At 37.9% G+C, this 69529-nt stretch overlaps 2 protein-coding genes, 1 long non-coding RNA gene and 2 pseudogenes across 3 annotated transcripts; all 5 read left to right on the plus strand.

Annotated features, from left to right (window-relative positions):
• On the plus strand, window positions 10523-13921 carry LOC109226519. The gene is made up of 3 exons (XR_002068069.1): window positions 10523-11150; window positions 12906-13104; window positions 13444-13921. It is a non-coding gene; the product is annotated as an uncharacterized LOC109226519 (long non-coding RNA).
• On the plus strand, window positions 14109-17822 carry LOC109235949 (annotated as a pseudogene).
• LOC109235964 lies at window positions 33089-34311 on the plus strand. Its single transcript, XM_019402205.1, has 2 exons — window positions 33089-33988; window positions 34096-34311. The coding sequence occupies exons 1-2, from the start codon at window positions 33089-33091 to the stop codon at window positions 34309-34311; spliced, it is 1116 nt and encodes a 371-aa protein (XP_019257750.1).
• On the plus strand, window positions 44616-45534 carry LOC109226525 (serpin-ZX-like). The gene has a single exon (XM_019391304.1). It carries the CDS (start codon window positions 44903-44905, stop codon window positions 45434-45436), a length of 534 nt encoding a protein of 177 aa, XP_019246849.1. The 5' UTR covers window positions 44616-44902; the 3' UTR covers window positions 45437-45534.
• LOC109235979 lies at window positions 46229-48853 on the plus strand (annotated as a pseudogene).

The following is a 69529-nucleotide window of genomic DNA, read 5'->3' on the forward strand; positions in this document are numbered from 1 at the left end:
CTGCCGACCCGATAATCAAAAGTCCACTTCCGGTCAAACTTCTCAAAAACCTTCAAATTTCTATCCTAGCCAATGGCTCCAAACTGACCTACGGACCTCCGAATTCACTTCCGATCGCGCTCCAACTCCAGAATCACCATACGAGCTGCTCCCAGACTCGGATCCCAAACGGACATCGATATCACTGAAATGCACTTCAAACCCAAACTTATGAAATTTCTTTCAAAATGCTACTTTCCACAATAGCGCCAAAAACCTCCCGGTCATCCAAAACCCGATCCGGGCATACGCCCAAGTCCGAAATCGATCATACGAACCTGCTGGAACCTTCGAATCTGATCTGAGTCGTTTACTCAAATTCCAATCCTAGTTAATTTTTCAACTTAAGCTTCCGAAATGAGAATTCTCTTTCCAATTCAACTCTGAACTTCCGAAACTTAATTCGATCACGCGGTACAAGTCATAATCCTGAAAATGAGCTGTTTATGCCTCAGACTCTGAACGACGTGCTAGAGCTCAAAACGACCGGTCGGGTTGTTACATTCTCTCCCACTTAATATAGCGTTCGTCCTCGAACGTGCTGAGAACTACACTGAAGTAGTCTGAAATCACTGTTTAACCTTCTCAGCACCTTCCGCTGCTACCAACAACTCAGTTGAGCACCTCAGCTCGATCAATTCTGAAGATATTCCACTTTTATTCAAGCAAATAAGCCTTAGGAGCCCAATTCCAACATCCAAATCTATGCCCGACCTGTATCCAACATAAGATCACCATATCAATCACTAACGCGCTGACCAACATGCTGCATAACTTTGTGAATTCACACCTAGCATCACTTTACTCACCGGACCACAATAACATTTTCTGATAACTTAGGTCAAAATTCCACAATTGATGCTCCCATTGCACCCCATGACATACACAGTCTTACTCTAACTCTTACAATTGCCGCCACAACGGAAGAGATGTGCAGGAAATTCATAATCAACTGCCGAGTCAACAAATCTTGAGTTATACTTCTGAAGAAACATTACCTTCATTCCGAACAAAATAATATCGTTTCTCCTTAATAAGTCATTTCACGTTAATACAGATTCACTGATCCTAAATCCAACAATCTCGCTCACCAGTACGAAGCTGCTCAGGCAATAAGCCACCCCGACATGACAAAAGTCTCATATGATGCCACAATGTGCCAATAGGCTACCAACAGAATGCGATACAAAAGGAAAATGGAACTCTGAAAAGAATTTCAATTACCCCGCTCGCAAATCATGCATGCGAGGGGCGCCACAGCTAATATGAGGCATCCTTCAGAAAAGTAGGAAACAGAACACAATAGACAGATATGGGGAACGCTACTGAACATCACATGTTGCGGCACCAACCGATCCGAGCACTCATAACCATGGCGGCGGCCACCCGATCCACAGCAACATGAACCATAGCGGCGTGCCACCGATCCAAATAATATACCCATGGCGGCGTGCCACCCGACCACACATGGAAGTCACATAAGGAGATGTACATCGAGCTAAATTGCTCATTACACATACAAATACTGAATATCAGTCTTAAACACGCTAAGTGTATAATACCATTCCCTGGGGAGACATATAACGCTAATTCCCAAACTCGAGCACAATTGAAGTGCGATATATGATCTGAATCTCAAGAGCCATCCTGCTCAATAACCTCATCTCTATGTGGAAACCTCAACACATAAAAATTCACCAAGCCGGTCTCACAACTCGCACGAGGCAATACATCATTACATGAAATAGCTAACAACGAAATAACACCCTGACTCCCTTCCATAAGGAGCGTATTGCTGAGTTGAACACATCTGGCCTGATATAAAGCCCTGTTCACATTTTAAATCAATCCACTGATCTCAAGCCGATTTTTGATTGCACCAACTAGGCTAATAACCTTTCAAAGGTCCATAATAACTCCCCTTTTCTCATAACACATAAGAACAACCCTCATAACCGGGGCGAACCTCCACAGTCCATAACCCAATAAACAGAGTGCCCTCCAGGCATAAATTCTCAAATCAATGATATTACCACAATCGTCATACTTGGTTTAAATCTTTAATCAATCAAGTGACTACATGTCACACTTATACAATCTTCCTGTGGGACACGCTCCCACAACCTTCCGAAATGAATAACGGGTCCGCACATCCAAACCACCAGCCGCACTAACGCTGAAAAGCGATCAGGAATCCTTAACCAGGATGCAAAGCCTTTTTCACAAAACACCGATCTCAGGTGATACTGACGACAATACCAACTCACTTTAAACATCGAAACTCCTTTCCTGCTCATCCGAGCTCGTGACATCCTTGTCAGCACCGAACTGCAACCTTAATCCTCACTTCAAATTCCATACCACTCACTGCACCCAACGTGCCAATAAAATCTTTTCACTAGACTCACTTCAGGAGAACCATAGCAACACACAGGTAAATTCTCATAACCGTAGTATAGGCAAACATCTAAGTAGTGGTCTAAGCCACCATAGCCCTTCCGGGATCTGCCTACACATCACAATCTATAACAGAAGAATGCTTCTGAACAACATTAATTACGGCGACCGACAAGCCTCACACGTACAACCACAAATCACATGCATAACTTGATCACGCTGAAGGAACTGACCTCAACCACCAATACGCCAACTCAACTGTGGTTAAACAATATATTTTCCTTCGATTGACCCCGATTGCCTTAGTAATAACAATAACTCCTTTCAACACATAACACACTCCATCCGCACTCACCCCGAGTGACCTGGAACCGCGAGGCCATGCTGTCTCAAATCCCATGAACCATTTCATACCTTCCTTGTGCGCACATTCGCACCCTCAACTGATATGCCCATTCTTCTAATCCTTCTACGAATCCGAAGTCCTTTCTCTTCTTTCTCTCAAGTGCTACACTGCAAGTCAAAACATCATAGAACATTCTGGGCCTCCACTCATAAGCATGCTGCAAAAGCTTGATTCTTAACTGTACTTATAGGCTCGAAATCATTAGGCACCATACTTTACTTGTTTTTGAATCCATTAGGACTGTTGCTGAGAACCACCGCTCTGACTTGGTCCCGAATATAATCAACTCCATAAATCGTATAACACATGAATACCCTCTCGACGAGGCACCCGGCGGAATCACTCCCCTCGAAACCCGCATCCATACAAGGCATAAGTCTTGAATCCTTCCCCAAGTCTGAACATGAGCCAATAAGGACAACCATAGCACCCTTTAACAATTCATTTGCTCAAATTACCACTTATGTTCTTTTCCCGTAGCCGAAATAACCCAGAAATATGCTAACAACCTGAAAACCTCGTAAGTGGTTAACCATGCAACCCAATCATAGGCGGTGGGACTCTCCCACTTAGCTTAAAGCCACTATTACACAACTCTGGAACTCACCGGGATTCCTTATCTCTTATTGACATAACCTTGCGCAATCAACCGCCTACATTCTCGTATTCTTTCTGTAAAACCCCCTTTTTATACTCTGAATCATCAACCACATTCGGACGACCGATCTCTTTGCTGCATATTAGCCCATACTTCCAATTAAACCCGTAGACTTCAATCGCCAGCCACTAAAATCCCAAATCATTCCAAACTCTCCTTAAGGTGCGTAATCATCCTACCACCAAGCCCATATGCAACATCCGCCACTCTGCCACTTTGGGCAAACTCACTTCTTTAATCAACTACTTGACCTTTGCTTCATACACCTGGCCTTCTAAGAATTTTAGCCACCGTCTGACACTTTCCACATGTCCTTCCTCATACTTTGCTGCTCAATTGTTTCCTTAAATAAAATCTACCTTCGTAGCACTTGTACCCACTGTCGCTACTAATTTTAAACCTTTTTGAAGATCATCTTTCTCGAGCCGTCGACATTAGATACACCGATTCAATACTGAACTACCGCACCCTGTGATATCTGACAGCCGCATTTTTAATACTATTTAACAATAGCTTGCCCCAAAGGCGAATTGTAGAAGGTCATAACACCAGCGAGCTTGGTACGTTCAATAAGGACAATGACACCTCATCGTAGAAGAAAAACTCCACCACGCTCACAAATACCTCCCGTTACCCCATCAACCCAAACCTGAACACTCTCAGCCCGATTGCCTTTTCCCCGCCGGGAATAAAATACCGAATCTCTAAATCATGCATTGAGTAAACTTCCCATCAAGCCATTCACCGCCCCGACAAGTAGTCAAATGTCCTACCATCATATCAATGCTGCGGAACAATAGTTCATAAGCATCATGGAAACTTGTGCCTAGCCTCAGAGACCTCAGAAGTAGCGCTACTAGGCTGAAAAAATAAAATATTCTTCCATAAAGTGACGATAATAATCCGATAAGCTATACCAGGAAAAACATCCCGTTATCACATCTGTAGTACCATTACGGTTCTTTAATTTTCGATTTATAACAAGCGGTTCGCGTCGGGTAAGATTGAGTAGGAATGAATTAAAGGCATACGCCCCCAAGGATCAAGTCGCACGATAAGGAATCAAGAAGGGAAATACTCCTAACAGTCCTGCAGCATCCCGAGGATAAGTACAGACGTCTCCGTACCGATCCACGTGACCCTACTAGACTTGCTCATGACTCGTGAGACCCTAGGAACCTAGTGCTCTGATACCATGTTGTCACGACCCAAAATCCATTGAGGGTCGTGGTGGCGCCGGACACCGCTGTCAGGCAAGCCAACCAAAATACTTAATTAAATTCCAAGTTTTGTATTGTCTAGAATCATTTTTTTTCTTTATACATTAAATAACGAACAATAAAATTTACAGAAACAACCGCGAAGTCTTTAACAAAGCTTAACATTTAATAATCCAAAAATCCTCCCAGAACCCGGTGTCACAAGTGCATGAGCAATTTCTAAGAAATAATGTAATACAACAATCGTCCGGAATACAATATTGGACAGAAATAAATACAGAAAAGTGAAAGAGACTCTGCTGGCTGCGAATCGCCTCGAGAAGTGCAGCTCACCTAAGTCTCCGTATCATCCGTGCTGCTACGCCCAGTAGGCCACTAGAGATGCATATGCCTGTGCAACAAAAATGCACAGAAGTGTAGTAGGAGTACGAAAACAACGTGTACCCAATGAGTATCCCGTCTAAACTCGAAGAAGTAGAGACGAGATGGTCGACTTCGACACTTACTAATGGTCCAATGATGGTATATCCATAGTATATTAATTCGTGAATTTTTTTAAACATGATTATAATTCAATGGGTTGAAGCAAATAAATAATTCTTTCTTTTATAGGAAATCATTCCTTTTCATCGTTTATGCGTATATTCTTAAGCCAGAAAGAGGCAGCAACAACTTCAATAAGTTTCAAGGAAGGCAATACAAGCATGTGCAAATCATGCCGAGGTCGACGGCCCGCTCTAATAGAAATATAAACTGTGCACTATCGAGGGTCGAACGGCGCGAACCATAGATGCATCTATTCCCCCGCTCACGAACTATCCATGCGACGCGATCAACATAAATTAAACAATCACCCTGCTCGCGAATCATGCATGCGATGCAGGTTCACATAGAAATACATGCTCAGATAGCCAATTAAGAATTTATCGGGGAATATTTATTCAAATAAAAGCCACTTTCTCTTTTAACAATTTAAGAAAAGAAGTTTAATCCTTTTTGAAATTTATATATTAATTCGATGTGGTTTAAGCAATTCGAGCTGTCAATAAGTTACAGTTAATCCAAGTATAGCATGCTTTTGGGTCCTATACTACCCGGACAATAGCATAATAGTAGCTACGCACGGACTCTCGTCACCTCGTGCGTGCGTAGCCCCCACAAATAGGAGCACATAACCAATTAATTCGCCTATGAGGACAATTCCCTCTTACAAGGTTAGAAAGGAGACTCACCTCGCTCCGAAGGTCGATAACCGGCATTCCACACCCTTCCGAAGACTCGAATCGATGCACAACGCTCCAAAACTAGCCAATAATTATGTAAATCCATTAATATATGCTAAGGTACTCATTATAATCCAATTTATAACAATTCCTAACCCCGATCGAAAAGTTGACAAAAATGCCCTCGGGCCCACGTGCCCGGAATCCAAAATTTTTCGAAGATAGAGATTACCCATGGCCTCACGAACTAAAATATATGATTTTCTCTAAATTCCATGCCCAAAATCGTGGTCAAAATCCAAGAATACTAGTTTTCTAGGTTTTCCCTCAAACCTCATGTTTTCTACAATATTCCAAGTCTAAATCCATATATAAACCTTGTATATACTCAAAACTAGTAGAAATCACTTACCTCATGCTTGGTGATGGAAATGGCACTCCAAAGTTGCTCCAAAATCGGCTCCCATGGAAGAAATAAAGTGAAAATGAGCCAAACTTCGATTATTAAAGAAACCTCTCTGCCTCCAGCAATTTCTGCATCTGCGGAAATTTGACCGCGCAATTCCGCATCTGCGGTTATGACAGCAACCAACACTTTTCTCGATACGGAAATGAGCATAACTCCCTCATACGATGTCCAAATTCGACGATTCTTTTTGCTTTGGCTCCGAAATTACGATACGGATCTAATGGCTCAATAAAAACTTAATTTGGAGCTCATTTGCTTAATATGGCACCCCTTTATGTCCAAAGAAACGACGTTCAAACATCAAATAAGAGCGCGATACAACCCGAAACCCACCCGAGGCCCCCGGGAACCCGACCAATCACACCAACCAGTCCCAAAACACATTACGGACTTGCTCGAGGCCTCAAATCACATCAAACAACGCTAAAATCATGAATCAATCCCTAATCCAAGCTTTATGAACTTTAGAACTCCCAACTTCTACTTTCGATGCTTAAACCTATCAAATCACGTCCGATTGACCTCAAATTTTGCACGCAAGTCATATTCGACATTACGGACCTACTCCAACTTTCGGAATCGGATTCCGACCCCGATATCAAAAAGTCCACTTCCGGTCAAATTTCTCAAAAACCTTCAAATTTCTATCTTTAGCCAAATGGCTCCAAAATGACCTACGGACCTCCGAATTCACTTCCGATCGCGCTCCCAACTCCAGAATCACCATACGGAGCTGCTCCCAGACTCGGACTCCCAAACAGAGATCGATATCACTAAAATGCACTCCAACCCAAACTTATGAAATTTCTTTCAAAATGCTACTTTCCACAATAGGCGCCAAAACGCTCCCGGGTCATCCAAAACCTGATCTGGGCATACGCCCAAGTCCGAAATCATCATACGAATCTGCTGGAACCTTCGGATGCCGATTTCGAGGTCGTTTACTCAAAATTCCAATCCTAGTTAATTCTTTCAACTTAAGGCTTCCGAAATGAGAATTCTCTTTCCAAATCAACTCTGAACTTCCCCGAAACTTAATTCCGACCACGCGTACAAGTCATAATACCTGAAATGAAGCTGTTTATGGCCTCGGACTGCTGAACGACGTGCTAGAGCTCAAAACGACCGGTCGGGTCGTTACAACTAGTCTCCTATTTCAGCACTTCATGTATATACTTTATCCTTTAACACAATTATTTTATAATTTCAGGTCATACAGTCTGGTGTTCGATAATTTAGTGGTTGAAAGATTTCAAAATGATGAAAAGTTGTGGAAATCATTTGAAGACCATCATTCTGGATTATTACAATGATGACATTGCTATTTAGTCCAAACAATATATTTTTATGTTTTAAGTTACTGTGATATTAATATTTTTGATTAATACTTTCTTTTGTTTGTTAAGATTTTATGAGATATATTATGTTTTTTTAATTAATATTAATATATTTTATTATTTGGGTCATATTCTATACAAATGTAGTAACTATATATTATTAATTGTGGCCAAATTATTGTTATTATCATTTATGACTTTTAAAGCTATTGATTATTAGCAGCAATTTAGTTAAACTATTAGCTATTAAAATGGACTCTAAAGGGCAAATTAAGATGTTTTAAGAAGGGATAGTATTGCCTTTTTAATTGCAATAGAATAATTGCCATTAAAGATGCGAACTTTTAGCGACAATCATTTTGAATTTAGCGGCTATAAAAATGGATGGTAAAGAAGTATAATTAGCCGTTTGGATTGGATTTAGTAGCCAATATAATTGCCAATTGCCGTTAGAGATGCGAACCTTAGCGGCAATTATTTTGAAGTTAGCGGCTATACAAATGGATGGTAAAGAAGTATAATTAGCCGCTTGGATTGGATTTAGTAGCCACTATAATAGCCACAAACAATTGCCGTTAGAGATGCGAACCTTTAGCGGCAATTAGTTTGAATTTAGCGGCTATAAAAATAGATGCTAAAGAGGTATAGTTGGCCGTTTTGGATCGGATTTAGTAGCCATTATAATTGCCGCAAACAATTGCCATTAAAGGTAATAATTTTTAGCGGCAATAAATCATACCCTTTACCAGCTTTTGCGAGAAAAGCCGCTAAAGGCTTTGTTGACCCCAACATCAGCGGCAAAACCGTAATGGCTGGTAAAAGATTTAGCGGCTATTGTTATTGCCTCTAAAGCCGTTTTGTATTGCCGCTAAAGGTCTTTTTTGTAGTAGTGAAGGTTTAAAGGAGTTCAGCAATCAGGAGCCCACCTGAAGAACAGAGAAAGCAGCAAGGTTCAAAGGAGTTCAGCAATCAGAGCTACNGAAGAACGAAGGAGCAGTCAAGTTCGAGGAAAGTAGCGCAAGTGTGGTAATCAGGAGCCCACCTGGAGAACGAAGGGAAGCAGTCCAAGTGTTGGTAGTCAGGAGCCCGCCTGGAGAACGAAGGGAAGCAGCAATTCAAGTGTTGGTAATCAGGAGCCCACCTGAAGAACGAAGGGAAGCAGCAATGTTCAAAGGAAGATAGTAATCAGGAGCCCACCTGGAGAACGAAGGGAAGCAGCAATGTTCAAAGGAATACAACAATCAGGAGCCCACCTGGAGAACGAAAGGAAGCAGCGAGGTTCAAAGGAGTTCAGCAATCAGGAGCCCACCTGAAGAACAAAGGGAGGCATTTCAAGTTTTGAGGAAAATCAGCGCAAGTGTTGGTAATCAGGAGCCCACCTGGAGAACGAAGGGAAGCAGCAATGTTTAAAGGAAGACAACAATCAGGAGCCCGCCTGGAGAACAAAGGAAAGCAACAATGTTCAAAGGAAGTTCGACAATCAGGCGCCCACCTGGAGAACAAAGGGAGAACAAGGCAAGTTTCGGAGGAAAGGAAGATAATTCAAATGTTGGAAATCAGGAGCCTACCTGGAGAACAAAGGGAATGCAACAGTGGTCAAAGGAAGACGGTTCAAGTTCAGCAATCAGGCGCCCACCTGGAGAAAAGGGAAAGCATCTCAGATTACAATTCAAGCCAGCAATAAAAGAAGCTCGCGACAAGAATGCGAGTCAATAGTCCGAGATGACCAACAGAAGTTAGTCACAATCCAGAATAAAAAAAAATAGCAAGAAGTGAATCCAAATGCAGAAGTTGATGAAAGATGTGAGCCGCTCAAGACATGGCTGAGGTCACAAGCACTGCATGTCTGGTTTTGATCAGAAAAGCTGAGGAAGAATGAACTAGCACCTGCAACTAGCAAACGTCAAGGTTCAAATCCAAAGTCTGCATGAAGAACCATTCAAGACTCAAGATCAAGCTTCAGAAGACTTATAGATAGGAATCTTGTAACTCGTAGTTGATAGGCTTAGTCAGTCTTTTTCCATTTTTTGATGTTGATGTAATAACAGGACCGCGGACTGGAACCTCGACGGAATGGCACCTCGATCGGCTCTCCACCTCGGTATACTCTATCATCTCACTCACTTCTGAACTACACGTGGCCTGATTCCTTTATAGCCAAGGATATGTAGGCAGCTCAGATACCAGGGCTCGGTCACATTCCCCTTTTCTCTTAGTTTTGGTCTCCTTAAATAAGGGTCGGGTCAAAAAACCTGTCTAGTCGTTCTTTGTCCGAAAACTCTTCGCGTTTCCAGTCAAAGAGGGGCAGCTGTAGACATGTAATTTTTGACCCTCCCCAAGATTTTTCATATTTTAGCACGTAAATATTTAATTTAGGCCTATATTGCTATTTCAACTCATTTTTACTCTTTTACTTTATGTTATTACAAGAAAACAAAAATTACAAAAAAATAGGTTCATTAATGTTTTTGTAGTCACTTTTAATCTTGAAAAATACCAAAAATAGTTTTGTTTTAACGGCCAGTCTTATTTTAATGGTTATTTTATTTAAGTAGGATTAATTAATAAATGAGATCGTATTTTTAGGCTCATTCGCGAAAAAAGAATAAAATTTGGATTCAAGTGACCCATTTTTAGGCCTAATTCGGATTAGCTTATTAAGCCCAATACCCATTAAGCTAACTCTAGGAAACCTTCTAAACTGTTCTTTGGAACAAAAAACAAATAAAAATACGCTAAGGACCTAAGAGCAATAAGCTGAAAATACAACAAATAACCTTAACCTACACTCAGTAACGCCTAAAAATCTGGAGGAATCAGCGCCGCAATACATTGGAGAGCTGAAAATACACACAAAAAATAGAGAGCCTCCTTCTTCATTCAAAGATCAGCCATAGACACTCCATTACAGCCCAAATTTCAACCCCAAAAGCTACGAAAATCAACCATGAAACAGCCCCAAATTCCAGCTTAAAACACCCTTGCAACTTACTCCAAACACCACCAACAAAACCTTCTATAGTTGCTGAAAAATCAGCAATGTAAAAGCCATCAAAACCAGCTAAGCTTCCATCATTTTCAGCCGTAAACACCCAAAAATCAGCAATCAAATCCAACCTCGAGACACCCCAAAACGCAGTTGAAATCTGTTGCAATCAGCTGCCGAATCAGCCCTGAAAAGAGCCGAAACAACAACTGAGAGGCGCTGCAAATTCCACCGAAAAGATCACCTCAAAACCAATGCAAAAACCAGCCCGAAATCACCATCCCAAATCTGGTTGAGTTGAGTGGTTCGGCGTTGCGATTCCGGTTCTAGTTTATGGTCCGTAGCTCGGTTGAGGACTGCTATTTTTGGATACTCTTTTGCGATGTACACGTTTTGAAGATTTTCAGCAATTAAGGTGGCTCTTTCTTTTTTTCACTACTCCAATTCATTTCTCTATGATTCGAGCATTTCAGATTTATGTCACTATCCATGTCACTGTTGCTTTAATGTTTTACTTTTTATGTATGTATGCTTTGAGTTTTTTTTGTATTATTAGTTATAGTTGGTTTTATGAGTTTGAGCCTTTGTGTATGTTAGTTCAAATCTGTGTTAGTATGGGAATTTGGGTATATAAGCACTAACTTGAAAGTTGAGTTTTAATGGTATTTCAATTGCTGGAAATTCGTATCTCTTGTTGTTCTTTTTCAACCATTTTATTGCTTGAATTCCTTTTGGTTAATATTGAAGATTTTGACAGAATATTGAATATTTGATGCATTCAAAATGAATGTCTTTCCTTCGTTGTCTCACTTGATTATTTTAACAAAGTTGAAGGAACGAGAATTCTGGGCTTTATGTTCCAAGTGTAGTTGCTGATTAGCTTATGGAAACATTGGTTGTCTCTGCTTGGTAATCAGTCACTATATTATCATAGCAATAATCGTCTGCATTAGCAATAGTTCAAACATCGTAGTTGCTTTAGGCGCATAATTTAAATTAATCTCCTTAAACTCGGGTGTGCATTTCATGTGACCCAAATTCAAATCTCAACAACGTTAAATAAAATGTGTCGTGGACCGTGGGTGCATTTCATGTGGCGTGGTTCAAGACGTGTTTTAAATAACGTTGAATCTTCCTGAAAGTAATTAAAAGCGGCTAACGAGTTAAAATATACCATGGGCTAAAACATGTATCAAAATCAGATAATAGGCCAATAATAACAGTTGAGCGACCATGCTAAAACCACGGAACCCGGGAATGCCTAACACCTTCTCCCGGGTTAGCAGAATTTCTTACCCGGATTCCTGTGTTTCGCGGACTGTAAAACAGAGTCAAACTTTCCTTGATTTGGGATTCTAAACCGGTGACTTGGGATACCATAAATTATCCCAAGGGGCGACTCTGAATAATAATATAATAATCCCGTTTCGATTGTCACTTTAAGTTGGAAAAAACTCCCTTATACCCTTACGGATAGTAAAAAGGAGGTGTGACGGTCCCAACTGAGAATATATATATATATATATATATATATATATATATATATGTGTGTGTGTGTGGGGGGGGGTGTGGGGGGGGGGGGGGTGGGTGGACGTTGTGATTCCCTATTACAACCACCACACTCAAAACTAGGGAAAGCGCGAATGGTCTGCATTCAGCTTATCGACATAAACAATTTATGCCCTAATGTCTCAGTAGCGGTTTTCCATATTTGAACTTCCGGTTCAATGAGTGACCAAGCCTTGCTGTTGCGTTTCTCTTTCTTAACTTTGTTTATCACGAGCATATAATACAGGAGTCAAATTAACACCTTATGCTTCACACACAGTTGAACTTAATAACATAAAGTGAGATGGATTTAAGTATCTAATTACTTGGAATTGGGTGAAACTACATTCTATTCCAGCTCGTGCTTTATTTATGTATAACATCATGTCTGACTTTTAGCTTTATGAGTTCTTGAGACTTTTGAATTGTGCTTAAGTTTGTTACTTATGAGAGTGTAGGTTACGTTTGAGGATAACTCCAAGAAGAAACTGTGTTATGTAACATGGGGCATAGGGCTTTTTATGAGAGACTTGAATAAGTCAAAAATAGTATCCTGGGATAATGGGATGAGACTTGGTTGAGTTGACTGTGGCTAAGATGCGATGTGTGGTTTATGTTACAGGGTCTCTACATGGGTGCTATGGATAATGAGATGCGCCTTGGGATTTTTTCAAGAAGCAATGATGTAGTGGTGAACCTGTTATAAAACCCCAGCGGTTTGTCAACTGCAAAAGTATGGCCAAACGGGCTTTGGATGTTGTTATGGATGATGATCAGAAAATGGAGATCTTCCTAGAACAATATGCTGCTGAATGGAAAAGGTAATTTTGGGCCTGGCCCCAAATAAAAATGCTTTTAAATGAATGCAAGGGTTAAATAAACAATTTGTTCTTTGTGACCAGTTATTCTACGGCAGAGGACTAGTTTCCTCTAGATTTAGAGCACTACTAATTGGTGTAGAGTATCGAGATGCTATGCATAGGCTTTTAGGTTGTCATACTTATGTTAACATGATTCATCAACAATTGATCAAGATCTTTCATTTTTCTCCGACCTCTATACTTGTGCTCACTGGTAGTAACTGGGCTTTCTAATTTTTAATTTGTTTTATATTCACATTTAATCGAAAATTGTCTCAAAATTTCAAATTTCATGTGCAGATAATGGTGCAAATCCATTGCCAACTAGAGCAAATATGATTCGAGCATTCGACTGGCTTTTGCATGGCTGCAAGTCTGATGACATGCGTTTTCTTTTTTATGCCGGTCATGGAGATCAGCATCTACTTGATAATGGGCACTCATTGGACGAGTTTTGTGAAAGTATAAATCCCTTGGACTTCATAATCGAAGGTCCTATATATGACTTCGAGCTCAATGAGAGGTGGCTGGTCAGGCCGCTTCCCACAGGAGCAAAACTTTTTGCATAAATGGATTGCTGTTCTAGTGGCAACATTCTAGATTTACCATGGCTTTCCCAAACAACGAGGTAATGCTTGTAATAAGATTTTGCTTTAGAGGTTAGGAGTCTGTAACTTATAGAGAGGCTGAATTTGATCAAATACAATCAAATCTCTCTATAACGTCGTTTATTCCAAATATTTTTGAATGTTATAGCGAAGCGCTGTTATAGAGAACATATATTATAACATAACATAAAAATTGGTTCTGGAAAAGTAGAGCCGACAATATGAGCGGGGCCGGGCTAGCCCAGTCCAGCCCACGCGGGCTTTAGCAATTGACGGGCTGGGCTGGGCTGTGCTGTGAGGGTGGGTTGGTGAAGTCCAAGGGATCCCTTGATCTCCATGACCGGCATAAAAAAGAAAATGCAGGTCATCAGACTTGCAGCCATGCAAAAGCCAGTCGAATGCTCGAATCATATTTGCTCTTGTTGGCAATGGATTTGCACCATTATCTGCACATGAAATTTGAAATTTTGAGGCAATTTTCAATTAATGTGAATATAAAACAAATTAAAAATTAGAAAGTCAGTTACTACCAGCGAGCACAAGTATAGAGGTCGGAGAAAAATGAAAGGTCTTGATGAATCATGTTGACATGAGTATGACAACCTAAAAGCCTATGCATAGCATCTCGGTACTCTACACCAATTAGTAGTGCTATAAATCTAGAGGAAACTAGTTCTCTGCCGTAGAATAACTGGTCACAAAAAACAAATTGTTAATTTTCATCATAATTGATACATGATAGAAAAGCAACTAAACTTATAGAGTGAATTGAAATCAACATGCGAAATTAAGTCTGCACCAGAAAGGGAAAACAGGTTGATTTTCTTCAAAGCAAGTATCAGGTGTAGAATAATTTTATAAATCAATTTAGGCGCACTATAAGTTAGAAACATTGATGCTAATTTCTTTTTCAAAGTAAAAACATGACATGAGTAATCACAGATCACAAATTGTTTGACATTGTGCATAATACACGAGTGATCATTACAACAACAACAAAAAAAAAACACAAGTGATCATTCTCTAATAAAAACAACAGAAGTCAGATATATGAAGTATTTTTAACCAAATTATTTCCTTCATGTTGTAATAAGATTGGAAGGAAATGTCAAAAGGGAGAGAAAATAGGATTACACCTTCCGCAAATGCAAAGCATCTATCACCGTCCCATTAGTGAATTCATCTTCCCCGAAATAATATGAAATCAAGTTTGAAATTGGAAAAATTTAATTTTAACCAAGGGGCATAGGGCAGAGAAAGCGAGTGAGTTTGAACCTCTATATGCCTCACCAACCATTGCCCCTCCCAATAAAAACTTTTACTAAAATGAAAAGTATAGGATGGTCACACATAATATAGAACCAAACGAGACATAGAAAGAGATACCTTCAAAGATGAAACTGTAGCTAGAGTACAAATCTCCATTTCCCGGTTTATTACGGTCTCCATAGTATCATTTTTCCGGCAGAGCACAACTGCTTCTCGCCTAAGATCACCACCGTTAGTTTGGAATCAACTATCTCTCTTCTCAGCTCGTCGACTGTGTCCTTCTTGATGGTAGCCCCAATGGTGGCCCTCGTTTGTCTGCTGCTAACAGAGTCTGGGTCGATCAGTGTGCGAGTTTGAAGCCTTCTTTCACACAGATTGTGGACAATGTTTACAAGGCTACTTCTCTTTCTGTTGATTTTGCGTCCAAGGTTAGTTTTTTAATACTCCTACCATTGATTAGGTAGTTCAGTAGAGTTCGTCTTTGCTGTTTTAGGATGCTTGTTGGTAGACAAAAGTTTTCTCTATCGGAGATGATTCTCTAACTGCTTTACTATTTTAAGCATTAACTTCATTGTATAGGGGATGCCAACTAGTATTTTGTTTTTACAATAGCTTCCTCTATGTTTGAGCAGGGGTCAATGTATCTAAGCTTGTAAAAATCAGATCTTTTTAATATTTGAATGAACAGACAATAAATGGGTTAGAACAGAGGATTCTTGAATTTCTAACCCAATAATTTGGGATTGATTCTTGGTTGATTTAATTATGAGGTTGCTTTATGGCATCGTTTTTGTATAAGGAAATCTATTGCGTGAATTCTTTCTTTGTCCTTCCTGGTTTTCCTATAATACTTAGTACGTATCATGGATTTGTAATACTTTCTACCTACTTTATTTTGCAGCTGATAATCACCTAGGATGTGTATGCAGCTTAAATTGAAATACTATAATGTGCTAAGTTGTGTAGCAGTATTATTTTATTTTTCCAGCTCTGTGAACTATCAAGTTAGCTGGGTCAGGTAATATGGTGAATGGATTGTGAACTAGGACACCAGAAGTAACAGTTTCATTATGAACTCTTCCTACTCCTATGGAGCCTGGCTTTTTTGTTCTTGTGGATTGCTAGGACCTGAAACATCTTTTAACCAATAGGGCCAACAGAAACAGCCTTGTCTTACATATGAAATTCAGTATGTTTTTTTTTTTTTTTTACTTCAGGGATTTGCGTTTCTGCTTTTAGGTAGGTCAGAGATGGTGCGTTTCAATATTGTTGCACTTTGGGCTTTATCTTTGTGTGTTACCTTATTTCGCTTAGCTCTGGGGATAGATCTATGAGCACTGGGGTTAAATTTGTGCAAATTCCGATAAACAGCATGCCAATGAACGGTGTCTCACATATTTTCACTATGCTTATTTATCTCCACATGCACTGGAGATTGAAGGAGTTTTACATTCATTTCTTAGAAAACATGCTATACTCTTCGACTTTTTTAAGGGTCTTAGCAATTTTTGCTTTGATAGTTCTTCTGAGTATTCACTATAGTCTCAAATATTGATGTATTGCCACTGGAGATTGAAGAAGTTTTAAATTCATTTCTTAGGAGGCATGCTATAGTTCTTCTGCCCTCTGTCAGGAAAAAAAAGGTTAGAAATAAATAAAAAGGAAACTTAAATAGAATCCTTTGCATATACTCCATATTTGTTTTACAATGGTTATTAAAGAAAAAACATATTTGGTTTACAAATTTTTGATGGTAATGTAGCCTCTTGAGGTGGTCAATCAAGTGAATCAATGAGCTGAAAAGGAGACAGCCGGTCTCGTCAATGAAATTCTACCTGTTGACGCAGTTGACCATTTAACCAGACTTGTCTTTGCAAACTCACTTTACTTCAAAGGTGTCTGGGGTGATAAGTTCAATGCATCAATGACTAAGGACTGTGAGTTCCACCTTCTCAATGGGACCTCCGTTCAAGTGCCCTTCATGACTAGCCAGAGCAAGCGATATGTAAAAGCTTATGAAGGCTTCAAGGTGTTGAGGCTTCCTTATAAACATGGCTTGGATAGGCGTCATTTCTCCATGTATTTCTTTCTACCTGATGCGAATGATGGCCTGCCAGGCCTGGTGGAAAAAGTCACTTCAGACTCCGAATTCTTGGAGCGTCACCTTCCACATGCGAAGGTTGGAGTTGGTGAATTTCGTATCCCCAAATTTAAATTTTTTTTTTGGATTTGAAGCTTCTGAAGTTCTGAAAGGGCTCCGCGTGGTATCGCCTTTCTCTGGCCATGATCTCACCGAGATGGTGGAGACCATTTGTAATAAGGGCGTGTGTGTTGTTAGCATCTTTCATAAGTCCGTTATTGAGGTAGATGAAGAGGGCACAGAAGCTGCTGCTGCAACCACTGCTGTGTTTGGCCTAAGGTCTTATTCAGGAGAGAAAGTAGATTTCATTGCTGATCATCCGTTTCTCTTTCTGATTAGAGAAGATGGAACAGGCGCGTTATTGTTTGCAGGTACCGTCCTTAATCCTCTCCTTGAGTAAGTTGTACCCCTACATGTAGGTCGGTACCACTACTTGGAGATTGATGTTGTACTCTATGCTTCTATTATGTTGTACTCTCTGCTTCTATTTAGGGCTTGGACTTTTTTGGGTGCCCATAGTTGCCCCAACCCCCCTTACTAGAAAGTAATTTATTATGGAAAAGCATCGGTATGGAGCCTTCATGTATCCTACTTATGCTTTTGATTGTGCCTTGTACTTTGAACTAATGACATCAAAGGTTTGTCTGGTATTTCAGTTTCTAGTCATGGTTGTTTTGCTACATGTGTTTTCTGTTCTGTTTGCCTGACCAAAAACAGGATGCATATGATGAACATGCTAACTACTGTGGAGAAGTAAATGTTTCGAGATGGCACAGCTTGAAGCAAGTTAGAAATTGTTGCTAGCTCATTTACCATAAATCATGTATGCTAAGGTTTTCTCTATAACCTCGGAAATGGATTTTCTTTTCTATTTGCTCGCTATATTAAATGGAACGAAGCCCTTGTTTTAAGTTTATTGGCATCACCTTGCTTTCCCCTTGAACGTCAGAGGATTTAGATAATGCTCATGAATTTGTTGATAAGTTCCCTTTTTATCTCGTTTCGACTTTTAAATATTTGCATGGGTACTGTGTTAATAGATATCTTTAATCCCATCCTCCCCCCCCCCCCCCCCCCCCCCCCCCCCCCCCCCCCCCCCCCAAAACCAATCCCAAACACCCATCGGAAGATTTTATAACGAAGTAAGCTGTTTTAATGAATAGGGGTGGAGCTAGAAATCATGATAAGTATATTTGCATTACATATGTGTGCGTATTCAGCTTCAATAGGTAATTATTAGTACTTTGAAGTTTGTTTACCCGTAAAATGGTACAGTTAAATTTATACATAGTTTATGTCTCCGGGGACAATAGCAACGATATCGATAAACAAGAAGATAAAATTATATTGAGCTTTGAATAAAATGTAGCGTATGTTTGGCAGAATTTTTTTGTCACCTACAATGGTAATAAAGCTCACTATTTATAATTGTACCTAGGGAACACGGTCCTAGGATCAACACCATCTTTAATGTCAATTATGAGGACCATTGAGTATGTTGTTAAACTTAACAAGCAGTGAATGCCATATTCCTTGTAACGAGCCGTGTACTTAATGCTGTAGAATATTCCTCATTAAATGCTACCGGGGTAAAAGGCATGTATTTCATCTTTATGAGTATCATTCTCTCTGGTAACAGATGGGATCGTTGTCTTCGCATTCAACTATCTTCTGTGTTCGGCTCCATGTGTCACTTCCTCATGTTATCATTTTATATAAACATATTTTACTCTATACAGATAGTTCCCCTGCTTTCTGGTGCAATAACTTTGTGTCACCGGGAAGTTGGTAGAAGCATCTTCTTCGGCGGGAATTTCACTGACCCCTCTGAAAAGTTTCTGACGGTTGATTAGACGCACATCTCGCCGTATTTAATGTCCCGAAAACGCGTCATCCTGCGATTTAGCATCACTTTTACCGGTAAGCGAGGTAATTATGACCACGAATTTAGCCGCATATACCTTTACTTGTACGCTTCAACCTCCTTCATTTACAATTCATAATACTTTAAATTTCTCAAACTTTCTTTACTCAACTTATACTTCGTCTTTAACATTTCTTTAACTTTCTTTTTTGAGAGAAAACTTTCTTTTCTTCCAGAAATTCTAGTTCTTAAAAAAATAAAGGTATCAGTGAGTACCATCATCCCAAAGAGTCTAGTTACTACCAAAGATTTTGAATAAAAGTATCATTCTGCTCACCCTCATACGTGGGTTGTTAGTGTATACCCTTCTTTATTCGTCCTTCCAGTATCCCTACTGTGAAGGAAGACTGCCAAGGTCAAGATTTGGATATTATCGCTCCCGACTTGGCGGAGCGCATAATCTTATCCAAGAAGGGTTTTACGTATTTTTACACATCCCTTCACTTTGGGAGCGTTTCTTTGAGTAGAAAGTTTGGCTCCGTCATCGTGGAGTTCTGCCTTCGCTACCAGGTGTGCTTGGCCCAAGTATGTCCTTTCGTATGGAGAACAATCGCTTGTCTTCGACGCATGTGCCCGGAGACGGGAGAGGAGCTATCCCTACCTCTAGTGATGAGATCTTCCGGGGGGAATGATCAGCAAGCGTGGCAACCATGCTCTGCTATCCAGCATGGATGTTGACAACGATCGTGGGGAGATAGAACAGTTCATTTCAGTCACCACTAGTGACATCATCCCGGCCACGGCTCCAACCTTTCCAGAATTATGGAATCGCACTCTTAAGTCTACCATTAGTTTTTCTTCTGTTAAAGATCATTCCTCCTCGTTATTGACCCTTCTTCTTTTACTTGTTTCAGCGACTCGGTGGGTTCCACCTAGAGTTGAAAGCTTGGACCAATGGGTTCAGAAAATCTTAGACGTTACTACGCTCTAAACCCACATGTGAAAAGAAATGTCCCTTAAATACGGGTGGAAGGCCGAAAATTATGGTAAGTCGAACTCATCATGTTTTTACCTTTTCATATAAGGAAGATGTTTGACCCTTCTCTTTTATTGAATTCAGGTCTACGCCAGGGCTCAATCGTCGTCCCCGAGGAGGACGTTTTGGCTAATCCTGCTAATGCGGTGAGGCTATTGTAGGAGGCTTTTACACAGATAGGTGTCTCCGGGCCTGCTTTCTGGTGCGAGCGCTTCTTCTCGGAATCTCGGCAGAAGAACACACATGCTCTCAAGTTCTTCGTGTAAAGAGATGTTCAAATTCGATGATGGACGACCGCCGACTGACGCGCATTTAATGCCTTGAAAATTGTACCGACGGGATGTTTCGGTGACCTCTGCTGCTTACGTCATGATGTCTCGAAGTGAAAATCGAGGATTCAAATCGTTTCTTGTCATTTACTCTCCAAAAATCGAGGGGACTAATTGTATACGGGTAAAACTGAGCTTGATGCTCGACCGAGCTTCTGGAACGACGATTGAATGGAAATCAAAGTCACGAGTGTAACCGGTCCCGGTATCAAAGTTCGGATATCCGACACGATCGGCCGAGATCGGAACATGATACATATCGGAATCAAAAGTGCTATCGAAGATCATCAGACCTACCCTCGAGTTTGTCGAGCTAGTAATTAGTCCCGTTCTTAATGGCCTCGGAGAAAGCTCCGCCAGCTCAGCCGACAAGGGTCTATAACTCTTGCCATTAATTGATTATTATAGCATAAATTACGGTATTGGTGTAAAGATATGCAACAATCAGAAAGACCCATGCTTTCCTATAGAATAATGTCCAAAAGGGGAGATTTTCCCCTATAAATAGAAAAGACTAAGCTATTGATAAACATATTGTAATACACTCATAAGCAATGTACTGTCATTTTTAGTTTCAGCTCATTCCGTGGCTCTATCTTGCATAATCTCGTTATTTTCGGTTCATGGGAAATCAATAGATTTGCTCCATTTGTGAAGGTTGTATCTATCTTTTATTGCTTATTTCTACGTCAATATAATTTTTCGCCTTTGTATCTATTTATACTACGTATCCTTAGAATCGTGTATAAATTCAATTGTTATTCGATTTTAAGGGTAAACAGAAACATCATAGCTTTACCTATGAAGTTAAATTGGCAGAGCGCAACTTTAGATCATAAAATTTGAAGAAGAGGAAGCAAAGATGAGAAGGTTCAGTCTGAAGTTAATTTTAAAAATTAAATTTTAAATAGAGTTGTAACAAGTAATACTCAACCTGTGTTTTTGGCATGAAATACAAGAGACTGTTATGTTTGATGGCAAGTAAGCCAATCGAACTATTTTATTTAATCAAAAAATAACCAACTGTTATATTCACTTCTTACTCTGCAACCTTCACCGAGCACAATGATCTAAGCTTTCATAAAAGGAGATATAACCATAGTCTCTTTAGCTAATTCAGCCATCATCAAGGAGTCGTCAGGGCCTTTGTCCTTGTACTACACCCATTTGATTCTTACCTAATTGAAGTAGTAGGTGATGTTGTTTAATTAAGTTCTTTCTCAAACTATTAGCTAGTCACATGATGACAAGTGAAACACCTTAATTTGAATTTGTGTGTAGAACTCTCACATGCGAGGTAAAATGTTTCCAGAAAAGGACTTCATAGGCTCGAATCCAAAACTTTTAGGGGTCGTTTGGTAGATGATATAAGAATAGTATTGAATAAGGTGTATTAGTAATGCATGAGTTAGTAATGCAAGCATTAGTTATGCAAAGATTATTTCTTATCTACTGTTTGGTGTGATGTACTAAAAATTAAAATGTATTGCATAATTTTTAAGAAAATTAGTTGTTTACAGAAATGCCCTCCATATTCTTTAGCTTTAGGGTACTTTAAGAACAATTTTGTCTTTAGTTATGCTAATACATACATTAATAGTCTTGGTATTACTAATACTATGGTGTTATGAACAATAAAAGAAGAAGAAGAGTATTGCAGAACAAAGTAGAGAGAGAGGGAATTCTTATTGATATGAGATGAATTGCAATGGAATAGAACCCTCTATTTATATGGAGAGAGTGACTTAGTTACCAAATAATAAACCCTAGAATCTCTCTAAATATAGACATTCACCATAAATAGAATTCTATTTATAACACTCCCCCTTGAATGTCTATTCAACAGATAATGTGCCTCGTAAAACCTTAACTAAATAAAATCCAGTGGAAAAAAATTCTAGAGAAGAAAAAAGAGTACACATATCTAACAATACGTCTTTGGTTGCCTCGTTAAAAACCTTGTAAGGAAAACCCAGTGGGACAAAATCTTATAAGGGAAAAAGAGTGCAACGCGTATTAACTCCCCTGATGAGAGCATCAATCCACATCCTTGAACATTCGCATTCCAATCTTGTGCACTAGCTTCTTGAAGTTTGACGTCGGTAGAGATTTGGTGAATAAAATCAACCATATTAACTCCAATGAATATGTTGCACCTTGAAAATTCTCGCTATCACATTATCATGCTTATAGTTATAGGAAGATATATATGTGCACAAATTGAACTTAGGAAGTGGTACTTCAAGATCAAGAGTTGTATATGCTTCAAGCAATTTAAATCATTTGGGGATTGTCATATAAGTATAGTCAAATAAGCCATACAATAGACTTTAGTTAGATGCATATCAAGTAAACATTCAACATAGCCTGAACTCTGGAAGAGAAAGAATGAAAAGGATAGGGAGCATAAGAAAAAATATTCACCTCAACATGCTCAACACCGTCTTCATCAGTCCATATCCTATTGGGGATGCGTTGGCGTGCAGCACGGTTTCTGCTTTCTGATCCATAGCCTGTTACAGGGGATCCAATTCTTACGCTAACCTGGTGTTAAGAATAGCATATACATGCAACTGATCAGTTCAAGTACAACCAGAATCAAAATACATAATAAACTGATCGTTCAGACTTAGTGCTATGAAGTACGAACTCTATCTACTCATACGGCTCAGCAACCCAGTAAAGACTGCTCCAGTTGGTACTTAGGAAATAAGATCTTTAAGTGCAGCCTCGCAGCTGTCATCCAGTCTACAACTCAATCCCAAAATTATATGTAGTAAATTCATTGTAAGTAGTTTAGCAAAAAAAAATTCATTGCAAGATACCTCCTTTCGAGCCTGTACAAGTAGGACAAGAAATAAATGCAATTGTTGTCATATCGGGAGCTATGCTTCAAGGGTAATCTCCAAGTTTTATACATTTCTGGGATAATCCTCAATATATACCAAAATGGTGTTTTTTTTTTTTTTTAACCGTGGTTCCCGGGCATCGCTTTGCGAACCCGACTAGCTGTACTCACCGGGATCCGCTGTTTCAATGCGTGCACACCACGGTTAGTTCCACGGGGCCCTGGAGACGCGGCCGGTTTGTAATGCCTCCAGTGACCCTGCGGGGGCTCGAACTGGCGACCTGAAGGACTTTGTCCTCAGGCCTTTACCAGTTGAGCTACCCCTCAGGGTTTACCAAAATGGTGTAACTGCATAGAATAGATATGTGGTTCAGTCTCATGCTTCTCCTCCTCTTTGAATTCATGTTTTGGGGTCAAACCTTTCCAATGGTGTATACTTGTAACAGTACAACACATCAATGCAATAAGGACCTTTACAATATTGTAGAAGTTTTGAAAAATTCCATTGAAATTATGTTTTGGAACAAGACCTTTCAGTATTATATTAAGACAATACATCAACATATTATGGCATTGCAAGCACTCAAGCAATAACCTAATTTACAGGTACCGCGTGCTTTTTCTCTTGTGTGATGATTAATAATGTAGGAATTGTTAATAATGAAGGGATCCTTATGCAGGGATTACTTACTTTAAGGGCATTTTTTGCCTTTTAATACTATAATGCCCCTATTGCTAATACATACATGGAGTATATTTTATTTCATATTCTATCCCCGCATAATATAATATGTACAGTCCCGTATAACTTAATGCAGTTATACATACTCAAGGTCAGTGTGATGATTACAGTAAGAAAATTCACTGAACAATTTAAAAGTAGATATTCACTCTAATATGGACTCAAATAAAAGTTCTGAGGAACTGTTAAATCTCTCAATTGCTTTTTAGAAGTTAACATGAAAAAGAATAACCAAATTAGATGTTAGAGTGAATGAAAGAGCGAAGATGAATAGCCAATTTAATTCCTCCGTCATATACATTATGCAAACAGCATAGTAACAATTGAAAAGCATGACAAATACTGAATCACATTACCTGTGAAAGAGAAAAACCATGGACAAAGAAAAGCATACCAAGAACAAAAATCTTTACTTTAACACAAAATGTACTTCAGACCACACTTGATATACCTAAACGATAACAGGAAGCCAAACAACTAAAACAATAATCTATTAACATAGTACTCTTGTAAGCCCCCGTTAGCGCCGGAAATGTGAAACCAATTGGAAACAGGCCTAAAAAATGAGGATTGACAACATGTATATGAAATCTATAAAAATGAATTTATTGAAAAGGAAAATGTTACGGTGAATTAGGAGGTGAAAAGTTCGTAACTCATCTAAAATTATAATGATACAATTAATTAATGATTCAATCAATATGATAAATATGATTAAGATTTGAGAATGTTTTTTTTGTATTTTTTAATCTAGCACGTAAAGGAAGAAAAGAGAAGGAAAATCAAAAAAATTGAGAAAAAAGATAAATAGGTTTGTTGGGCAAAGAGAGGTGCCAAGTCAGCATTATTTTTCCCTCCTTTATATATATATATATATATATATATATATATATATATATATATATATATATATATATATATGAAAATAAAATTAGAAAGTACTATAATTCTTTAATATTATTTAAATATATTAAAAATCATTCAATAAATATAAAAGCATTCACCCCTAAAGTCACTATATATTAGAGAACTATCCTAAATATAAGAATAAATACTTATACATTAATATCCTAAGTATTAGGTTTAACGATTATTTTTTTATATACTATATCTTGTTAAGGGTATTTTTTGTAAGAAGAAAAGTCAAATTTGCTTACGCTTTGGGAAGAAGCTACTTTTTTTCTGTTTCTCATAAACTGTTTTTGCTTCCTCCCAAAAGCACTTTTTTTCCAACAAAAAAAAAGAACTTGGCCAAACACGTTATGTTAAGAGAAAAAAACAAAGCACTTTTGGCCTTTGGATAAGCTTGACCAAACATGCTATACTTTTGGGAAGATTCTTATAGCCTGTTTGGCCAAGCTTCTAAAATCAGCTTATTTTGAGAAGTGCTTTTGGTGATAAGCAGTTTGTATTTGGCTAATTAATTTAAAAAACACTTTTGAGCAGTAATTAGTGTTTGGCCAAGCTTTTGAAAACTGCTTCTAAGTGTATTTTTCTCAAAAGTGCTTTTCAGAAAAGTACTTTTGGAGAGAAGCTACTTTTTTCTGCTTCTCAAAAACTGCTTCTGCTTCTCCTCAAAAACACTTTTTTTCCTTCCAAAAGCTTGGCCAAACACCTAAATTTTTAGCCAAAAGCACTTTTTGCCCAAAAAAAGCTTGGCCGAAAAGGCTATTTAGTCTTCAAAATTTGAGGAATCTCCAATTTGAGTTTTTGCAAATGTAAAAGTTAAATTTATTGGTTATCTATTTTTTAAGTGGATAATATGACTATTGTAAGTTTTAATTCCTTTCCTGCTTTTATTTTTATATAATTTAAAATACTCATATTTTGAGAAAATTAATTTATCAACTTAGTAGTAGTAAAAAGGAAATCTTACAGAAATGTCCAAATAAGTCCTAACTTACCAACCTCTAGCCATTAATTATAGATTTACAAAAACTAGTCAAGTACATTTAAAAATGAAAACCCAAATAAATAAGATTCTTTCTCTCCAAGAATCACACACAAAGATCTTCTTTCATATTTTTAAGTGTGACCAGCAACATTAAATGCAAGACGAAAATGAAATTTTATGAATGAATTAGCAATAAGTTGATGAAATATATATATATATATATATATGTATATATATATATAGAAAAGATGACTTGGCACTCTCTAAAGCCGAGAATCTTATTTATCTTTTTTCTCCTTTTTTTGATTGTTTTCCTTGTCCATTCTATTAGTTTAGCTTATATAAAAAGCCTAAAGTCTATATTAAATTCCTAGACGTTATGGTTCTTCTCCTCTTCCCTTTAATTAATTTGTATTAATGTGCCTTGTAACGTATCAAAACAAGGAGATAAAAAGATAAGAAGCATCATGCTGCCATTGTGATTCTAATACATTACCTCTGCCACTTCCATCCGGCCGAGGAGTTATTCAGGTACGTTCCGTCCTATTTAGCTTAGATTGTGCATTGGGAAATTTACCAGCGTATTTTCACTTAAAGGGGTGCTATAGGATCTCAAGGTTGAATTCAAGTCCACGCAAAGATATGCCAACGTTTTTGTTAAAAAGCTTATACTTTTGAGTTCCATAATTGATTCTTACTGAGTGTTTGCTAAATTTTGTTAAACCGTGATATGCCATCATTCATCAACATCAAGGAGCATCGTACAGTCAGTGGTATCTACCTTAACATTGAATGCATTTCTTCTAGGGTAAAAAATTCTTTTTTTGGTTAATTTCACTCCCGGAATTCATTTTCTACTCATATTTTTATTAATTTTTTTATTAAATTCACAATTTTTTTCGAGTAGGTCTAATTCAGGAATTTGACTTGGTGTTATTTTAGAAACTGCTTATGAAATTCAATGATTTTAAAATAGAAGCAAAACCATACTTCCCTAATAACAAATGTTGATTTGCCTAGCATTTGCTGTGAAATTGAAAATAAGTTGCATAATGGGACATTCTTTGGTTGGTGTACATAGATTTAATTTTATACTATAATTACTATTTTTCTATTGATAATAAAATTTGAACATTTGCTGAAACAGGATTAAGGAAGCAATGAGTTTCTTTAATTCTATCAATACTATAAAGAACTCCTCTTGCCAAGTTATCAAACACTACTGACAAGAAGAATTTTGAAGAGGTTGTCATTATCCCTTTCAAAGATCCTTGAGACAACAAAGGTTTTTCTAATCATTAACCCTAGTCTCATCTATTTCTAATAATATAATATAGCCTCACAACGTGCATTGATTAAGTTTATGTTAGCATTGGATATTGAATTAAGTGTAATATGGTTTCACCGAAAGGTACTATATACCCAAAAGATGGATCTTTTCTTATTTAAATATTATTCTGTTGAATAAATATTTTTTATGTTGAATGTGATAATGTTACTTTTATTTATTTATTTTCGTTAAATCTATCGATTACTATTTGTTGACTTTTTTGAAAAATATTTTTTAATTTTTCATTTGAAATTTGGGGTTTTAACTTGATTTTCAAGAGGTATGAAAATATTTTACATTCATACCATCGATCAGTTTAATGAAAATAATTTTGTAAGATTTTTCTTTTTGCAATGATCTCATTGTGCAGGAACATTCAATGATTATTTATAAATACTAAGGGGAAAACCATTGAAAAAATGGCGTCTTGAAAACAAGAATATCATGAGTGAGTTCAAGAAGAAAACTCACTTAAAAATTTGATGGAATTGAAGTGGAGTATTATATTTGTTGCATATGTCAAAAGTAGGCAAAATTGACCGAACCTCGGAAATTCTGGTGTTCCTTTTTATTATTGTTTTATTGTCTTATTTATTATTTGGTGGCTGCCATAATTTTTGGTATAGTAGTTGTGACTCATTCACACTATACACATTTGGCTTCCGCAATAATTGGTATCAGAGCCAAGGTACTGTCTAAGTATGCTCTGTGGTTGCAGCATAGTCTGATCTTCCGCATCAGAAAAGATTTATCTTGGTAACTGAGTCAAGGTTCTGTCTGAGTATGCTCTATGGTTGCAGCTTAATCTGATCTTCCACACCAGAAAGGAAATAATCTTGATTTGTGTCGTCAGCTATTAAATAATATTTGTGTCAAAGATGGGAGACAATAAATAAGAAGAATCTACATCAAGTGTCAACAATACGTCATCATTGGCATCTTCGCTTATGACAATAATTGTGTCAAATGCAAAATTTGCGGTAGAAATTTTTGACGGGTCAGGACATTTTGGAATGTGGCAAGGTGAGGTTCTAGATGTCCTTTTTCAACAAGGGCTGGATCTTGCCATTGAAGAAAAGAAATCGGATGTTATTGGAGAAGAAGATTGGAAAATTATCAACCATGTTGCTTGCGGTACCATTCGATCATACCTTGCTAGAGAGCAGAAATATCCATACACAAAGGAAATTTCTGCAAGTAAATTATGGAAAGCACTAGAGGATAAATTTTTGAAGAAAAACAGTCAAAATAAATTGTACATGAAGAAGAGACTGTTTCGCTTCACCTATGTTCCTGGTACCACAATGAATGAACATATCACCAGTTTGTTGTTGTTGGTCACAGATTTGCAAAATATTGGATGCAACTTTTGATGATGGTAACTTGGCCTTGATGTTGTTGGGGTCACTTCCTGATGAGTACGAGCACCTTGAAACTACTCTACTCCATAGAAATGACGAAGTTTCTCTCAGAGAAGTTTGTTCGGCTTTGTACAGCTATGAACAAAGAAAGGGAGAAAAGCAAAAGGGCGGAGAAGGAGAAGCACTGGTTGTGAGGGGTCGTCCTCAAAATCAAATGAGGACAAAGAAGGGAAGATCCAAGTCAAGATCTAGACCCAGCAAAGATGAATGTGCCTTTTGTCGAGAAAAGGGGCACTTAAAGAAAGATTGTCCGAAGTTGAATAATAAGGCCAAACATTAACAATGGAAAGGCCATTATGGATTCAAATGTAGCTGATTGTGATGATTCAGACTTCTCATTAGTTACAACAGAGTCATCAACATCATCAGACATATGGTTGATGGACTCGGCTTGTAGCTATCATATGTGTCCCAACAGGGACTGGTTTGTGGATTTTCATGAAGGAGAATATGGAGTCATCCACACAGCGGATAACAGCCCTCTTACCTCATATGGTATTGGTTCAATACGATTAAGGAACCATGATGAAATGATTAGAACATTAATAGATGTTCGATATGTACCGGATTTGAAGAAGAATCTCATCTCTGTAGGAGCCCTAGAATCAAAAGGGTTCAAAATCATTGCAGAAAATGGAGTAATGAGAGTATGCTCTGGTGCACTAGTGGTAATGAAGGCCAATCGGAAGAACAATAACAGGTACCGTTATCGCGGTAGTACAGTTATTGGGATAGCGACAGTGACATCCAGTGACAAAAAAGAGGCAGAAGCAACCAGGCCATGCGCTTGGGACATGCTGGAGGAAAATCTTTGAAAACTCTATCAGATCAAGGATTGTTAAAGAGAGTAAAGGCTTGCAACTTGGAGTTTTGCGAGCATTGTGTCAAAGGGAAACAGACAAGGGTTAAATTTGGTACAGCGATCCATAATACTAAAGGTATTTTGGATTATGTACACTCGGATGTTTGGGGTCCTTCCAAAACACCTTCTAAAACAGACAAGGGTTAATACTAAAGGTATTTTGGATTATGTACACTCTGATGTTTTGGGTCCTTCCAAAACACCTTCATTGGGTGGGAAACACTATTTTGCAACCTTTGTTGATGATTTTTCCCGAAGAGTGTAGCTGTATACAATGAAGAGGAAAGATGAAGTGTTGGGAATTTTTCTCAAATGGAAGACGATAATGGAGAATCAAACAGGCAGGAGGTCAAGTGTATTCGCACAGACAATGGAGGTGAATACAAAAATGATCATTTCAATAAGGTCTGTGAAAATGATGGCATCATCCGACACTTCACTGTCAGACATACACCACAACAGAATGGAGTGGCAGAACGTATGAATCGGACCTTGCTGGAGAAGGTACGGTGTATGTTGTCCAATGCTGGCTTGGGCAAAGAATTTTGGGCTGAGGCAATTACATATGCATGCCACCTCATTAATCGTCTACCAGCTGCTGCTATTGATTGCAAGACACCATTTGAAAAATGGTATGGAAAGCCTGATGTAGATTATAACTCTTTGCACGTGCTTGGCTCAACTGCATATTATCATGTGACAGAGTCAAAATTGGATCCAACGGCAAAGAAGGCTATTTTATGGGGATTACTTCTGGAGTCAAAGGATATCGCTTATGGTGTCCTACGATAAAGAAAGTAATATTCAGCAGGGATGTTACCTTCGATCAATCTGCTGTGGTAAATAAGGTAACAAATAAAGATACCAAACAAGATGATGGTGCTTCTAAGCAGGTGGAGTTTGAGGGAAAATTTATTTTTCTTACACAAGAAGCAGAGGAGGAAACAAATGATGATTATCCTCTGGAAGAAGAGCCACTTGAGAGGGAGGTTCCAACTCAAGAACCTCAACAACAACTTGAATCAATAGCAACCAGCAGGCTAAAAAGGACAATAACGAAACATGTTCGTCTCATAGAGGCAGTTGCTTGTGCAACCTCAATTGTAGCTGATGATGTTCCTACCACTTATAAAGACGCAGTCCAAAGTTCAGAAGAAGATAAGTGGAGGATTTCCATGAATGATGAAATACAGTCCCTTCATCAGAATCATACATGGAGATTGGCCAATCTCCCGAAGGGAAAGAAAGCAATTGGGTGCAAATGAGTATTTGCAAAGAAATAAGGATTTCCTAACCAAGAAGATGTTCGCTACAAAGCAAGATTGGTGGCCAAAGGATATGCTCAAAAGGAGGGAATTGATTACAGTGAAGTATTTTCTCCAGTTGTAAAACATTCCTCTATTAGAATTATGTTGGCTTTGGTAACACAGTTGGATTTGGAACTAGTTCAGATGGATGTAAAAACTGCGTTTTTACATGGAAACTTGGAGGAGGAAATCTACATGACTCAGCCAGAAGGATTCAAAGTTGCTGGAAAGGAAAACATGGTGTGCAATCTTGAAAAATCGTTGTATGGATTGAAACAATCTTCTAGACAATGGTACAAGCAATTTGACAAGTTTATGTTGCGGCAAGGGTACAAGAGAAGCAAATACGATCATTGTGTGTATTTGTGCAAGTTTAAAGATGGTTCCTTTATTTATCTTCTTCTATATGTTGATGATATGTTGATAGCTTCCAAGAATTCAGAAGAAATTGATAAGTTGAAGATTCAACTAAAGAAGGAGTTCGAAATGAAGGATCTGGGTGAGGCAAAGAAAATTCTTGGCATGGAGATAATAAGAGATAGACGTTCAAAGAAACTCTATTTATCTCAAAAAGAATATTTGAAGAGAGTACTACAACGTTTTGGCATAGATGAAAAGACTAAGCCGGCTAGTACTCCATTTGCTCCCTATTTTAAGCTAAGTACTACTATGTCGCCAAAAGATGAAGCTGAACGAGAGTATATGTCAAAGGTACCATACACAAATGCTGTTGGTAGCTTGATGTATGCAATGGTCTGTACGAGACCTGACATTTCACAAGCTGTAGGAGTTATTAGCAGATAAATGCATAATCCAGGAAAGGAGCATTGGCAAGCTGTGAAGTGGATTCTACGATATATTCATAATATTGTAGATGTTGGGTTAGATTTTGAGCAGGAATGCAATCAGTCTGTAGTTGGATATTGTGACTTAGATTTTGCGGGTGATCTGGACAAACGAAGATCAACTTTTGGTTATGTGTTTACTTTTGCAAAGGCACCAGTTAGTTGGAAGTCTACTCTGCAGTTAACAGTTGCTTTGTCTACAACAGAGGCGGAGTACATGGCTATTACAGAGGCTGTGAAAGAGGCAATTTGGCTTTAGGGGTTGCTAAAAGAGTTTGGTGTTGAACAAAAAAGTATCATAATTTTTTGTGATAGTCAAAGTGCTATTCAATTAGTGAAGAACCAAGTTTATCATGCAAGGACGAAGCACATTGATGTTCGGTATCATTTCGTAGGAGAAATCATAGAAGAAGGTGGAGTCACAGTGAAGAAAATTCATACTACAGAGAATCCTGCTGATATGCTGACAAAAGTGGTGACTGCGGTCAAGTTTCAACATTGTTTGGATTTGATCAACATTGTTGAACACTGAAGGTTGAAGATGAAGCACAACCAAAATTTGTTATTAAGAGAAAATTGAAGATGTGGAATTTTTCCAAGGTGGAGATTTGTAGAATATGTCAAAGGTTCATCCCACATTGGTGGGGGACTTCATTTGGGGGAGAATTTCTCCCTATAAAAGAAGGCCTAATGTTTAGGATTTAAACACACCTCTCATTTGCCTTCTCATCTTCTTAAGGCATTTGTATCTTCTCTCTTTAGTATTATTTCACTTGTATTTTTGAAGTGGAATAAAATATTGGTTGTGTCCGAGGAAGTAGGCAAAATTGGCCGAACCTCGTAAATTCTGGTGTTCCTTTTTATTGTTGTTTTATTGTCTTATTTATTATTTAGTGGCTGTCATAATTTTTGGTATAGTAGTTGTGACTCATTCACACTATATACATTTGGCTTCCGCAACAATATTGTCCTCTCTATAGTTTTATATTCTACTCTTTTTTCTCTTATTTTTTGTTTCTTTTATGTGTCTTCTATATATGGAAGAAGGTGGTAAAAAAATGTGATTGGTATAGATGAATTTCGTGAGATAATGAATTTTTTTAAAGATGTTGGTCCGATTCTTGGAGGGAAAGGGATTATCCCTATATCTAGAGTAATGATTTTTAGTTTTTGTTGAATAAGTGATGGGTAAGGAAAAGTCAGAAGAAAGGAAAAAAAGAAAAAAAGAAAAAAAAGAAAAGAAAAAGAAAAGAAAGGGAAGACAAGAAAAATGAGCAGAAAATTAGCACCACAAATAGCATTAGAACAAGGAGTAAGAAACTAGGTACTAGAGAGAGAACGTCTGGCGATTGTGAAGCAAGGCAGCTTACAGACGCCATTAACGACCTACTTCTACTCCTTTGCTACAAATCTTATGGAATTTCTACAAAATCCTACTGAATTCACTAAGATGACAAGAGTAATTACGCCGGAAAGTGGAATACCACAAAAACTAGCACCGATGCAACTATTATATTGGCTCCCTGGCATGGGAAGTGCTCCGACGGTAATGCAAGCTCCACCAGAAGTAGATAATACGACCATGCAACCGGAGGAAGCAACGATGTTTACAGCAGTAAGGAAATTGACATACTCAATTGGATCTCAAAAGCAGACTATGGCGGAAGTAGTAAAAGGGAACAGAACACAAACACAGGGCATGCAATTAAAATTCTACCCACCGATGGTGAAGGATGGCGTGAAAACAGCAAAACTAAACACCAAGGAGATAGAATTGCAAGTTCAAAAATGGAAGACAGCTTTAATAGGGTATGTATTGGGTGGAAATCCATCATTTAAAGATATGTTAAAGTTTGTATATGGTGTATGGAATTTTGTTACAACTCCAACAGTTTTGATGCATGATGATGGCTATTTCATTTTTAAATTCGAATCTATGGAGGACAAAGAGATGGTAATGCAGCAGGGACCGTATACAACTAACAATAGGCCTATGATTCTAAAAGAATGGGATCCAAATTTCCAGATCAAAGAAGAATCCATGAGAATTGTTCCACTGTGGGTCAATTTTCCAGGTCTGCCTATTCAATGTTGGACTGAGGAAAACCTAGGAAGGATTGCTAGCCTTCTAGGTAAGCCAATTTGTACTGATAGATTAACTGCGGAATGTGAGAGGATCTCATATGCTAGAGTACTAGTTGACATGGATATCACACAGCCTTTACCAGAGGAAGTCCACATTGAAATCCCCGGTCAAAAAAGTTGGATTCAAATGGTGGAATTTGAGTGGAAACCAAAATTCTGCCTAGAGTGCAACAACTTTGGGCATGATAAAGGAAAATGTCAACAGGTGGAGGAACAGAAAGAAGAAGCCAAACAGAAAAGAAGAAGAAAGAAGAGGAAATGATATGGAAGGCAAAGGAAGCAAAGGAATAGCAAACAGATACACCTGAACAGGAAGTGAAACAGGAACAAAATAAAGGCAAGCAGAAGATGAACACACAAAATTTGAAGCATAAGGAGATCAATTATGAGGAACTAGCAAGTAGGAATAGGTTTGCACCATTGATGATAAAAGAGAAGCCACCTGAAAAGACTATGCAGGAAGAAACTAGAAATGATGAAGCAGGACAAAGGAGCCTAAACAGCACTCCTAATGCTCAGACACCATGATCATCATATCTTAGAATGTGAGAGGACTGAATAAGTCCCACAAGCAGCGAGAAGTGAGAAAATTCTTGCTGTAAAACAAAGTGGATATGATAGCTTACCTTGAAACAAGAGTCAAAAAGCAGAATGCAAAGGATATCCAAAGGAAAATAGGGAATGAATGGAAAATTGAAGACAATTATGAATATGCACCAAATGGTAGAATATGGTTAATGTGGAAGGAAGTCAATGTCAATGTCACAGTACTGAAGAAGACAGAGCAGTTGATTCATTGTTATGTACAAGATAAGAACTTTGCATTCACTTGCTACATATGTTTATGGATTGCATACTGTTCAGCATAGAAAATCACTATGGGGAAACCTAAAAAATATACAATTGAATGATACTTGGCTTATAATAGGAGATTTCAATAGTGTACTCAATGTTGATGATAGAATAAATGGTAATCCTGCACAGCAAGCTGAAGTAGTAGACTTCCAAAATTGTATTGAAGATATAGGAGTGGGGCAAATTACCAAAAGAGGAGGTAACTTCACATGGTGTAACAAAAGAGATGCTGAAATCGGGATATACAGTCATATAGATTGGGCCTTTGGGAATGCTGAATGGTTCAACCTATACACTGGTATTGAGGCTCACTACATGCTTCCAGGATGTTCAGACCATACACCAATATTGATCAGTACTGAGGTGCAGAAAATGAAAGTTAACAGACCTTATAGATTGTTAACTACAGTAATGAAGCAAGCAGAATACAAGGAGATTGTGCAAAGAATATGGAAAAAAAAGAAGTGGAGGAGATGCTATGAGCACTGTATGGAGAAAATTGAAGCAGATTGAGAAAGAGGCTAGAAGTATACAAAATGAGCATTCATCAGTGGACAAAAAGCTAAACAAGATGAGAGAAGACCTGAATCAGATCCAAGGAAAATTGAATGAAGATTATTTTAATGCAGGACTGATAGATGATGAAAGAAAATGCTTAGCAGATATTGAGAAGTGGGAAGCAGTCCAAGAACAAATACTAAGGCAGAAATCAAGAGCTACATGGATCCAAGTAGGAGACCAAAATACAAAGTACTTTCATGCTTGTATGCGAGCTAGACAAGCAAGAAACAAAGTTAGCTGCATTTACAATGATGCTCAGGTGAAGATCACAGAACCAAAGCTGATTCAACAGGAGTTCATCCAGTTCTTCAAGCAGTTGATGGGGAAAGCAGCAGACCAAATGCCAGGGATTGATCTAAATATAGCAAGAGATGGGCCATGCTTAACAGTGATTCAACAACAGCAACTGTTAGCTCCAATTACTAGTGAGGAAATAAGCCAAATAGTGAGGAACCTGCCTAATGACAAGGCACCAGGCATTGATGGGTATCCTGCAGAATTTTTCAAGGAGTACTGGTCAATCATAGGGCAAGAAGTTACAGATGCTGTGCAGAATTTCTTTCAGAAAGGAAAGCTAATGAAGGAGGTTAATTGCACTACTTTCACATTGATTCCAAAGGTCAAAAATCCCAGTCTTGTTAAGGAATTTAGGCCTATTGCTTGTTGCTCAACAGTATACAAGATCATAGCTAAACTCTTAACAAATAAACTGAAAATGGTGGTGGATTACCTGGTTGGACCTACTCAGTCTGCTTTTATTGAAGGGAGAAATATACTAGATAATGTGATAATGGCACATGAACTAATCAAAGGATATTCTCAGAAGAATGTGTCACCTAGGTGTATGATAAAGGTGGACATTAGAAAAGCCTACGATTCTGTGGAATGGGGATTCTTGAGAGCAGTATTATTGGAATTTGGTGTTCCATTTAAGCTAGTGGAATTGATTATGACATGTGTTAGTACAGTAAGCTACTCATTATTGCTGAATGGAAGTCTAACTGAAAAGTTTGAAGCAAGAAAAGGCTTACGACAAGGGGATCCCATGTTTACCTGTTTGTTCTAGCCATGGAATATCTCAACAGATCTCTGAAAGCTCTGACAAAGACACCAGACTTCAATTTTCATCCTAAATGCAGCAAACTCCAGATTGTCCACATCTGCTTTGCAGATGACCTTCTTATGTGTTGCAGGGCTGATGAAATATCAATGAAGATGCTGATCAGATGTTTCCAACAATTCTCTGAGGTTTCAGGACTGCATGCTAATATGGACAAAAGTTCATTATATATAGCAGGAGTTAAAAGGGAATTCAAAGACAAGATGTTAGCTGAATTGCAATTATCAGAAGGGACCTTACCATTCAAATCCTTGGGAGTTCCATTGGCTGCAAAAAAGATCAGCATACAACAATGTATGCCCCTGGTGGAAAGAATTGTGGACAAAATTAGAAGCTGGACCTCCAAGTTCCTTTCATATGCAGGCAGATTACAGCTTATCAAGAGTGTTTTGTTTGAAATGCAGACTTATTGGGCTCAAGTATTCCTCATCCCTAACAAGATTGTTAAAATGGTAGATAGCATATGCAGGAGGTATTTATGGACTGGAAGCAATAAGAACACTCAGAGAAATCCTATATCTTGGGAGACTTTGTGTAAGCCAAAAGCAGCAGGAGGACTAAACATAATCAATTATGAAACATGGAACAAGGCAGCAATAACAAAGTTGTTATGGGCAATAGTGAACAAGAAGGATAAACTCTGGATAAAGTGGATACATGGTTAATACATAAAGAGGCAAGATATAGCAAGTATGGAAGTTCCTAAACAACCTAGTTGGCTTGTAAGGAAAATATACAATGCAAGGGAATGGTGGGCAAATGATATGCAGAGAATGCAGGCCTGTGTGAAGAATGGGAAATTCAGCATCAAAACAGCATATATAAAAAAGCTCTCTAGAATGGCCTAAAGTGAGGTGGAAAGTTGTAACAATGATCAATGGTAGTCTGCCAAAGCAACAGTTCATAATGTGGATGGCAATGCATAGAAGACTGGCAACAGTGGATAGATTGATGAAATGGGGAATTCAGGTTGAACAGGGATGTGACCTGTGTGAAAAAGATATGACTGAGACTCATGAACACTTATTCTTTGAGTGTTCATACTCAAAGAAACTATGGGAAAGTATGTTAACATGGTTGGGGTATCACAGAAGAATTCAAGGCTGGGAAGAAGAAGTAAATTGGCTAATCAAGAATGTCAGCAATAGAAACCCAAAGAGAGCTTTACTAGGAGTTGTGTTTGCTGCTGTGATGTACAACATATGGATGGAAAGAAACAATAGAAGATTTCAACAATGCAAGAAGGCAGTACAAGACAGAGCAAAAGATATTGCTGTCCAAATTTATGTAACTGGACAAATGAAGCCAAAATGGAAGCCATTACTGGAACGGTTAAACAACTATCCTAGCTGTGTATAGGATAGTATATATGTTTGTAATAAGAATAGCAACAGAAGAGTTGTATAGGTTTTGTTTATAATTTGTTTTTATTTTGAGATTTGCTCAAGAGTCCATAGAGAGCAGATGGTGTAACTTTGAAACAAAGGTTGGAATAAAAGTTCTAATTTCGACCCAAAAAAAAAAAAAAAAAAACTAGGTGCTCAATATTTCGAAATTAACATGACTACCAAAAATACACGATAATTTTCGTTCCATACATTACTGTTTGAAAATATTTTTGAAGATGTTTGAAACTTTTAAGAACAAGGATGAACAATTATCTGAAATTAACTTATGCTGATGTTTGTTTCACTTTCCGAATTACCATTTTGACATAATTAGAGTTATTAGTATTTCGCCACCTTTTTGAAAATTATTTTAATGGGGAAATTTTTAAGAATTTTTAAAAATAATTTGTGTTTGATTAGTTTAGTTTTTACCCAAACAACAATGGGCTTTCTTTGTTTAGAATATGTTTTTTTAATTTATGAAAAAATATTTTGTTTCTTTGGTCAACAAAATAACTTCACTGTAAGCAGACATTTTCTTCTCCTTGATCTTATCACTTAAAGGGAGGAAAGACCTTTTGTGAAAATATGGATAAATTGTCTTCGAGAATAGACAAGTGAAATATCAAGAACTTACTAAAAAGCTATTCTTTGCGAATAAATTTTGATTGCTATTAATAAAGAATTAATCTAATCCCAAATCAAGACTTTAAAATTAAAAGATATAACTAAAATCAGTATTTGCTTAAAATAAATCTTCTCTATTATATTAAAAGGAGAGTAGTGAAGCATGCGGTTAAGCCAAGTGGCAAGCTAAAATGAAGCCACTTGGCAAGTTTAAAACAACATTAAAAATTTGAATTATAAATGGAAACATATTTAATGGAAGTTGTTTAAATGAATCTTATACATAATCTAAATAGATCTTAGAAAAATCTATTTATATATCTATATTTATATCTATATCTATATCTGTATCTATATTTATATCTATATTGATCCAATCATATATTTTCTTCTATGTTAGCAAGAAATATGGGGATAAAATATAATAAAAAATATAAAAAATATAAAAATACATAAATTTAGATAACCTATGACTATTTATATTTTGGAGTAAGTTAAAATATAAAATAAAACTAAAATTTACTTAAGATGTTAAAGATTTATTGAGTTTAAAATTAAAAAAATTCAAGCAGCAAAATAAGATCTTACATAAAGTATACAAATTATTTATAAGTTAAGAAAAAAATTAAATAATCAGTAAAAACTATTTTAATAACAAGAATAATAAAGTCACATTAATAGAGTAATTAAATATTACGGTAAAAACTATTTTATGCATAAAATATTATAACGTTTAGATATAATGTGTTCAAATAATTAAGAAAATATTTTTGTATGATTAATATTTGAATTGAGTGCTGTTAATTTAAGTTTGAAAGCATAACATAAATTTTTGAAAATACGGTCCAATTTAAAAATAGAATGATAAAAATTATTTGAATTTGAGATGAAAAAGTTATTTAATTTTTATTTATATTATATTAGGTAGAATACATATTAACTTCAAACACGATAATAAGAATCCACATGACAATGATAATATTAGGAATTGAATAATATAATATCAAAAATAAATAATAAATAGAGAAAATAGTAACAATTTAGATTTTTTATCATAGAGAAAAAGGGTAAAAACTAATTTAAATTTGAGATGAGAAAGTTTTTATATTATGATAAGAAAAGTCATAATATGGATAAGTTCACGTAACTCAAGTCTAATAGATAAAATCAAAAACTAAAAATATTGAATATAAAAATAAATTAGAGATAATAAATGGATATTTATAATCATACGTTTATAAAATAAAATAAAGTAAATATACAATACTTAAAATATCATTAAAAATTAAATATCTAAAATTTTCAAGCAATATTTTTTTAAAAAAAATAAATATTAATTTTATGATTAAAAATATATTTATCTATATTATATTAAAGAATAGTAGTTGATAATGATATTAAATAAAGTTACAAGTTAATGAAAAGTCACATAACGTAATAAGATTATATATTAGATTAAAATAAATAGAAAAATTATGTTAAATTATTAAAAATTAACTATTAGAAATGAAAGGGAAAGACTATTTGAATTCGAGATTAGAAAGTTCTTAAAAGCCAAATTTGTATCAGTAGATTACAAAATAAATGCACGTAATACAAAAAGAAATTATAAGAAAATTCAATAGATTTGAAACATTATAAAAGAACTTATTAATTTTCTATATAATATAATATATATATATATATATATATATATATATATATATATATATATATATATATATATATATTAATTTTTAGACTTATTCAACGTTATATTTTAAANATATATATATATATATATATATATATTTTAGACTAATTCATCGTTATATTTTAAAACAAAATGTGATATGCATGTTCCCGATAGAGAACTATCAACTATAAGAAAAGTATCATACTTCATTTTGAATTTTTAATTGAATAGAAAATTGAAATTCTGTTTATTTTGAGTATAGGTAAAGAAATTATGTATAAAGAGAAAAATAGAGATAGTGCGAGTATACTTATATTTTTTAAATTTATTAAAAATAAATAAATTAAATTATTAAATAGTAGTCAAAAATATGATTAATACATTTAAATGATGAAAGAGATCCAAGTAAGTGGATAATAGTGTAAAAATACATTAAATTTCAAGAATAAATTTTTTTCATTTATTGATGATTACTAAAATGGTAATAAATAAGATTAATAAAAGATCACATTATAGTATCACAATATTAAGTAATAAATAATGCAAAAACAATAAGCAAGGAACAAAAAAGAGAAAAAAATTATATCTAAAAATGTAGAAGGATAAGGATATTTGAATTTGAGATGAAAAATAAAGTGGTAGTAAGAATTTTATTAAAATAATATAATTTAGTGTGCTCAAACAAGACAGATCACAATGTTACATGTATAGATTCTTTAATATTGACCGTAAAATATAATACAAGTGTCAAAATCAAGGGGTTGAGTTATTACAGATATAGAAAAAAAAAATAAATTATCCATTATGAGATTTGAAAAATGGTTTCATGTTCTGCTTCTTAATTAATATCAAATTTTAATTTATAATTTATAAATAGAAGGTTTATTTTAAGGTTATTTGCACATAATTTAAATAACTCAAATCATAATTTGATATGTTTTATGTCCCCGCATCGCGTGGGATACTAATACTAGTTTTTATTAAAAGAACAATTTTTTTAGGTGAAAAAAGGAAGAAGGATAATACCTATTTAAAGAGTTATTTTTTCTTGGGAAGCTAAAGACAAGTAAAGTAGAAGAATTCCTATATATATTCACTTAAAATCTTTATATCAATTTTAAATTAGATAAAGATGAAAAAGCACACTTCTATTACTCCCTTTGCACTTGTACCAAACAACTAATAAAGAAAACTATGAATCCTTTATGCCAAGGAATACAACAACAACATACTAATATAATTCCACAAGTGAGATCTGGCTTTATGTGAAGGAATAAATAAATAAATTATTTTTCTTTATCCTTTCCTTTGTTAAACCATACCGAAAGAACTAGGAAGTTTTAAGTTAGCTCTTCACAACCTATTTTTAAAATTTTGTTAAAAATTTCAATATTAGTAAAAGTTCATCTTTTCATCTTTTTAGAGAAAAAACTAAATCTGCTTCTCCTCCTTTCCATTTGTGGCATCGTCTTCTTCTCTGAGTTGGCCTCTCCTCTGACCTCTCTCCTCTCCATTTTTTCAAAAAACTTTCTCTTTGCTGTAAGATCCAATATAAAGTCGAAATCTACCTTAAATGTTAGTATTCGGCCAGAAACATCTCGGTTCCTTACTCCCGAAGAATATTACATTGTCTAGAGTTAGATTTCAGTGACTTCATTGATGTCTTAGCTTTGTCCCTTTCCATTATTATGCTTTTAAGAGTTTTTGCGTTCGTAGAAAAGGGCAGGAGAGGTTTGGGAGATAGATGGAGAGAGAAGATAAGTTGAGTTGAATTTTTATTAGACAAACTGTGGGTACCAAAAGCTAAACATATTGTTTAGTTAATATAGACCGAGACCACGATTGACTAATCTTGAAATTGAAGTTCAGACTTAAATCCTGAGAGTGTGGCAGGGAAGAGATGGGCGGGGAGAAAGAATTGGGGTACCAAATGATGCTAGGTTTTAATTCTTGTGAAAAGACCCAAAAGCCTCCCTTTTAATGTGTTTCAATATTATGTTAAGGGCATTATAGGGAAAAAATGGAAAATGGGGAGATTGCTAACTACCTATGTTAGCAAAACCCTTCGGATAAAGGAAATTTGGTAGTAAAAATAGCATTGGCTTCTAAGTTTTCGGACTGATCATTTAAAAATAATCAGCGTTTGCAAAGTTATTGAAAAATATTCGTTATTTTGCTGCAACACGGAAAGTTCTAGCATAATATACTGGAGATCGGTGCACCTGTGTATAAATTTCCAGCATATTATGCTGGAACTCCAACACGTGAAAAGTTGTAGTATAATATATTGGAGTATCTTTCCGTATTTTAAATAATATTTTCGTTTAGATTTATTTTTATATAAAAAATGACTAAATTTTAATTACTTTTAAAATTGTGGCTATTTTTGAATGACCACTATTATTTTGAATTTCTCCCAATTTTGTACTGTGCAAACTCTATAAAAATTGTTTGGTAGGCACATGCACTTCATTTCTTCTCACACGCTGCAGGCACATATCTCACGTATCCCAACCGTACACGTAAATAGAGCTGAGCCGGTTCGATAAATTGGAATTTTAACGCGTGGCCTAAATGCAGAAGACTAACTTCTGGACTTGATGGTATAAATAAGGAATTTTTAGTTTCTATAGCAAAGGTTAACACCTTATTTATCGACGGTTGCTTTTGGCCAGGAAGTGACCTCGGCTCCGACACCATCGTCGGATCAAGACGGCGCGTTTTCACTACCGGTGAACGGCGGATTCGCCGAAAATTAGGGATTGTTCTTGAACAAAGACGACGGAGTTTGGGGCTGAGCAACTTGATTTTCTCTTAATATATTTTAATGTATTTTCATGTATTTCATTGTATTCATTGTCCTTTTTTTCGTTGTAATTCAATGTATCTCATTGTATTTCATGTATTTCATTGTATTCAATGTCTTTCTTTTTCCATTATATATCAATGTATCCCGCTGTATTCTATGTATTTCATTGTATTTATTGTCTCGCTATATGCCATGAATGTATTCATATGTTTTTTAATTAATATAATTTATGTATTAAGATGTATTATATAATTTCTTTGAAGATTGCTATATTTTTTTGGGTATTTTTCGCTTGAGAATCTTTTTTTATAACTGAAAATACTAAATTTGTGTGTTATAATTGAGTTTGTTGAGTTATATTAGGAGTGTATTATGTTTATTGATTCACTTTTCGTTTTAAAACAGTGTAATCCCCTATTTCACGTTGTGAATACAGTTGAATATAATAATCAGTCCAACTGTAATCCCATGTTTCACTCCAAGAATACAATCGAATACACTCGAATGCAACAACTGATTAGCTGGACTTCCCTGATTCACGCCTATTTTTGCTACTGTACTCATGAATACAATAACTTAAATACATCAAATACATCTTATAACCACAGAAAAGGTATCTATAACCCGTAATATAGCAAATGGTATTTATAGATGACTAATTACTACTAAAAGATAGTGCCTTATGAAAATTTTCCTATAAATAATAGTGGGCCTGAATCTATCTAAAATATAATAATAAAAAAACTAAGAAAAAGAATTAGGAATCGTGTGGCCGGAGTTATTAGAAAAAATAATGTAAGCATTAGTTTTATGTATTATTCATATATTATTTGGTATATTTTTTCAACTTGCGTATAATTAATACTTGTATAACTAATACTTTTATTAGTTATACATCATACTTGGTATTATTCAATGTATAAGTAATGTATAGAAAACCATGACATTAGTAATACCAAAGTTATTAATACATGCATTAGTATGGTTAAAGACAAAATTATTCTTAAAGTCCCTTAAAACCAGAGAATATAGAGGGCATTTTTGTAAACAATTATTTTTCTTAAAAATGATTTAATGTATTAAGAAATAATAGTTGTATAACTAATGCTTGTATCGCATTTTTATAAACAACTATTTTTCTTAAAAATTATGAAATGCATTATAATTTTAATACACCTCACCAAACAATAAATAAAAAAAAAATATCTGCATAACAAATGCTTGAATTATTAACCCATACATTACTACTAAAAAATAATATTTGCTAACTAATACTTGAATTAATGACCCATATATTATTGATCATGCATTATTTATACACCTTTATTCCGCATTATTTGTGCAAAACTACCTCTTAGGGGTCGTTTGGTAGCCGGTTAGAGAGGAGTTATCTATGTATTAAATGTAGGATAACTTTATACATTGTTTGGTTAAAAGAAGGGGGAAGAATAATCTCCACGTAGAAGCTAGCATAAGTTATACAATGTTTGGTTGTTTTTTCCTCTTTTTCACATAAAATATAGCATTGCTAATACAATGTTTGGTTCATGTATTTTCTTTTCCGCATAACTAAACATGTATAAGTTATGAGGGAATCTATGTATTATTTATGCAAGGTAGAAGGTGGAATAACTTATACATAATTAGTAATACTTGTATTAAAACACAAAATGACAAGAATACCCTTTATTCAAACTTGTATTTTTTTGTTTAAAAAAATATATTTAAACTATACTAACAATTTTAATAAAAATAAAGTAAGCTAATAATAAATAACACTCATATTATATTTATATTACTAATCCTTATATAACTACCGCATAACTAATCCCCGCATAATTAATCCATGCATAATTAATCCCAACATAATTCAACCTTGCATAACTTATCCCTGCATAACTAATACCTGCATTACTTATTCCTGCATAACTAATACATACATAACTAATACCTGCATAACTAATACATGTATAACTAATACCTGCATAACTCTAACCGATAACCAAACGACCCCAGGGTTTCTTCGCTACTTCATAGGTCACCCAATTCTTCCTCCCATATCGTTGCAATTCACTCATCCGAATATGTTTCACCTCCGGAATCTGTTTCAGCAGCATAGGGATGTCTCTTTGAAGCTTGCAAGGCATGTATTCTTCAGCAATTTTGAAGGCCATCAGTCCGTAGCAAAGGTCCTTCGAGGATCGACCTGGAAACAAACAGATGCATTCTTAACCTTAGCCAATCGTGTTGTCCCAACGGCGGTTCACAAAGGGGAAAGTAACATGATCTTCTCTCCGTTGTTGATGCAAGTAGTGTTGGGTCTCATGACGGCGGGTTCAGCTGGTCCGAGCCGTGACGAGCTTCTCTCTTTCCTCAAATCCAATTCTACTGATGAAATCAACTATCTCTCTTCTCAGCTCGTCGACTATGTCCTTCTTGATGGTACCCCCAATGGTGGCCCTCGTTTGTCTGCCGCTAACAGCGTCTGGGTCGATCAGCGTGCGAGTTTGAAGCCATCTTTCACACAGATTGTGGACAATGTTTACAAGGCTACTTCTCTTTCCGTTGATTTTGCGTCAAAGGTTAGTTTTTTAATACTCCTACCGTTGATTAGGTAGTTCAGTAGAGTTCGTCTTTGCTGTTTTAGGATGCTTGTTGGTAGACTAAAGTTTTCTCTATCGGAGATGATTCTCTAACTGCTTTACTGTTTTAAGCATTAATTTCATTGTATAGGGGATGCCAACTAGTATTTTATTTTTAGGCAAAATACATAACTAGCCACCTAACCTATACCCCAAATCCCTGTTACACGCTTTTTTAGGACGAATATCATATTACACACGCAACCTTTTAAAATTGTGTCTAGTACACACTACTTTTTTCTCGACCAATTTTTCAGAATATGTGTAATGTCAAGCATCAATAACATTGTGACACGTGTTAATAATTTTTTTAAAAAAATAGTTAAATTTTTCTTGACCAATTTCTCTTTCCTCGTGTCTTTCTCTTTCACAAGAAAACCAGAGCCACCACCATACTTCCATTCTTCTCTTTCTTTGAAGACCCACTTTTTTCATCATCTTTGTTTTTCTTTACCACTATTTCTCCTTACTCTAAAACCTTATCACCATTTTTTGGTTTCTAGGTTGTATTTGTTTTGTTTGCTATGGAAACACCATTTTTACCGATGGGTGTTGCCATTGTAATAGTGGCCGAAAAATGGAGGTCGCCATCGTTTGCATTTTTTAACCAAACGAGACCAGATCTGAACGAAGAACTACCAACTTGCCGGAAAGATCTGAGAGCTCTACCCAGCCGGAGAAGATTGACCTCATCGGCCATGATCTAACAGTGAAAGTAACGACCTAAAGGTCTCTACATTGCTTGAGATCGTCGCTGGCATACGAGTTATGGCCAAGATCTACTTCAAGGAGGTGAAAGGGGGAGGAGATGGCCGACGGGAGGCATGGGAGAGAAAAGGGAGCTGTGGTTGTCGCCGGATTCCCAAGACGGCAAGGGCTCCAAATAGGGGAAGAAGGCCTGGATATTTTTTCTTTTCTTTTAACTAATAATTTAAGAAAATTAAGGAGAATAAATAAGATTTAGACACGTGTGATTGTATAAGGATTTGGACAGATAATGCATATGCTTCACGCGCTCAGGTTTTTTGTTAAGCACACACGTGCCATCTGGCATAAGTAGTGTGTACTAGACACAATTTTAAAAGGTTGCGTGTGTAATATGATATTCGTCCTTAGAAAGTGTGTAACAGATATTTGAGGTATAGGTCAGGTGGCTACTTATGTATTTTGCCTTATTTTTACAATAGCTTTCTCTATGTTTGAGCAGGGATCAATGCGATATCTGAACTTGTAAAAATCAGATCTTTTTAATATTTGAATGAACAGATAATAAATGGGTTAGAACAGAGGATTCTTGGTTGATTTAATTATGAGGTTGCTTTATGGCATCCTTTTTGTATAAGGAAATCTATTGCGTGAATTCTTTCTTTGTCCTTCCTAGTTTTCCTAAAATACTTAGTACGTATCATGGATTTGTCATACTTTCTATCTACTTTATTTTGCAGCTGATAATCACCTAGGATGTGTATGTAGCTTAAATTGAAATACTATAATGTGCTAAGTTGTGTACCAGTATTGATTTTTTCAGCTCTGTGAACTATCAAGTTAGCTGGGTCAGGTAATGTGGTGAATGGATTGTGAACTAGGACACCAGAAGTAACAGTTTCATTATAAATTCTTCCTACTACTATGGAGCCTGGCTTTTTTGTTCTTGTGGATTGCTAGGCCCTGAAACATCTTTTAACCAATAGGGCCAACAGAAACAGCCTTGTCTTACATATGAAATTCAGTATGATTATCTTTTATTCTCAAAGGATTTGCGTTTCTGCTTTTAGGTAGGTCAGAGATGGTGCAGTTCATCTTTTAGCTAGATCAGAGATGGTGCGTTTCAATATTGTTGCACTTTGGGCTTTATCTTTGTGTGGTACCTTATTTCGCTTAGCTCTGCGGTTAAATTTGTGCAAATTCCGATAAACAGCATGCCAATGAACGGTGTCTCACATATTTTCACTATGCTTATTTATCTCCACATGCACTGGAGATTGAAGGAGTTTTACATTCATTTCTTAGAAAACATGCTATACTCTTCGACTTTTTTTAGGGTCTTAGCAATTTTTGCTTTGATAGTTCTTCTGAGTATTCACTATGGTCTCAAATATTGATGTATCTCCACAGGAGATTGAAGAAGTTCTAAATTCATTTTTAGGAGGCATGCGATATTCTTCGACTTCATTTTTAGGGTCTTAGCAATATTAGCTTTGATAGTTCTTCTGACCTCTGTCAGGAAAAAAGGTTAGAAATAAATAAAAGGAAACTTAAATAGAATCCGTTGCATATACTCCATATTTGTTTTACAATGGTTATTAAAGAAAAAAACATATTTGGTTTACAAATTTTTGATGGTAATGTAGCCTCTTGAGGTGGTCAATCAAGTGAATCAATGGGCTGAAAAGGAGACAGCCGGCCTCGTCAATGAAATTCTACCCGTTGACGCAGTTGACCATTTAACCAGACTTGTCTTTGCAAACTCACTTTACTTCAAAGGTGTCTGGAGTGAGAAGTTCAATGCATCAATGACAAAGAACAGTGAGTTCCACCTTCTCAATGGGACCTCCATTCAAGTGCCCTTCATGACTTGCCAGCAAGCGATATGTAAAAGCTTATGAAGGCTTCAAGGTGTTGAGGCTTCCTTATACACGTGGCTTGGATAGGCGTCATTTCTCCATGTATTTCTTTCTGCCTGATGCGAATGATGGACTGCCAGGCCTGGTGGAAAGAGTCACTTCAGACTCCGAATTCTTGGAGCGTCACCTTCCATATGCGAAGGTTGGAGTTCGTGAATTTCGTATCCCCAAATTTAAAATATCTTTTGGATTTGAAGCTTCTGAAGTTCTGAAAGGGCTCGTCGTGGTATCGCCTTTCTCTGGCCATGCCCTCACCGAGATGGTGGAGACCATTTGTAACAAGGGCCTGTTTGTTGATAGCATCTTTCATAAGTCCGTTATTGAGGTAGATGAAGAGGGCACAAAAGCTGCTACTGCAATGCCTAAGGTCTCATTCAGGAGAGAAAGTAGATTTCATTGCTGATCATCCGTTTCTCTTTCTGATTAGAGAAGATGGAACGGGCGTGGTATTGTTTGCAGGTAGCATCCTTAATCCTCTCCTTGAGTAAGTTGTACCCCTACATGTAGGTCGGCAATACTACTTGGAGATTGATGCTGTACTCTATGCTTGATGCTGTACTCTATGCTTCTATTATGTTGTACTCTCTGCTTCTATTTAGGGCTTGGACTTTTTTGGGTGCCCATAGTTGCCCCAACACCCCTTACTAGAAAGTAATTTATTATGGAAAAGCATCGGTATGGAGCCTTCATGTATCCTACTTATGCTTTTGATTGTGCCTTGTACTTTGAACTAATGACATCAAAGGTTTGTCTGGTATTTCAGTTTCTAGTCATGGTTGTTTTGCTACATGTGTTTTCTGTTCTGTTTGCCTGACCAAAAACAGGATGCATATGATGAACATGCTAACTACTGTGGAGAAGTAAATGTTTCGAGATGGCACAGCTTGAAGCAAGTTAGAAATTGTTGCTAGCTCATTTACCATAAATCATGTATGCTAAGGTTTTCTCTATAACCTCGGAAATGGATTTTCTTTTCTATTTGCTCGCTATATTAAATGGAACGAAGCCCTTGTTTTAAGTTTATTGGCATCACCTTGCTTTCCCCTTGAACGTCAGAGGATTTAGATAATGCTCATGAATTTGTTGATAAGTTCCCTTTTTATCTCGTTTCGACTTTTAAATATTTGCATGGGTACTGTGTTAATAGATATCCTTTAATCCCACTCTACCCCCCCCCCCCCCCCCCCCAAAACCAATCCCAAACACCCACTCGGAAGATTTTATAACGAAGTAAGCTGTTTTAATGAATAGGGGTGGAGCTAGAAATCATGATAAGTATATTTGCATTACATATGTGTGCGTATTCAGCTTCAATAGGTAATTATTAGTACTTTGAAGTTTGTTTACCCGTAAAATGGTACAGTTAAATTTATATATGGTTATGTCTCCGGGGACAATAGCAACGATATCGATAAACAAGAAGATAAAATTATATTGAGCTTTGAATAAAGTGTAGCGTATGTTTGGCAGAATTTTTTTGTCACCTACAATGGTAATAAAGCTCACTATTTATAATTGTACCTAGGGAACACGGTCCTAGGATCAAACCCATCTTTAATGTCAATTATGAGGACCATTGAAGAATGTGTAACTACAAGCAGTGAATGCCATATTCCTTGTAACGAGCCGTGTACTTAATGCTGTAGAATATTTCTCATTAAATGCTACCGGGGTAAAAGGCATGTATTTCATCTTTATGAGTATCATTCTCTCTGGTAACAGACGGGATCGTTGTCTTCGCATTCAACTATCTTCTGTGTTCGGCTCCATGTGTCACTTCCTCATGTTATCATTTATATAAACATATTTTACTCTATACAGATAGTTCCCCTGCTTTCTGGTGCAATATCTTTGTGTCACCGGGAAGTTGGTAGAAGCATCTTCTTCGGCGGGAATTTCACTGACCCCTCTGAAAAGTTTCTGACGGTTGATTAGACGCACATCTCGCCGTATTTAATGTCCCGAAAACGCGTCATCCTGCGATTTAGCATCACTTTTACCGGTAAGCGAGGCAATTATGACCATGAATTTAGCCGCATATACCTTTACTTGTACGCTTCAACCTCCTTCATTTACAATTCATAATACTTTAAATTTCTCAAACTTTCTTTACTCAACTTATACTCCGTCTTTAACATTTCTTTAACTTTCTTTTTTGAGAGAAAGCCTTCTTTTTTTCCAAAAACCCTAGTTCTTAAAAAAATAAATGTACATGTGATGATGCTGCTCCCCTACAGTGAGTACCATCATCCCAAAGAGTCTAGTTACTACCAAAGATTTTGAATAGAAGTATCCTTCTGTTCACCCTCGTACGTGGGTTTTTAGTGTATATCCTTCTTTATTTGTCCTTCCAGTATCCTTACTGTGAAGGAAGACTGCCAATGTCAAGATTTGGACATTATCGCTCCCGACTTGGCGGAGCGGATAATCTTATCCAAGAAGGGTTTTACGTATTTTTACACATCCCTTCACTTTGGGAGCGTTTCTTTGAGTAGAGAGCTTGGCTTCATCATCGTGGAGTTCTGCCTTCGCTACCAGGTGTGCTTGTAGGGCTGTGCATAATTTGGTAAATACCAAATTTTCATACCGAAACCGAAAATTGGTATTTGGTATACGGTATTTTGGTATTTGGTATGGTATTTGGTTTAAGTTTTCCAAAAAATTGGTATAGGTATGGTATTTGGTACTTTAAAATAAAATACCGAAATACCGATACCGTACCGAAATATATATTATATTACACAAAATACATATTATCAATTATAACATAAATATAAAAAATCTAAAATATTACTTTCCTTTATTCTCTAAGTTCATCAATTAACTCTAAACAAGTAACAAGACATTTCTAATAATCAAATATTCTTTTGTGTACAATTTTCTCTTTTTGGGTCGATATTTGCTAGTTTTGGACAAAAAATTTGTCAACAATCATTTTGAGCTTTGTATTTTTGAGTACTTTAATTAATAATATCAGAGTCTATGTCTCTATGCACTAGTTAGTATTCAAACCGAATAAACCGAAGTTACTGAACCGAATAAACCGAAACCGAAAGGAGAAAAACCGAACCGTACCAAATTTAATTAGGTACGGTATTGGTATAGGATTTTAAGAAACCGAATACCAAAAATACTGAACCGAAATATTCAAATACCGTACCGTACCGTACCGACCGACGAACACCCCTATCCCTATGTGCTTGGCCCAAGTATGTCCTTCCGTGTGGAGAACAATTACTTGTCTTCGGCGTATGTGCCCGGAGACGGGAGACGAGCTATCCTTAGCTCTAGTGAGGAGATCTACTGGGGGGAATGATCAGCAAGCGTGGACACCATGCTCTGCTATCCAGCATGGATGTTGACAACGATCGTGGGTAAATGGAACGGTTCGTTTCAGTCGCCACTAGTGACATCATCCCAGCCACGGCTCCAACCTTTCCAGAATTATGGAATCGCACTCTTAAGTCTACCATTAGTTTTTCTTCTGTTAAAAATCATTCCACCTCGTTATTGACCATTCTTCTTTTACTTGTTTCAGCGACTCGGTGGGTTCCACCTAGGGTTGAAAGCTTGGACCAATGGGTTCAGAAAATTTTAGATGTTACTACGCTCGAATCCCGCATGTGAAAAGAAATGTCCCTTAAATACGGGTGGAAGGCCAAAAATCATGGTAAGTCGAACTCACCTTGTTTTTACCTTTTCATATAAGGAAGATGTTTGACCCTTCTATTTTATTGAATTCAGGTCTACGCCAGGGCTCAATTGTCGTCCCCGAGGAGGACATTTTGGCTAATCCTGCTAATGCGGTGAGGCTGTTGCAGGAGGCTTTTACACAGATAGGTGTCTCCGGGCCTGCTTTCTGGTGCGAGCGATTCTTCTCAGAATCCCCAGCAGAAGAACACACATGCTCTCAAGTTCTTCGTGTAAAGAGATGTTCAAATTCGATGATGGCCGACCGCCGACTGGCGCGCATTTAATGCCTTGAAAATTGTACCGACGGGTTTCAGTGACCTCTGCTGCTTACGTCATGATGTCTCAAGGTGAAAATCGAGGATTCAAATCGTTTCTTGTCATTTACTCTACAAAAACCGAGGGGACTAATTGTATATGGGTAAAACTGAGCTCGATGCTCGACCGAGATCGGGGATCGACCGAGCTTCTAGAACGACGATTGAATGGAAATCGAAGTCGCGAGTGTAACCGGTCCCGGTATCAAAGTTCGGTTATCCGACACGATCGGCCGAGATCGGAACATGATACATATCGGAATCAAAAGTGCTATCGAAGATCATCAGACCTACCCTCGAGTTTGTCGAGCTAGTAACCAGTCCCGTTCTTAATGGCATCGGAGAAAGCTCCGCCAGCTCAGTCGACAAGGGTCCATAACTCTTGCCACTAATTGATTATTATAGCATAAATTACAGTATTGGTGAAGAAGATGTGCAACAATCACAAAGACCCATGCTTTCCTATAAAATAATGTCAAAAAGGGGAGATTTTTCCCCTCTAAATAGAAGAGACTAAGTTATTGATAAATACATTGTAATACACTCATAAGCAATATACTATCATTTTTAGTTTCAGCTTATTCCATGGCTCTATCTTGCATAATCTCGTTATTTTCGGTTAAAAGGAAATCAATCTCATCAGGTTAAGATTTGCTCCATTTGTGAAGGTTGTATCTATCTTTTATTGCTCATTTCTATGTCAATATAATTTTTTGCCTTTGTATCAAAATATACTACGTATCCTTAGAATCGCGTATAAATTCAATTGTTATCCGATTTTAAGGGTAAATAGAAACATCATAGCTTTACCTATGAAGTTAAACTTGCAGAGCGCAACTTTAGATCATAAAATTTTAAGAAGAAGAGGAAGCAAAGATGAGAAGGTTCAGTCTGAAGTTAATTTTAAAAATTAAATTTTCAATAGGGTTGTAACAAGTACTACTCAACCTGTGTTTTTTTGGCATGAAATACAAGACATTGTGTTATATAGTTTGATTGCACGTAGAACCATCGAACTATTTTATTCAGTCAAAAAATAACCAACTCTTATATTCACTTCTTGCTCTGCAACCTTCACCGAGCACAGTGATCTAAGCTTTCATAAAAGGAGATATAACCCATAATCTCTTTAGCGAATTCAGCCATCATCAAGGAGTCGTCAGGGCCTTTGTCCTTGTACTACACCCGTTTGATTCTTACCTAATTGGAGTCTAAATTGAAGTAGTAGGTGATGTTGTTTTAAGTTCTTTCTCAAACTATTAGCTAGTTACATGATGACAAGTGAAACACCTTAATATGAATTTGTGTGTAGAACTCTCACATGGGAGGTAAAATGTTTCTAGAAAAGACTTCATAGGCTCGAAACCCAAAACTTTTAGGGGTCGTTTCGTAGAGTATATAAAAAAAATGTTGAATAAGGTGTATTAGTAATATATGAGTTAGTAATGCAAACATTAGTTATGCAAAGATTATTTCTTATCCACTGTTTGACGTGGTGTACTAGAAATTTAAATGTATTGCATAATTTTAAGAAAATTAGTTGTTTACAGAAATGCCCTCCATATTCTTTAGCTTTAGGGTGCTTTATGAATAGTTTTGTCTTTAATTATACTAATACATGCATTAAGGGGTCGTTTGGTTGCCGGTTAGAGTTATGCAGGTATTAGTTATGTATGTATTAGTTATGCAGGAATAAGTAATGCACTGATTAGTTATGCGTATATTAGTTATGCAGGGATTAGTCCTCGAGTAATGCACGTGAAATTAAAAAAAAAAGGGCCATGCTAATTGTAGTGTATATAATTCTTTCTTGGGTTTTTGGTTGAAGTTTTTGCTATTGTTACACACTTTATTTAGTAATTCAAAAATATCATAGCACAAGATTGTTATTTGCCGGAGAAAACGAAAGCGAAAAGTTTGCTAGAGAAAATGGCAATAATTTGTGGTAAATTGATAGGGGTAAATTTGTCATTTCAGTATTTTATTCATGTATTACTAATACATGTATTAGTAATTCCATCTTCTCCCCCGCATAAAATTATACACAGATTGACGCATAACTTATATATGTATTATTTATGTAGAATTATAAAATGCCAACCAAACATGGTATTAGTTATGCTGAATTTTGTACAAAATAACTAATGGCTACCAAATATGGTATAAGTTATGTTACCCCTAATACATGAATAACTTTCCCCCTAACCGGCTACCAAACTACCCTAATAATTTTGGTATTGCTAATACCATGGTTTGCTTTGTATTACTTATACATAAAATAATACAAAAAATAGGTTATATAAGTAATACTTATATTAATAATACATAGATTGACAAATTGTACTCCCTCCGATCACTTTTACTTGGCATATGTACTAAAAATAGATGTTCATTTTTATTTGGCACTTTACGCATATCAAGGGAAGACAATAAATTTTTTTTTGTTTTACCCACAATATTTATTACCATTTCAAATTATTTTCTCAAATCCAATAAAATATGCATCAATTAATATGGATAACATGATAAATTATGCACTTTGTTTGACTAAAAGATGTCAAAACCTTTATGATTAAAACAACTAATGATAATGATGAGGTCAATCTTAGTTAAGCACAATAAAATCTAGATCATGTGATGGAAGGAGTAAGCAAGATGAATGATGTAGCAAATATGTAGGAATCAAATAAATACTCATAAATGTGAAGACTTAAATGCACACTCAATCTTAATAGATGTAATGGCGTGGGGGGGGGGGGGGGGATGAGTATGAGATGATTAGGGAATCTTTGGATCTTCTCAGATGAACAAGACTTCTTTTGGATTCATTCTTAGATGATTCTTTTACAAAGTGTTCTTTTGTTTTTTTTCTCCTGTGCCCCTTTTCTTTACTCACTCTTCCTATTTATAAGGGATAATTTCCCAAAAAACCTTAAAAAGTACAACATAGAGAATATTCGAAAGGCATATTCTTACTGTCTCCCACTAAGTTTACACTGTTGTGTATGTCATGCCTCGACTGACCGCCCTTAGTCATTGCCTTTCACCACGACGACCATCAGACGAGGTCGTCATGATAACCTCGTTCCTCGTCCTACTCGGTAATGGTCATGGTTTTCAAATTTGGACCCATACAGTTAGTCCCTCCATTTGTTGAGGTTGTAGCCTTGTGCATCCTTGATAAGCGGACGTCGCCTATACTCGCGGAGAAATTTGGCGGTTACGTTATAACTGTTTGGCCAGTAACAAAAGAGCGGTGCATTCTACGGCATCCGAGATAGTGTAGCCTATCGGGAAATGACGTCACTCCCACGTGCGTCATCAATACGCGTCTTCCCGAGGCAAAGACCAATTGGCTTGTCTCTTTGGTTTTGGTGCCACTAGCAGCCTTTCGCTTCGATTCTAGTGCCGTCCAACCTTATAAATAGATGAAGGTTTGGTTCTTTCAAGAACTTTCGATGATTTCCTCTCCATTTATGCATTGTCTTCTTTGGCCATCTTTTCTCGTATCTTCGGCTCTGTTTTTATGATTTTTCTTCTCTTCTTCTTCCGTTCATCATTCTTTGTTCTGTGTTTTATCAATATACCTTCTGCCATCGAGATGCCTAGAACACATCGGTCACATGAAGAGATTTCCAACGCCACCCCGCTATCCATGGAACCTCCCACTGGTGGTGAGGATATGGCAGTAGAGGAAGGGGATAGCCATCCCACCGTGGAGGAGATACTACCGAGAAACCCCATTTCTCGAAATGATTTTCTTAAACCTGTCCCTTCTCCTGCTCCTGTGATTTCTGAGATTGAGCAGGCTCACATAGATGATCTTCAATCTACGTACAACATTCCCTCCCATGTCGAGATGGTTCCGGCTGGGATGGACTCGTGGATATCCACAGACCGGGATATTGTGCCTTTTACATGTATCCTTTCGTGATCGGCCACTCCCTCCCTCTTCTTTCGTTAGCGGAGGAATTTTGTCGGTTTTATGAGGTCTGCCCGGCGCAGCTTTCTCCGTACACGTACAAGATATTTCTGGTATTGACGAAGTACACGGAGTTGGCGTGGTGTGAAGTTGGCCTTCATCACCTTATACATTTGTTTTCCCCTAGTTTTCACAGGGGCACTATGATATATTTGAGGCACCGTGGGACCAGGGGACTGGTGGTCGGGACAGACGATCGGGCAAGCCACAAATTCTAGCATAAGTACTTCTTCGTTAGAACCGAGCATCTAGTGTCGGACCCCGCTGGATTCCCAGAACGGTGGAATCATAATCGTAGGTGTTGGTACTTGTAGTTTATTTTTGTTCTTTCCAACTTTGTACTTATTTACAACTTTCCCATGCATATGTGAGGCGTACACCTCGTCCCATCGCCGGTATCGAGGACTGGGTAGCCCGCTTATTACCTTACGCGGTGGAGACTCGAGATTGGCCCACTTTCATGAAACGCTTTGGGCCGAAGGTTCCATTCGGTAAATATTTTTCTGTTTTGACCTTTAGCTATTTACAGTCGTTTACTGATACGACTCCCTGTGATGATAGGTCGTAGGGCTTCCAGAAAGAGGTCCCTAATCCCTGCATTTCGCCAGGCCGTTGCATCAGCGGGAATGCAATTTACCTTGGCTGAGTCCGTCCGAGGGGGCCGTGTTCAGGCGCACAGGCTAGATATTCTTCTCGCGACATGATTGTTCGGGATGAGATCTCCTCCCGACCAGTCTATCACCTCGTAGATGAGCCCTCCAATGGGGACGAATCTCCATCGAGAAAAAGGAGGAGGGAAGAACTCGTGAAGTAAGTTGCCAGTGATGCTGGAAAGAGTAGAACTGGTGCGTCGGAGACGGCACCGGTGCCTGTTTTTATGGCGGATGCCATTTTGGTAGGAAGATCTCCCCGGGCTGAAGGAATATACCAAGGAGGGGGGGTCTGCGCGCTCTGCCGAGGGTGGCGCATCATCTTCCACTGGAGGCGTCGTACACGCTGAGGACGACAGTTCGGGTTTGGACATCGACCTAGAAGATATACGAGAGTTCTTGGAACGTCATACTCGTGTAGAAGTAAGGACGGAGGGTACCGATCATCATATTGTCGTTCCTGGAGACTATGACTTGTTGTCAAACAGTGAGCAAGCGGCGTCAGTGTTTGCCCCCTTATCCGCTGGTTCTGAGAGTGAGACACATAATGAGCGATGCAGAGTTGTCACAGAGCGTTTCCGGCATGGCTCTAAGGGTAAATGCTTCGTTCTTTTCTTTTGTTTTCGGTTCTGGATTGCATTCTTAGCTCATTATTTTCTTTGACTTTGCTTTTCATACTAGACCCTCATCATGGAGATCGAACGGGAACGTAGGTATAGGCGGAGAACGACCATTTATGGGAAGATGACCACCAAATATCAAGAATACCGCACCAAGAATCGTGCGTTGGCCGATATCTTTACTCAGGATAGCGACTTTCAGCTGTTCCATGACGGGCTTAAGCAGAAGGAGAATCAATTGGCGCAGAAGGTCGAAGAGTTGAGAGAACGATATGAGGACCTGATGAAGGCCATTGCCCGTTGTAGTGATATTGAGGAGGCTCTTAAGGACAAGGAAGATGAGCTCGAGTTGAGTAAGGGCGTGATCGCCGAGAATGCCGACCTCCAGGCGAGGGTGACCAACTTAGTTACCGAGCTTGACAGGAAGGTGGCGGAGGTCGTCGACCTTAAAGATGAGCTGAGTGCGAATGCTGATGGATTGGCTCATGCTGAGAGGGGCAGGGCAACTGCCATCTCTGGGGCAGCGACTCTAGAGGACGCCCTTCGTGTTTGCAGATCAGAGCGGGACAAGGAGGCGGAGACATCTGCGCTTAGGCGAGATTGGAGGGGCGCATCCAAGATCTGGAGGCGGAGTTGTCTGCATTAAATGAACAAGTTGCTACTTCGAAGGCGGAGGACGTGCGACGACAGTCGCAACCCTCTACATCCCATGCTTCGGTCAACCCTGTCGTGCCTCGAGAATTATATGAGCTATGGGTTCATGCCGAAGCCCAGCTTGACGTATATAAGTCTCTTTACGCTGATGGGAAAGTGTCTGAGGCAGAACTCCGAGAGGTACATATTAAAGCACGTGCCACTCGAGAGGCATGTGGTTACGACCCAGGCACGCCTGGCGGAGACGATGTCGATTTCGACGATGCAGACAAGCTCACCTCCGATTCTTGGTACAATAAGGAGTATGCCACGGAGGGTGATATGGCGTAGGACTTGGTTGTATTTATATTGCTTTGACATTTTTGTGGGGGAGTTCTTGGGCCCTTTGTATAAAACTTTTGTAATATAACAACTGTAATGGAGTAGTTACTTTTATTGTGTACCTCTAAATTATTTTCTTGCTGCGTTTGTGTTTTTCTTTTGGTGACGACCTTTATCGCAGTCGTGCTTACTTCGAATTGTCAAAATGTTAACTCATTGCATTTCGAGCGAGGTCAAGCCCTTGTATTTGGCGGCGGCTTTCGCCGTAAGGGTGTTATTTTGAGTTAATGTAGAAACGTTAACCCGTTGTGTTTCGAGCAATATCGAACATATGTCAAATTTTTTCCTTTAGTAACGGCCTTAGCCATAGGGATGTTACTTTCGAGCTAATGTCGAAGTGTTATCCCGTCGTGGTTCGAGTGGTATCAGACTCTTTCATGGCAATGGCCTTAGCCGTAGGGATGTTACTTTCGAGCTAATGTCTAAGTGTTATCCCGTCGTGGTTCGAGTGGTATCGAACTCTTTCATGGCGATGGCCTTAGCCGTAGGGATGTTACTTTCAAGCTAATGTATAAGTGTTATCCCGTCGTGGTTCGAGTGGTATCGAACTCTTTCGTGGCGATGGCCTTAGCCGTAGGGATGTTACTTTCGAGCTAATGTCGAAGTGTTATCCCATCGTGGTTCGAGTGAGGGAAAACCCGGGTGAGGGAAAAAGAGTACGACTTAGGTGGCGTCATTTCTCAGAAGTGGAAATATTTGAGGTGGGCGACATTCCAGAAGTAGTTTTCCTTCCATTGTTTCTAACTAGAATGGTCCCTTGCTTGCTGTTGCGATTTTATATGGCCCGTCCCAGTTTGTTCCCAATTTTCCTTCATTTGGGTCTTTTGTTTCCTGTGTTTTGGCCTTGTGGACGTAGTCCCCGACTCTGAGTGATCGTACTTTGGCCTTCTTGTTATAGTACCAATCTGCTTGTTGTTTTGGGCTATCATTCTTATGTGAGCCATGTCCCTCCGTTCTTCTACCTCGTCCAGGTCTTGTATTCTGTTTTTGTCGCTGTTCGGTCCACTCTCTGATGATAGGCTATAATTACGTATTTTAGTCGCTTATTACACTCTAATTTACTGCACTTTAATTGAGTTTGAGCTTTAATCGCTAGTGTTTTGCACTAATGGTGTGTTTTATGCCTTGTAGGAGTGATTCCGAGCTATATAGATGTTATGGAATGAATTCAAGTGATTTGGAGATTTAAAGTTTGAGTAAAAGTTCACGGAATTAAATCGGGATCGTGTTTGGGGGTCAATGGATGATAGTTAGAGCGAACAAAGACTCCAGTAGGCATATTGCGCACTGTCTAGTAAAATAGAGATAACATTTTTCTCAGAACTCCGTTTTAGCTCCACAATATATGGTTGGAAAGCTAACTCAAAGGGCTACAACTTTTATGTTTTACGTTTTTTCAAATTCGGAACGGAACAGTGTGAAAAATACGCGAACTCTAGCGCGAAGTCGCGCTAGTTAAGGAGCTGGAGGCAGAATGTCAAGGAATATGCGCGAAGTCATGCGCGAGCTCGCGCTAGTCAACCGGGAAAAATGTCCTTTTTCACATTGGATAAGGTATAATTATTTGGGCCCAACCCTACTTGGTATATATACATGAAAAAACAATATTTTGAGAGAAGGAGGACGTTTTTGAGAGGAAAACACAAGCACAGAGCCGCCGTGGAGGCCGGGTTTCTTCTTTTCTTCCACAAACTTAGTCTTTTTATGTTTCTTTGTATGATTTGTTGTTTTGCTACCATGTCTATGTGGAGCTAAACTTCACGTTCTAGGGTTGTGGTTCTTTCATGACTATTGTTATTCGAATATTGATTTTGATTTCTTAGTTTATTATATAGGTTTATTTATTCAATCCTGCACTTAATTATTTGATTGCTTGATCACCAATTGAATACTATCTACGAATCTAGAGTTGAACTCGAAAGTGGGAATTCTAGATTGCATATAGGATTGAGTAGAGCAAGTTCTTGAACCTGGGCATCGGGTAACGGATTCGCGGTTAGGATAGACATATACTTAATTGCCTTGCTTGGTTGATTTACAGGAATCATAAATGCGTTCTTGTTGATTCTAACTCCATAGACATATAGGCGTTAGGTTAGCTTGAATAGGCGAGTAAGAACTCGACAGATTCTTATGAGCAATATTAACCCTGTCAACCAATAAACTAGATAAATTAGTTAGTCAATTCAATTGAAGAATACAATAGGAATGTTAGATAGCCCATAACCCTAGATCGTTTTCATTACATTGATATCATAAAAATCTGCTCTTCCTCTGTTTAAAGTTCATTATTTATATTTCTTTATTTAATTAGTATAGAATCAAATACTTCTAGGTTTAATTCTTGTATAGATAATTAGGATAGTCTAATTTAGTTAATAGTTAATCACAAGTCCTCGTGGGAACGATACTCTACTCACTACTTTATTACTTGACGATCACGTGCACTTGCGTGAGTGCGTTTGGCCGCAACACTCTCATTGGAGTACCTTAGGCTTGGTTCTCCGAACTCAACGAGTATAACTACGTCGGTACCGTAGAGCAGTGAATACGGCGTCTCACGTGTGTTGGTTTTTGGCGTTGTGCGGTAGGCCCATAACACCTCTCATAGCAGTTCCGGCCATAGCCCTTTGGTGTCCTCGAGCTTTTTCTTTAATATATTCAATATTGTTTTTTTGGAGGATTCTGCTTGACCGTTGCCGGCGGGGTGATATGGAGTGGAGAGTATCCGCTTGATGTGCCATTTTTTGAAGAACTCAATCGTCTTTTTCCCGATGAGCTGAGGTCCATTATCGCAACTGATTTCTTTGGGGATGCCGAAGCGGCATATGATATTTTTCCAGACGAACGCGATGACTTCCTGTTCGTGTATTTGAGCGAACGCACCTACTTCCACCCATTTGGAAAAGTAATCAGTTAAAACCAAAAGGAAGCGTATCTTACCTCGCCCTGTTGGGAGGTCCGACGATATCCATCCCCCATTTTATAAACGGCCATGGAGAAGTGACGAAGTGTAGGAGTTCACCCTCCTGGTGTATCATAGGGGCGTATTTCTGGCATTGCTCACATTTCTTGACGTAATCTGCGGCCTCTTTTTTCATAGTGAGCCAGTAGTATCCTGCACGAATAAGACATCTGACGAGGGCCCGGTTTCCTGTATGGGCAGCGCAGTGGCCCTCGTGTACCTCTTCGAGCACACTCCTTGTTTGATTTGGTCCAAGGCATTTGGCCAAAGGACCGCCTAATGTCCATTTGTAAAGGTCGTGGTTTAAGAGGCTGTACCTGGCCGCTTGTATTCGAAGCTTTTTGGCTTCTTTTTTGTCTTGTGGGAGTGTTCCCTCCTGCAAATATGATATGATGTGGTTGCGCCAATCCCAAGTTAAATTTATAGAATGTACCTTGACATGTCTATTGATGAGTGGAGGAGGGTGACCACATTCTCCTTGGTGATAGTTTTAGTTGATGCTGCCAGCTTGGCGAGACCGTCTACTTTGATGTTTTGCGCCCGTGGTATTTGGTCGAGTCGGCGTTCATCGAATTCTGGTAGCAGCTTATTGATTTCTGTCTAGTATTTCTGTAGCCTCTGCTCCTTGATCTGGAAAGTTCCGGCAACTTGGTTTACGACATGTTGAGAGTCGCAGTGAAGGATGACTCGTCGTGCACCATATTTGAGGGCCAATTTCAATCCTACAATTACGGCCTCATACTTGGCCTCATTGTTAGTCATTTCAGGGCACCGTATGGATTGGCAAATCACTTCGCCGGTTGGGACTTCAAGTATGAGTCCTGATGCGTTGGATGCGCCGTTGGTGTAGAGGACCCAGAGGTCGGATCGCCTAGGGGAGGCGCGAAGCGCTTCTTGCTCGACCTCAGACAGTATTTCTGCACTGAAGTCAGCGACGAAGTCGGCGAGTACTTGTGATTTTATCCCGTTCGCGGTTGATATGTTATATCGTGCTCACTAAATTCTATGGCCCATTTAGCCAATCTACCCGACAACTCGGGTTTGTGCAGGATGCTCCTGAGGGGAAAAGTTGTCACCACCTTTATGGGTGACACTGAAAATATGGTCTAAGCTTACGTGAAGCTGCGACCAACGCCAGAGCCAATTTTTCGAGGTGGGGATACCTTGTTTCGGCGTCAACTAAAGTTTTGCTGATATAGTAAATCAGAGATTGCGTACCTTTGTTTTTGCGGACCAAAACCGCGCTTACCGCGACTTCGGATATGGCTAGGTAGATAAGGAGGCATTCGCCTAGATCTGCCTTGGCGAGTAACGGTGGTGAGGACTAGGTTTTTAGTTTTCTCAGGGCGTCGACACACTCCGAAGTCCAATAGAGCCCGTTGTCTTTCTTTACCACACTGAAAAATTTATAACACCTGTCCGACGACCGTGAGATGAACCTTGACAGGATGTCTATCCGACCTGTTAGTTTTTGCACCTGTTTTTTGCTGGTTAACATTTCTAGTATTCCTTCGATGTCCTTAATCTGATCTGGGTCGACCTTGATGCCTCTTTGCGACACCAGGAAACCGATGAATTTTCCCGATGTTACGTCGAAGGCGCATTTTTCGGGGTTTAATTTCATGCCGTACTGCCTTAGTATGTCGAAGGCGTCCTTCAGATGATCGATATGGTCTTCTTTCCTTTTCGACTTTACCAGCATGTCGTCGATGTAGACTTCCATTGTTTTGCTGAGTTGATCTTTGAACATCTTGGTGACCAATCTCTGGTACGTTGCCCCTGCATTCTTTAGTCCAAACGGCATGACCCTATAGCAGTACGTTCCCTAGTAAGTGATGAAAGTGGTTTTCTCCTGGTCTTCTTCCTCCATGAGTATCTGGCTGTAACCCGAGTAGGCATCTAAGAAGCTTAGCAACTTGTGTCCTGCTGTTGCGTCGATGAGCTGGTCGATGTGTGGCAATGGAAAGGAGTCTTTTGGGCATGCCTTGTTTAGGTTTCTGAAATCTATACGCATCCGCCACTTTCCATTTTTCTTCTTTACCATGACCACATTGGCGACCCACTAGGGATATTTTGACTCTTGGACGGAGCCATTTGCGAGCATCTTATCGACTTCTTCGCTAACGTCTTCATTGATTGCGGCGTTGAACTTCCTCCTTATTTTCCGCACTGGCGGGTATAGGGGGTCAACATTCAGTTTATGTGTGCGATGTCTTTCGGGATGCCTGGCATATCTGCATGGGAGAAGGAAAACAGATCGGCATTGTGAGTTAAGAATTTACGAAACTTACCTGGTTCCGAGAGGTTGTGCTCGATATAAGCCTTTTTTGCACTGTCATTGTTGTCTAGTAGGACGGGATTGAGATCCTCTATTATCTACTAGGATGCTTCCACAATGTCGGGGTTGTTGGCCCAAGTTCAGATAAAATTTTGAAGATTGACAAAATGAACTCAACCATGAACCAGGTCCATCATGTGAGACATACATAGTGTTGATATATTTATTCATGTGACAGACGTGTCAAGATAAGTCTCAAGGGTCAGCAACAATCAGTAACAATATCTTCAGAGTTGATCGAAAAGGTTGTATAGGATAAGGAGTTGAAGTCTCCTTATGCAAAGAGAACTACATCCAGATCAAGGATTGGAGTTTGAGTTGTTCTAGGACTCGAATTTGATGAAGGATCAGCAATTCGAGTTTTAATCAAACTCTGATTACTAACTCTATAAATAATAAAGATTGTTCTCTTTTACAGGGGATTGCACATACGCAGAAGTTAAACTAAATTGGGAGCAAAAGAGCTAGGCGAATTTTGCAAGCAATTTATGTGTGATTCAAGTGTGCAAATCTGAAGCTACATGAACCAAGAGTGAAGAACCAATTCCATTGTGTTTTTCTTTATTTCTAGTTCAATTGTAGTAGGTGTTTTCATATTGTACCTTTCAGCGTTATCTAGAAGCAATTGTAATAGGTATATTGAGTATTCAAGTTAGAGTTAACTTGAAAGTGTCGCAGCAGTTGAGGCTGTATGCCACACTGGCATTAGAGTTTAATCCTTAGGTTTACAAGAGTTTGTAAATGCTGTTTTTGGCTCAGTGATTTTAGTGGAAGTTTGGGAAAATCCTACTGAGTAGTAGGTCGTGGTTTTTTCACCTTTTGAGCCAGGTGTTTTCCACGTAAAAATCTCTGTGTTCTTTATTTTATGCACTCTTAATTCCGCAAACAGTCATAGTAAGCACATCTAGAAGAATCAGGTTCTTCTAGTGCGAAAATTAGGTACCACACAAATCACCCCCCCTTCTTGTGTGGTATTGACATTTAGAACATCAATTGGTATCAGAGCAGGTTATCCTTGAAGAGGCTAACACCTTAGGAGAAGATCAACATGAGTGCACCACCTGGGAATTGGGAAGGGCAATCCACTGCTAGGCCTCCACTTTTCAATGGTCAGTACTATTTTTGGTGGAAGAACAGGATGAGAGATCACATCATAGGGGAAGACTATGAACTCTGGGACATAGTCACTGATGGTCCCCTAGCAACCACAAAGAAGAATGCTGAAGGAGTTGATGTGCCAAAGACAAGAGCTGACTGCACTGCTGAAGATTTGAAGAAATGGGAAAAGAACGCCAAGGCCAAGAAATGGCTTGTGTGTGGATTAGGACCAGACGAGTACAACAGGATTCAAAGCTGCACCACTGCTAAGGAAATCTGGGACACTTTGCAAGTAGCTCATGAAGGAACACCTCAAGTGAAGAGGTCCAGAGCAACACTGCTGTCTTCTCAATATGAGAACTTTACCATAAAGGAAGGGGAAACCATCCAAGAGATGTATACAAGGTTCACCACACTGACAAATGAGCTTAAGTCTCTTGGAAGGGTTATTCTTGAAGAAGACAAGGTTGAGAAGATTCTAACAAGAGTTCTGCCAGTCACATGGGAAAGCAAGATCACTGCCATTCAGGAATCCAAGAATATTACTACCCTTAGACTGGATGAGCTGATTGGAAACTTAACTGCCTATGAAATGAGGAGACAAACCATGAAGATGGATAACCCCAAAAAGGAGAGAAGCTTGGCTCTCTGAATTGCTGAAGGTGCAGATTTGGAAGATGATGAAGTGGCTATGATCACTAGGGATTTCAAGAAGTACTTGATAAAAGGAAAGGGTTCTTCAAGAGATACAAACTTCAATAAAACAAGAGCTCCGGAGAAACAGACCAATGAGGGATGCTACAAGTGTGGAAAGACTGACCACATGATTAAAAACTGCCCTCAATGGGAAATTGAGTGGAAGAAAGAAAGAGCTGAACGAAGGAACAGGAAGAAGGAACAGGTTCAACCAAAGAAAAACAAGGGTTCAACCAAGGCTATGGTTGCTGCTTGGGGAGAAACCTTAGATGAAGACTCAGAAGATGAAGCAGAGGAGGAGCAAGCACTAATGGCCATCGGAGAATCAGATGATGAACAAGAGGTAAGTATTCTTCATCTCAAAGACAAGATTAAATTCTTGTCTAAAGAAAGGCTGGCCGAGCTATTAATAGACTTCATTGATGAGTCTGAGATAATTAATAATGAGAAGAAAGTTCTGTCTAGGGAATGTGTGATCCTGAAAGCAAAATGTTAAAGTCTAGAGTCTAGGGCAAATGAAAGTGATAACGAAAATGCTGAGTTAAAGAACCAGGTTCTTAAACTTGATAACAGTGTCCTAGAGCTTAGGTCTGAAAATCTGAAACTGAAATTAGGAACAGGATTAAAGGATAGCTGATCACACATATCTCACTCTAGAAGAAAACTTAGGAAAAATGAAAGATGAATTATACAGGAAAGATGAATTCATCAAAGTTTTAAAAGAAGATCTAGGGAAGGTAAAACATGAACTAGACAGAACTTGCAAGTGGAACAAAGCCTCTGATGCTCTCTCCTGGTTGCAAGAGCATCACAGCAGTAACAAAAGAGGACTTGGCTATGGGACTGAAGCTCCTAAATGAGATCCAAAAAGCAAGTATCTCACTCTTCCTGAAAATAAAATCTGCACACACTGTGGTAAGACTGGCCATTACAAATATGAATGTAATGCAAAAGAAAAGGCCAGTCAAAGAAACAAAGCTTTTGTTCAAGGAAAGCATAAGCTGCCTAGTTGGGCAAGAAAGAATCTGATTCATCCTTTTTCCCATAGAAAGGGACCTAAACTAGTTTGGATTCCTAAGACTAACCCCTGGTTTCCTTTTGCAGGTCCAAGTGAAAGGGAAGAGCCAAATATGGTATATGGATAGTGGCTGCTCAAAACATATGACTGGGGACAAGGACCAGTTCCTTTCACTTGAGGACCTAAAAGGAGGTAATGTCTCCTTTGGTAATGGAAAGAAAGGTGAGATCATTGGGGTTGGAAAGGTAGGCAAAACAAATTCTCATTCTATAGAGAATGTCTACCTGATAGATGGCTTGAAATATATCTTAATAAGTGTGTCACAATTGTGTGACAGAGGTAACCTTGTGGCTTTTACCTCCACCAAATGCTTTGTGATTAACCTTACCACTGACAAGATTGTTTTGCAGGGAAAAAGAGTTAACAATATTTACATTGTAGATTTGTCAACTCTTTCAGAAAATGAACTCACTTGCTTAAGTGTGTTGGTTAATGATCCCCTTCTATGGCACAAAAGACTTGGTCATGCCAGTCTAAATCAGCTAAACAAATTAGTCTCCAAGGACTTGGTGGTAGGTTTACCTAATATCAAGTTCAAGGAAGACAAAATTTGTGAGGCATGTGCAAGGGGGAAGCAGGTAAAGACATCCTTCAAATCCAAGAAAATGGTAAGTACGTCCAAGACGTTGGAACTGGTTCATATGGATCTATGTGGTCCAATGAGAACCATGAGCAGAGGTGGAAAGAATTATATAATGGTGCTAGTTGATGACTATTCTAGATTCACCTGGGTTTTATTTCTAACTTCCAAAGATGAAGCATTTGACATGTTTTCTGCATTTGTTAGGAAGACTCAGAAACAATTAGGAAGCATCCATTAGGTCTGATCATGGAACTGAGTTTGAAATCTCTAAGTTTGCTGAATTTTGTGATGAAAATGGCATAGATCACAACTTCTCTGCCCCCAGGACTGCACAACAAAATGGAGTAGTTGAAAGGAAAAATAGAACTCTTGAGGATATGGCTAGAACAATGTTACTATCTAGCAAATTGCCTCACAGCTTCTGGGCAGAGGCTGTAAACACTGCATGTTACATCATAAATAGATGCATGACCAGACCTCTAGTAGAGAAGACTCCCTATGAGTTACTTAAAGGGAGAAAACCAAATATATCCCATCTTAGGGCATTTGGTTGCAAGTGCTATGTGCACAATAATGGAAAAGACTCCCTAGGAAAGTTTGATCCCAGAAGTGATGAGGGAGTATTCTTGGGATATTCTTCACATAGCAAAGCTTATAAAGTTTTTAATAAAAGAACTCTGTGTGTAGAAGAAAGTGGGCATGTCGTATTTGATGAAACTAACATTCTTTCTGAGAGACAGGAACATGAAGATGAAGCCATTGGACTGGTCAAAGACTTTGCTGAAGCATCAGCTCAAGTCAAAGTGACACCTGCAGAAGGAACAGGTAATGGAACAGGTTCTTACTTATAGGGCAACCTGACAGGGGGAAGAAATCAAAAGGGAATTGAAATAAACTCCTTGAAGGAACCTGTTTCTCATCAATTGCTGAAACATCCAGCAGAAGCCAGTTAGTTGTAAAACCTCACAAGTATCAAAGTTCTCATCCCATTGAGAACATTATCAGTGATCCAACTTCTGGAGTCAAAACCAGATCACAATTAAAGAATTTATGTGCTTTTGATGCTTTCTTATCTATCATTGAACCTAAAAATATTGTTGAGGCTTTGCAGGATGCAGATTGGGTGAATGCAATGCAGGATGAGCTAAACCAGTTTGAAAGAAGTCAAGTTTGGCACCTAGTTCCAAGACCCAAAGATAGATCAGTCATTGGCACTAAATGGGTCTTTAGGAACAAACTTGATGAAGATGGAACTGTCACAAGAAACAAGGCAAGGTTGGTGGTCCAAGGTTACAGCCAAGAGGAAGGAATAGACTATGATGAGACATTTGCTCCAGTTGCAAGACTAGAGGCAATCAGACTTCTCATAGCCTTTGCAGCACATATGGAATTCACTCTTCATCAAATGGATGTCAAAAGTGCCTTCCTTAATGGCTATTTGAAGGAAGAAGTGTTTGTGAAACAACCTCCAGGGTTTGAAAGCAAAGAATGTCCTGAACATGTGTACAAGCTGGACAAGGCTCTCTATGGACTCAAACAGGCACCAAGAGCATGGTATGAAAGATTGTCAAAATTCTTACTGGAGCATGGGTACAAGAGAGGTAAAATAGATAGTACCTTATTCTTAAGGGAAAAAGGTAAGGACCTTCTTGTTGTACAAATTTATGTTGATGACATAATCTTTGGGGCCACCACTGACAAGTTAAGCAAAGAGTTTGCAAAACTAATGGGAAGTGAATTTGAAATGAGCATGATNAGGAAAAATAGAACTCTTGAGGATATGGCTAGAACAATGTTACTATCTAGAAAATTGCCTCACAGCTTCTGGGCAGAGGCTGTAAACACTGCATGTTACATCATAAATAGATGCATGACCAGACCTCTAGTAGAGAAGACTCCCTATGAGTTACTTAAAGGGAGAAAACCAAATATATCCCATCTTAGGGCTTTTGGTTGCAAGTGCTATGTGCACAATAATGGAAAAGACTCCCTGGGAAAGTTTGATCCCAGAAGTGATGGGGGAGTATTCTTGGGATATTCTTCACATAGCAAAGCTTATAAAGTTTTTAATAAAAGAACTCTGTGTGTAGAAGAAAGTGTGCATGTAGTATTTGATGAAACTAACATTCTTTCTGAGAGACAGGAACATGAAGATGAAGCCATTGGACTGGTCAAAGACTTTGCTGAAGCATCAGCTCAAGTCAAAGTGACACCTGCAGAAGGAACGGGTAATGGAACAGGTTCTCCTTACAAGGCAACCTGACAGGGGAGAATCAAAGGGATAATGAATAACTCTGAAGACATGTTCATGAACCTGTCCCTCATCAAATTGCTGAAACATCTAGTAGAAGCCAGCTGGTTGTAAAAACCTCACAAGTATCAAAGTTCTCATC

Source organism: Nicotiana attenuata, chromosome 1 (genome assembly GCF_001879085.1).
Source record: "Nicotiana attenuata strain UT chromosome 1, NIATTr2, whole genome shotgun sequence".
Taxonomy (NCBI): Eukaryota; Viridiplantae; Streptophyta; class Magnoliopsida; order Solanales; family Solanaceae; genus Nicotiana; species Nicotiana attenuata.

Bases quoted from the DNA above. Each gene is read 5' to 3' on its own strand.
- LOC109226525 (XM_019391304.1), top strand. From the start codon at position 44,903: ATGTTTCACCTCCGGAATCTGTTTCAGCAGCATAGGGATGTCTCTTTG.
- LOC109235964 (XM_019402205.1), top strand. From the start codon at position 33,089: ATGACAAGAGTAATTACGCCGGAAAGTGGAATACCACAAAAACTAGCA. The intron at 33,989-34,095 runs GTGGAGGAACAG...ACACCTGAACAG, and splicing joins ATAAAGGAAAATGTCAACAG to GAAGTGAAACAGGAACAAAA.